General features: G+C 41.4%; 1 protein-coding gene across 2 annotated transcripts; it reads left to right on the top strand.

Moving 5' to 3' along the window:
- Positions 1-24,980: 24,980 nt before the first annotated feature.
- LOC138785661 (annexin A1-like) lies at positions 24,981-48,379 on the top strand. 2 transcript variants are annotated; one of them, XM_069961843.1, is made up of 13 exons: positions 24,981-25,052; positions 28,906-28,984; positions 29,743-29,848; positions 32,367-32,461; positions 33,343-33,456; positions 33,959-34,049; positions 34,964-35,043; positions 41,820-41,876; positions 42,342-42,435; positions 43,753-43,848; positions 44,668-44,726; positions 46,012-46,134; positions 48,140-48,379. In XM_069961843.1, exons 2-13 carry the CDS (start codon positions 28,910-28,912, stop codon positions 48,197-48,199), a joined length of 1,050 nt encoding a protein of 349 aa, XP_069817944.1. In that variant the 5' UTR covers positions 24,981-25,052; positions 28,906-28,909; the 3' UTR covers positions 48,200-48,379. The 2 variants fall into 2 exon arrangements, with proteins under 2 accessions (XP_069817944.1, XP_069817945.1); XM_069961844.1 differs by lacking the exon at positions 24,981-25,052 and adding an exon at positions 25,865-25,971.
- Positions 48,380-72,089: the final 23,710 nt, after the last annotated feature.

Here is a 72,089-nt window from a genome sequence, read left to right as displayed (position 1 = left end):
ACCTGTGCCAGCTCCCACTACAGACCATTAGGGGTTAACAGCAGTGGACATTCATATCTTATCTGCTTCTGTACTGGACCTCTAGAAGCTTTAGCTGTTAACCCTTTCTGCTGCTCTGTGAGGAGGTCAGCAGTGCAGGAGCCATAAGAGTTTAGCGGATTATTGCTCACTCCTTGTTACAGTAAATGTACATACTGGGCTAAGCATACAGGCCTATAGTAATCTGTTAATATGCATGGCTGTAGTTTTCAATTTCCCAATGTAAATGAAAAATTTCAATCACTGATGGCAGGCAGAGATTCTTCATAGGTCTAACCTGCACTGACACACTGTAACAAATCAAAAGATGTGCGAAAAGGACTTGATCAGGGCAGATTTACAGCCTTTCCATTCACTGACAGCATGCAGAAATGAGTGTCCTGGATGTAGCTACATAGCTGAGTCTTTGCCATTTGTCCGGCACAGGACAGATACTACAGGGGGAATAGCTACATGGGGAAATCTACTTACTGGACAGGCTGGAGGAGGGGGCTACCTACATGGATGCACAGAGAGGCCCAACTCCTATATGCAGGTACAGAGAAGATATAGCACAGAGCCACCTGGATACTGTTTGGAGACGCATATTGAGCATAATGGCTTATTTGGGGACCATGTTCCTGGCTTAAGCGTCTTCAAGGAGAGACATTTTCTCTTATAGGCAGAACTGTGCAACCAGCTACAGGAGGTGCAAGTAATAACAGAGGGGAGATGCTGCTGTGCTGCTATTAAGGGTGTAGGCTTGTCTAGCAACAAATGGAGGGCTGCAGAATGACTACCCTTCATATATCTGTGTATATAATATCGCATAATATCTCTCTAGCTAGATATCTATGTGCCACGAAGGGGCCTGCTAAGGCTCTGTTGCCCAAGGGCCCACATAAACCTGCAGCTGGTGTAGCAGGCCAGATTAACCCCCGTCCAGATTATACCCGGGTATAGTTTGGCCTAGACCAGAGTATACCCCGGGGTATAAAATAACCTAGGACAGAATATATCCCGGGGGATATAAAATAATCTAGGCCAAACTTTACCCCTCCAGGCCAGAATATACCCTGGGTATAAAATATCCTAGGCCAGAGTATACCCCTGGGGATATAAAATAGCCTAGGCCAAAATATAACCCGGGGTATAAAATAGCCTAGGCCAGAGTATACCCATCCAGGCCAGAATATACAGTATCAATCTAATGTCGAACCAGGCCACAGTATCCCCCGGGGGGTAAACTCTATCCCTGGGGGTGTATAACAGCCTAGTTTATGCTATATCCCTCCAGGCTATAATGTTATTACTTCACTGGTTTTCTCACCCCTGGCCCAAGCCACAGTATACCACAGGGCATAAATTTTCATACCCAGGGGTATAATATAGCCTAGGCCATACTATAAACCTGGATATAGTCTAGCCCAGGCCCCAGTATACCCCGAAGGATAAACTCTATATTTGTGGGTGTAAAATAGTCTAGGCCAGACTATATCCGTCCAAGTTATCAGGTCACTGGTTTTCTCACCCCTGGCCCAAGCCACAGTATACCACAGGGCATAAATTTTCATACCCGGGCCAGGGGTGTAATATAGCCTAGGCCATACTATAAACCTGGATATAGTCTAGCCCAGGCCCCAGTATACCCCAAGGGATAAACTCTATATTTGGGGGTGTAAAATAGTCTAGGCCAGACTATATCCGTCCAAGTTATCAGGTCACTGGTTTTCTCACTTCTGGCCTAGGCTACAGTATAACCCAGGGGATATATTCTATACCAGGGGATATAAAATAGCCTAGGCCAGAATATATCCCTCCAGGCCATGATGTTATCACTTCACTGGTTTTCTCACTTTATCTCTAATTTGTTGAAAAGTGTGCAGATCTTTTTTTTTTTTTCACACTCTGATACACAGCTGGTTCCTCTTGTTACAGTACAGTGCTTACATTGAACTGACAGTAGATAACAGTGTCCCATCACTGGATCATCTGAACAATTTTTTTGAGCAGGAGGAGGCTTTTATGGGCTGCGCAAAATTTTACTGTTGTTGCGCAAAAATCATTAGACAAGTGCCTTACAGCATTTGCACTTTTTGCAGTCCGTTTCTTTTATCCTTTTTTGCAAACAAAAAAATGGATTAAAAAATTTTTTTTAGCATACACAAAAACACGGTCAATGACGTTTTTTTGTGTACGCTAAAAAACTGATGCATTTTGAACCGTTTTTTGATCCATTTTTTTTTACTATGGAAGTTAACGGAAAAACTGACCAAACTTTTTTTCATCTATTCTACAAAAAACAAATGGAACCAACCCCCCCCGACTGCAAAAACACAGTGTGAATCCAGCCTAAAACAACTTGGCTACAAAGCTACGCTAGAGTAGGATTTTGCGCAAAAAAATTAAAATTTGCACATGATAAATCTATTGAAAACTAGTTAATAAAACAAAAAATAAAAAAAGGTGCAGGCATTGGAAACTGATGTAAAATAGCGCAAATAGTCGTGCACAGATATTTATGAATACGTTGCCCACCCATAGCTTATCATCTTTCCAATATCAATTTATTGTGGATTCTGCACAGTGTTTGATGTTATCTAGGTGCATTCACCCCCACCAAACGCATAGAATCATCAAATCTCAGTCCACTCCGACACCGCCCCCTGCTCCTGGCCCCCACCCTCCATGTCGAGATCACATTTCCTCCGTCTCTTCAATGGGCTGGATAATCGCTTCTCACCCAGCCCACTGAAGAGAGGGACAGCTGCTGCTGATCAGATCAGTGTATCCCTACCCCAGATCACCTATGTCCCCCTATGCCCTTGAGCTCACCCTTGAGCTCACCCCCATGCTCATCAGCGGCCCCCCATGCCCCCCCCTGTACAGTGCAGGCCCCAGCTCACCCACGGCCTTCCCCCAGCAGCTCAACTGCGGCTGCTCCCCCCGCAGCTCACCTGCAGATGCACCCCCCTGCTCACTCGTGGCTGGCCCCCAATCCCCCACAGCGCACCCGCAGTTGCCCAACCCCCCCCTGGCTCACCCGTGGCTTGCCCCCAACACCCTCCCCCCTGCAGCTCACCCGTGGCCGCCACCCCCCGCAGTTCACCCACGGCCGGCCAACTAACTCACTCAACTTTACTATTTCACTACCTCAACTCTGCTATTTTGCTGCCTCAACTCTGCTATGTCACTCCCTCAACTCTGCTTTGTCACGCCCTCAATTCTGCTATGTCACTCCCTCAACTCTGCTATGTCACTCCCTCAACTCTGCTATGTCCCTTCTTCAATTCTGCTATGCCACTGCCTCAGCTCTGCTATGTCTCTACCTCAGCTGTGCTATGTTACTACCTCAACTCTGCTATGTCACTACTTAAACTCTGCTATGCCACTCCCTCAACTATGCTGTGTCACTCCCTCAACCCTGCTATGTCACTACATCACCTCTGCTATGTCACTACCCCAACTGAACTCTGCTATGTCACTACCTTAACTTCGCTTTGTCACTAGGTTATGTCATCTAGGCTAGGCCAAAAGATACCCGGGGTATAAACTAGCCTAGGCCATTTTAACCCTGGGTATAGTCTGGGCTGGGGGTATACTCTGCCCTGTTACACCGGCCCTTTCCAGTGCTGTACCTCACTGACCAGTAGGTGACACCTCACCAGTAAGGTTTTATAGTATGGTAGGCACTGCTTTATACCAATAAAGGGGTATGACACCGATCCAGTTTTGATATGTATGCTTTTACCAGGACGCTTATTTCTTAGCAATACATGACACAATAGCACAACAGTCAGTAGCAACATGCATAAGGAAGAATACACACATATAGTAATATTTGTCAATAAAGAGGACAAGTAGGTTAAGATTTTACCTGATGTCAGAGTAAGGCTATGTTCATACAACGTCAAAAATACAGAAAAGGCGGCTGATTTTGACATTTAAAAAAATGTCCGTTATGCCGCAATTTAACTGACTGCAATGGCAATGCATTGAAATCAATGGAAAGACGGACGTCCAATGCACACAATGTATTGAATAACGGATGTTTTTACCACGGACGTCAAAATAATTAACATGATCGTTATTTTCGGACATCTTTTGCAAACAGCGGATGTTTTTATTAGCTGTTCACACACAGTTTTTCTTTTCCCACCGTTCTTTCTCCATTTTTACTATTAAATTCAATGGACTATTCAATTAAGCCATTCAATCTATTCAATCCAAAGTCCAATAAGTAACTTAAACTAGAATAATGTGCCAACAGTCGTCATTGCGAGGCCAAGGGGAGGCCAGACTTACTGTATTTTAGACTCAAAATGATGGACATCATTTTAAAGGGAGCAGAAAAAACGTAGCCTAACCCTATAAATGTGTGCTTCTGCTGTGGACTACTTACCACAGACATAAAAGGGTGGGCTGGATGAAAGTTTATCCCAATAAATGTTCTAGACCCTAAAGTGACTGTACCATTAGGCCCAGGCTGAAGCACTTGAGGCGGGCCGACCCAGCCCCAGTGGGAAGAAACCCCAGCCCCTCCATGACATGACTCCATTAGAATCAATGGAACCCTATCATAGAGGGGCGGGGGGTTCCTCCCACTAAGGGTGGGTCGGCACGCCTCCAGTGCTTCAGCCTGGGCCTGGTGGTACAGTCACTTTAAAGTACTGTCTTAGATAAGCATTTGACTTTAGATAGGCCAGGGTCTCAGTGCTGTATCTTAAAACATATGCAACATTTTCTCATCAAATTTTGGGAATTCACATTTGCTATTCATCTGCCACATGTTAAGGTACAGTAGTTGTCTTGTTGCTCAGTTGTAGAAGGTATAGGTAGGATTTACTGTTGCAGAGGTTTGATGACCTTGTTCAGTGTTACTACAGATTAGTCATTGTACAATGTCAGGATGGTTTAGGGAGTTGTCGTTTTCCTTCCAGCCTCCACTAAGTACATCACATGAATGAGTAGATATGTGCCAACACAACCCTAGGGACATTTTAAGATGTGTTTTGGTTGTGACACCCTATGAATTCTGTCTATAATTAAATCAGGTGAGGTGAATTCTTGTAGTAAGATGGTAAGTAGGAGTGTATAGATATTGCATAAGTTTAGGTGGTACTATGTTTTTAGGTATGCCTCTGAATTTTACATGGGTACATGAGTTCACATGCTGCATTATGGGCTTTATTTTGGTCTGTGGTTTCACCAAAACCAAGAGTGGAACTGACACAAAGAAAAACAATACTGAAAAGATTTGTTTTTTCAGTGGTTTGGATCCAGTCCTGGTTTTGGTAAAATTACTAATCAAAATAAGAATCAAAATAAGGCCTCAAATAGTGTGTGTGTGAGCCCAGCCTTCTAGTGTACCTGCCCTTAGTAACTGCAATTTTAGTCTTAGGAAAAGTAAAAGCTGCTTGACTCTTCCTTAGAAACAAATTAATTCACCTGGAAGGCTTAGTAGTAGAGATAAGCGCAACTCAATGCAGCCCTAAGGAGTCTTCGACAATATGGTATCCATGTTTTCCAGGCAGCCTTAGGGCTACATCCAACTTTTTCAGCCACTGGTTTTCAACTGCCAAATCATCAGACTTGAACATGCTCATGTTGCGTTTATCTCTATTGTGTACAAGTCTATGAATCCAAATGGACTTCCCAATCCAGTGTAAGATAAAAAGTGTTAACAAAAAGTAAGAAAAGTGTTAACAAAAACATAGGGGGAGATTTATGAAAGGATGTAAATATACACTTGGTGTAAATTGCCCACAACAACCAATCACAGCTCCTCTTTTATTCTACCAGAGCTGAAAGCTGAGCTGTGATTGGCTGCTGTGGGAAGTTTACATCAGGTGTATATTTACACCCTTTCATAAATCTCCCCTATTGTGTTGGCAGTCATATAAGAAAGGTTTTGGTGGAGTTGCTCTTATGTTCACCTAAAATTCTGGTACTTTTGCATTATTAAGGGTATGTCCACACTAAGGAAATCACACTAAATCTGGCCCAGTGTCTTTATTTTCTCTCAGGGTGGTGTTCTGGTCCTCTGGCTGGAAAGCCTGAACAAACTTAGCTGTACATAAATAATTAATAACCAACTCCCAATAAGAGCTTTAAGCTATTTAAGAGCATGATAATCACATCTCTCATCACTTTCATGGGAGGAGGACAAGGTATTAACTGATATAGTCTTTGTGATAAGAGTGGCAGCACTGAAGCTCCTACATTTACATGCCATGCAAAAAGGAAGGCCTCTTCCAGTAGAACGAAATAACAATCCATGCATGACAATTTAATTGCGGACATTATACTGAATGTGGGAAAATTATTTGTATCAGGACCTCACTGACAGGCGACCCATAAGCTTCAGTCTATAACGAGGCAAGTGTACTCATTGTGCTATCCAAGAACTCCTATAGCAAAGGATGTCTTCTAGACATCTGGGAAAATAGTGATATAAATAATTAATAAATAATAAATATTAGAAAATTACAGATGTAGTTAGAAAACTGTCCACAAGGTGGCAATAGCATAAGAAATTTAGTCTTAGGAAAATATAATCTTCAAAATATTATTTACAAATCATATTCCTGCTCGATACTTAAATGAGAGAGAAAGGATATGGAATTAGTGCTTAATCAGGGCAAAATTTGGAGCAGTAACTGGTTCAAAATGTGGAGCAGAAATACAAAGTCTTATTAACTTAAAGGGGTTATCCAGCGCTACAAAAACATGGCCACTTTTCCCCCTCCCTTGTCTCCAGTTCAGGTGTGGTTAACAATTAAGCTCCATTTACTTCAATGGAACTGAGGTTTAAACCCCACCCAATCTGGAGACAAGTGGCCATGTTTTTGTAAAGTGGAAAAGTGGCCATGTTTTTGTAGCGCTGGATAACCCCTTTAAGTGAAATGTTTCCTTGCAGATTATGCTTTAAGACTTAAAGGGGGTTGTCCAGGATTAGGAAAAGCATAACAGCTTTTATAGCATAATAGAAATAGCATAAATAAAAATAAATCACCACCTCTGTCCTCATGTTATGTAATATTACAATTAAGCTCAATATGTTTCAATGTAACTGAGCTGCAAAACCACAATCAAATTGAGGAGAGGTGTTTTTTTGGATGAAAACAGTCATGTCTTTCTAAGCAACACATCAGAAAATTACCTGTTGTTTAAATCAAGTTTTTATGTTAAACATATTTTTAAAGAATTTTTGGTGATTTTTTCCCCTAGTTTTCTATTTTGCTAACTAACATTAAGCGCCCTAATACACTTCTCCATATTATCAGGTCTGTTGTATTATATGCACAGACAATCAGCAGGGATCAGCAGGAGAGGCTGCCCGAACGATCCTTAAAGGGAATCTGTCAGCTGTAATTCATGTTCCAAATAGCTCACACGGAAGACACATGGTACCTCTCATATATCTATCTGTGCTTTCAGGACGTAGAGAAATACTTTTTTCTGTGATACAAGGAGTCAAAGAGGTGTTACCAAGCTCCTGAGTAGCTGTGAGCTGGAATGTCTTCCCTCCTACTTTATTGGCACCAGAAGTCCAACGAAGGGTCAGGTATGGAGGGAGGGAGTAAGGAGGTGTTACTGCTTGAGCTTAGGAAATCCTCTTTGACTCTTCTTACTATACATTAAAAGCATTTTTTAACATTCTGGAAACACATACAGATATATTAAAGGTACCAGGTGTCTCCCTGATCTAACAGCTACCTAACAGTGTCAGCAGTTTGCAATGTGTATTACAGATGACAGATTCCCTTTATATCTTCTGGGCTGCCCATTGAAATCAGGTCTAATATCAAACTACCCTCATATGATAATGCTATACTACTTGGCCCCTGTGATTATATATTAATAGGGAATCTTGAGAATGGTTTTAAAGGGGTGTCAAGCAAAAAATATATATTTTTCTTTCAAATCAACTGGTGTCAGAAAGTTATATAGATTTGTAATTTATTCTATTTAAAAATCTCAAGTCTTTCGATACTTATCAGCTGCTGTATGTCCTGCTAGAAGTGTTGTTTTATTTACATTCAGACACAGTTCTTTCTGCTGACATCTCTGGCTAAGACAGGAACTGTCCTGAACAGGAAAGGTTTTCCATGGGGTTAGCTCCTGTTCTGGACAGTTCCTGTCTCGGACAGAGGTGTCACCAGAGAGCACTGTTACTAAATGTAAATAAAACAACAATTCCTGCAGGACATATAGTAGCTTATAAGTATGGAAAGACTTAATATCTAATAGAAGTAGATTACAAATCCAGTTAACTTTCTGACAGCAGTTGATTTTAAAGAAAAATGCTTTCGCATGAAAACCCCTTTAAGTCACAGCTCTTCCATTACCTATTGGAGGTACCAGATATGGCCAAGCTCTCGGTTCACTGATCAAGCTTGTATCAAGCAATTGTCTGCCTGTATACAAGGAGCCTTAGGCAGTTGCCATGATTGCCTGATAAAATATATTTACATGTAGGTGTAATAAAGTATCCACTGGATGTATAAATATGTTTAAATGTATAATGCACTAAGCCTGGGAACAGCGCAGCAACAAGTCCAAAACCCTGTCTTATTGCATGTTTTGTAACCAGAATATTTGGTATTAGACCTGTGCTTATACAGCAAGTATAAGTTTGTTACCTGGAATTAAATTAAATCGTAAATTTAAAGCAGGATTTGAAAAATGAACAACTTAGAATGAATCAATGTTTTAGGGTGTGCCACACAATCTCTTGTGCCATATTGAGGATATTCAAAGCATTATATCATTGCAGGTGCATTAGTAAGTATTAGTAAGAAAAAAAATCAAGATTTACTGGTTACCACACCCTATTTTAGGATTTTTGAACCATCAGACTTAAAAAAAAAAATACATTAATCTTACTTCAGAGTGAAAAAATACCAGCATTGCAAGTTTCCTCACCTCATTGACCTGTTGAAGATAACTTGTCAGCAGATTCCCAGGTTAGGACTAGTAGGTATATTTCTGTGTGATTTCCATATGTACATTTGTCACACACTGCTCAAAAAAATAAAGGAAACACTCAAATAACACATCCTAGATCTGAATGAATGAATTATTCTCATTAAATACTTTGTTCTGTACAAAGTTGAATGTGCTGACAACAAAATCACACAAAAATCATCAATGGAAATCAAATCTATTAACTGATGGAGGCCTGGATTTGAGGTCACACACAATAATAACCCCTTCCCCCAAAATGACGTCCAGGGACGTCATGAATAGCAGTGCCAGACTGCATCATGATGTCCCTGGACGTCATGCTTTCCCTGCCTCCCACTCTGCCCCTAGCTGTAATCTGCAGAAGGAGAAGGCTGCCGCACATAGCGTCCTCCCGCCACCACTGCCCGGAGAGGAGCCATGCTCCCCCCCTCCCCGGACAGAACACCCGTGCCTATGTTTTGACCTTTGAATAGTTTTTACACCACCTTATGCCCACTAGACTTGGCTGAACTTTCCTTGAGGGTGACACAGGCCCCAGACCTTGTTACCTGGGATGAGGGAAATGTTGAGGCTTCCCTGCTGACACCCGTGCTCCGAGATAGAGTTCCTAGGCTTTGCGCAACCATGCTCTATACGGATCAGTTCCTGGCTCTTTGGCTCTGTAGTGGATACTGTGCTGTTCTCTGACTTGTCCTCTCTTATAAGGGGTTTAACAGTGCATAGTGTTGTGTAGCGTTACTACTTAGAAAACTATTAGCTGAGTCCTGTCTTGCTTCCTACCCATACGAGGTTCTAGCTAAGACTGACTTTGGAGGGTACGGGGACTTGGTAACCCTTTATATCCTTCAGCTGTGCAGCTTCCAAATACACATAGCTAACAGAGCGACATCTTATGGTGAAACTTTAGTACTACTTTCATTAACACACAAGTACAATAAGTAGAGACTTTTATGAGGGGTGTATATAACAGTAACACCCATGGTAGGAGACCACAGTAGCACAGGGAACAAGCGGGTAATAAGGGGGAAGAGAGAGCTGACAGGCAGCACTCGCTTCCCCCAGATTATTGTGCCGTATAATACAGCCTTAACATCTAGTACTTCCAGGAAAGATCAGAAGATTATAGTAAAACTAATATATGTGTGGCCAGACAGCAAACAGTTTTATTTTAGAGACCTGTCACGCCTGAGGGGAACAGTGAGTCCTGAACTGAACCCAGCCCACTATCATGCCCAGGGTCGTTTCTAGGGCCGGGCGAGTCAGGCCACCGCACGGGGCGCCCACAGCTAGGGGACGCACTGCCGGCAGTACCTGGCCTGCACTTCCACATCATCAGGGCTTGTCCAGGGATCTGGAATCTAAGTTCCAGATCCCCTGGTAAACCTTTAGCTGTGCGTGCGCCTTTAAGACGCACTGCTAAAGGTAACAGCGCAGGGGCACAGACATAGAGGCTTCCTGTGCAGGCGGCCTCTGTATTACAGGCTCGCTGCCTGCACCGGAAGCCAAAAGAGGACGGGACTCACCAAGAAAAGGAGCGGTGAAGAGCAGGGTGAGTTGCTGATGTGGGCTTATGAGGAGGGAGTGGGGGGAATCCTGCCCAGAGGGAGCCCGATATGTCCAGATAATCCCTCCCCCCCGCTGTCATAAGCCCCCCTGCGATGATAAGCCCCGCCCCTGGCGCCATAGGTCACCCAGCTTTCCCAGCATCCTGTATGTCAGTATAATGGCGCTCACCCAGAATCCTGTATGTCAGTATAATGGAGGTGACCCAGCTTTCTCAGCATCCTGTATGTTTCAAAATAATGGAGGTGACCCAGCTTTTCCAGCATCCTGTATGGCAGTATAATGGAGGTGACCCAGCTTTCCCAGCATCCTGTATGGCAGTGTAATGGAGGTCACCCAGCTTTCCCAGCATCCTGTATGGCAGTGTAATGGAGGTCACCCAGCTTTCCCAGCATCCTGTATGTCAGTGTAATGGAGGTCACACAGCTCTCCCAGCATCCTGTATGTCAGTGTATAATGGAGGTCACACAGCTTTCCCAGTATCCTATATGTTAGTGTAATGGAGGTCCCACAGCTTTCCCAGCATCCTGTATGTCAGTGTAATGGAGGTCACCCAGCTTTCCCAGCATCCTGTATGGCAGTATAATGGAGGTGACCCAGCTTTCCCAGCATCCTGTATGGCAATGTAATAGAGGTCACCCAGGGAGGTCACCCAGCTTTCCCAGAATCCTGTATGGCAGTGTAATGGAGGTCACCCAGCTTTCGCAGCATCCTATATGTCAGTGTAATGGAGGTCACACAGATCTCCCAGCATCCTGTATGTCAGTGTATAATGGAGGTCACACAGCTTTCCCAGTATCCTATATGTCAGTGTAATGGAGGTCTCACAGCTCTCCGAGCATCCTGTATGTCAGTGTAATGGAGGTCACCCAGCTTTTCCAGCATCCTGTATGTCAGTGTATAATGGAGGTCTCACAGCTTCCCCAGCATCCTGTATGTCAGTGTATAATGGAGGTCACACAACTTCCCCAGCATCCTGTATGTCAGTGTATAATGGAGGTCACACAGCTCTCCCAGCATCCTGTATGTCAGTGTAATGAAGGTCACACAGCTCTCCCAGCATCCTGTATGTCAGTGTAATGGAGGTCACACCATGCACAGACTTTACTGCACCAAGCAGCAGAATTCTTCAGTTTGGGACCTTATAGGTGGGAAAGGGGAAGGAAGTTGCTAGATAAGTGGGGAGCCTGAGATGTGTGTCTGGCAGGTTAAGAAGAGATGAATTGTAGCTGCAAGAAACCGTCATGGAAGCCTGGACCGGATGGAGAGGAAAAGGAAAGTGACGCCTCAGATCAAAGAAGACGTCACCTGTGAGTCACTGAATGATGTTTTTGTATTCAGTAGAACATTATTTGGTAGGAACGCTGCACTGCTCTATGCCGTAGTACTCACTCTGCTTCCTAGTAACCCCGAATCTTAATAAATAGGGGGGGGGGGGGGGGGCGCTTTTATCAAGATTCGCCCTGTTGCCAAAATGACCTAGAGGATGCCCTGATCATGCCTCCTCTGCCCAAAAACGTCAGCCCCGAACTGTTTGACAGTTCCTTCTCTCTCTGAGTGCAGGACAATCAGGGAAACCAAAGTTGTTAGTCCAGGTCAAAATCTGCCAGAACGCATTGACCCATATACAATCAGCTTTGACCCTGAGATCACTGCCCTGTAATATAGAAGAAAAACTTGCACAAACCTTGTTAACAGGTTTGTGTAAAATTGCTGCCTAGATTCTACATTTGTACATATGTAAGAAATTGAGATTGACTTATTTTCTCTAGGAAGGTTATAGGAATGTACAATGCTTATTGTGGCCTTTTACTAAAAAAAAAAAAAGTTTTCCACAATTATTTTGCATTCAATAACCCAAAATAAAAATGGGAAAAGAGAATTTTAGATGTTTTTGTAAATTTGTTGTAGTAAAAGTAAAAGCGAAAATTTCATATGAACATAAATATTGCTATGACACCTAAAATGTAAGGCTGGGTTCACACTGCTTTTTTGGCATACATTTAACGGATCCGTTTTTTTTTAACAGACAAAAAAAAATTAGTGTCAGCAACGTTTTTGTGTCCATAAAAAAAAAACGTATCTGTTTTGATCCGTTTTTTTATAATGGAAGTCAATGGAAAAAAGGATCAAAACGGATGCACACAAATGCATATGTTTTTGCAATCCGTTTTTCATCTGAAATGGATTGCAACAACGCAGTGTGAACCCAGCCTAACTCTGGGGTCTATTTCTCTCGATCATCTTTGGGATGTTTCTACCTCTTCAGTGGAATCACCAGAGGTAAATTCAGTCTATATAAGGTCTTACAACTGACACTATAGAGAAAATAGAGCACAATAGAGAAAAAACACAAGACCATGAGGTGGAATTAACTCCCTATAGAGCTTAGAGAAAGGATTGTGCGGAGGCAAAGATCTGGAGAAGAGTACAAATAATTTCTGTGGCACTGAAGATTGCCAAGAGAACAATGGCCTCCATAACTCATAAATGGAAGAAGTTTGGAACAGCAAAGACTTCCTAAGATTGGTCACCTGGGATGTCAAGCTTTCACTGGTGCCATTCAATGGGGACTCTTGATTGAGTACTTCATTCGAATTTTTTCACTGATCTCCCTGAGCTCAGAGATTGTTGTGATTTGTAGGTCTATTTTGCATTGCCCCAGCAGGCCACATCCTGCTCCACACTGACAAGGGGCAAATACCCTGAAACAGCTGTCTGTGGATGGATGCCTGCCTTGGTAAACCCTTGTCATGTCACTATACTCACAAAACTGTTTGACTTTGACAATAAGGGGGCCACCCTGGTGTTTCCCTATTTATGTTCGAATACTCACAACTGAGTAGGACTTAAGGGGCTACCTATCAGGGTAGTTTGGTGCTCTCTGCATCTCGAGGAACCCCTTGGCAACAGGCTAGGGATATCTGGCTATTCACTTGTTTTGAGATTTGCAACCGAGGCTCCACTGACTCTTTTTTGGCATATTTACATTTTTAGGGGCATCAATGGAGACTCTTGATTGAGTACCTAATTAGATTTTTTTCACTGATCTCCCTGAGCTCAGTGATTGCTGTTATTTGCTGGTGCCAGTAGATAAGAGACATGAATTATCTGCCCTGTTAGCTCACGTGGAGGGTTTTGGTGTTTGATCAGAATACGATGATGGGCCAGAGAGTGACCTTTTTTTGGGAGGACAAAGATCTAAATTCTGTAAGGGAGGATTCCAGTAGCACAGGACAGTCCCAATGGAAGCACTTGGAAGGATGTACGCTTGAGCCCACTGTCTCAGTAGTTGGGTGTGAGTACAGGAATTCAAAGAATCCAACAGCATCCACGGATGAAGAATCATCAAGTCTTTATTGAGCTCCCAAGCAAGAAATACGACATTTCAACTCGCTTGTACTTGACAAAGACTCATTGCAGTTTGAAACGTCATATTTCTTGCTTGTAAGCTCAATACAGACTTCATTCTTCATCCGTGGATGCTGTTGGTCTCTTTGGCTTTCCAAAGATCTAAATTCTAACCCCAAGTCACCCCAGGAGGTGTCAGTGATCTTTTTCAGAAATCGGTCCTCAAAGATGTAAAAGCGCTTCTACAGTATATTCCAAGGTCGTTTACAACCTAACATCTTCTTAGTCCTGTGCACTTAAATGGCTGAGGTTACGTTTAGATTTGGTCGTCCATGTCTTGTCATTTCTGTCATGTCCAAGATGGACTACCTGAATGAAGCTAAGCGCCAGTTAGAAGACACACAGACCTATAAAACACTCATTAAGGATCCTACGAGTAGAATCAGACAGCAGCTTAGGACATGCTACATACTCATGTGGCTTCTGGTGCTATTGAATCAAAGACAGCAGAGAAATAACTGCTCACTAATCCCTGATCCCTGAAATGATATCTGCTCCCCAAGCTTCATAAATCCCTGAGCAGGTCCCGGGGATGTCCCGGGGATGTCTGCTCAATGACAGAAGGTCTTTATTAATATCTAGAGTGGTTGCTAGATTTTTGCTAGATTTTTTAATCTTTAAAGCAGCACCAAACATCTCTAATGGCAGTGCAAGAATCCCCTTACAGAGACACCAACATTTCGAGTGTACCCGGCCATCACTAAAGATGTGTACCCACAAGAAAAACAGTAACATTTCTAAAATGAGTTTCTTGCACTCCCACAACAGATGTTTGCTGCAGCTTTTATGATATAATAAAGAGGAAATATTGTCATGATCATGTAATCAGTTGGACCTCTGCTGATCAACTACTTATCACTTACCCCGTGGAAACTTGGGATAACCCTTTAAATAAGTCTAAAGAGTATCCCAATATCATAATTCTCTTTTACAGTATGGTGGAGGCACAGTAAAAATAAAAGGTATCTACCCTGATATCCCACAGCTCCTCCTCCAGTGACCTCCCACTCCCTGCTAGTTACCACTCATTACTGTTTCCAATCTTAGCAGGACCCACCCACTAAGCCTATTACTGAGTAAAGCAGCACACCAATGCAACTTATTTTTTACTTTTACATTTTTAGTTCTCTCAACATAATATACATATATATATATATATATATATATATATATATATATATATATATATTAATTACAAGTAGTACACACCATGTACAAAATAACACTGTTCAGAACTCGAAACAAAGGACTATGCCTTTCTTTACACTATCCTTTAGATTCTAGTTCTGGCTGAACAAAGTACATGCAAAGCACTTTACTTATATATAATATATATATATATATATATATATATATATATATATATATAGTGACATCATTTATACCACAGACAAAATAACAACAAGCAATAATAAAATATAGTGTAAAATACAAAAACAGAGAAATACTCTTGTCTGTTGTCTTGTCATATACAGTAAATTGCTATTATTAAGATTGTTCCAAAACCAGAGTGACAGTGACATTTAAGTGGCATTAAAAAATGACTTCTTGTGGTTGGTGAAATAACAGTGGCATTATAATTGCTTTAACTGATGTTTTACCACATCAGTAACCCAGTCATATGATGCAGCCTATAGGAATTTGTAGCAATGAAACTCCCTGTTTCACCTTTCATGGGTTATGCAATTAGTTGGGGGTATTCCATATTGAACAAGGAGGAAGAACCTCCACCCATTTTTTTATGACTGTAATATAATTATAAAGTACATTATATACTAATATATAGCTCCCAGCTGTACACATTTAGGCCTCTACACCTTTTACCTGATTTATTTTATAGCACAATGAGTCAAAGAGGCTTTCCCAAGCTCCTGAATTGCAACAAGCTGTATAACACCTCCTAATGCTGCATTTACACGGAACGATTATCGTGCGAATTTGCACGATAACGATCGAATTTGAACGATAAACGTACGTGTAAACGCAGCGAATGATCAAGCGACGAGCGAGAAATCGTTCATTTTGATCTTACAACATGTTCTAAAATCGTCGTTCCTCATTTGCTAAAAATTTGCAGATCGTTCCGTGTAAACAGTCGTTCACCGATTTTTCCTATGAGCAAGATAGGCTTAAGCGATCGCAAAACGAATTTTCCATACAATATATCGCTCCGTCTAAACGCTGATCGTTATAACAAAAATCATTGCTTCGAAATCGTTAATCGTATGATCGGGCTAATTATCGTTCCGTGTAAACGCAGCATTATTCCTCCTTCCATATCTGACACTGCTTGGGGTTCAGCTTCCAGGTGTCAATCAAGCAGTGATAGGGTTAGGTAGATATTCCAGCTTGAAGCAGATCAGGAACTTGGAAAAGTCTCTTTAACTCCTTATTCTAAAGAATAACAACAGTTTTCTACATTCTGGAAGCACAGATAAATGTATGAAAGGTAACATGAATCTCCTTGTCCTAACAACTATCCTACAGTGTCAGCAGTTTGGAACATGAACTACAGCTTCCCTTTAAGATTCCCTTTAAGTAACTCACATCTTCATAGCTATTCATACCTACCTGGCATATTCATGGTAAAAGTTCTATCCAATCCATTTCCAACCATTCTCACATTCAAAGGATGGCAGATGTTGTATAAGCCTAAAGTGGTTGCTATCATTAAGCATTGGCAATTGGAAAGAGGTGCTGCAGTGCTTAGATCTGTGAGAATCTTATGGATGAGTCTGGTGTATTTTCTCAAAAGGCATTGTTTACTGTACTGGGAATTGGGAAGTTACCAGTGGCCACTTCACTTATCTTGAAATTGACTATTGACCCTTTTTATCTAAGTATTTGTAGCGCACTTCACTGCCCTTGACTCTCCAGTTGTACAATCAAGGAGAATACTTCCATATGATTAAACTAAATGTCATGCACTTACCTGGCCACTCTGCAGTGCTGCAGCTGCGAAGACTGAGAGGGAGCGGGCCTGCCGGCTGATGCTACAGATAAACAGTCTATCAGCGCTCGGGGGCAGGAGCGCAGCTGTGCAGGAGAGCCAGCAAAACCACAAGCTGCCTAGCACTCCATGCAGATTAGGGGTGGAAAAGTTAAAGTGATATTGTCACTCCCTTTCCATATAAAGATTTCTCAGCTCTATTTTTAAGCCCATATTCTGGACATTTCATATCTTACCCTATAAAGGATTTCTTGGTGGTCTTTCCCTTCAAAAATATATGTTATTGTTGGTGGACAGTGCCATATGGGCGGGGCTTCAAGGCTGTCATGCCCCATTTCCCTGCCTACAACTATGCCGTAGCCCCCCTGTGACATTATGGGCACTTAGGCCACGTCCCTCCGTAGTATTATTAGAATGGGCTGACCTAGAGGCATAGGCAAGACCAGAGGGGGTTGGGCCTAGGCTATAAGGCACTGTCCACCAATAACAACATGCATTTTTAAGTACATGACTGGGTTGGCAGCTGGTAAAGGTGCTGGGGTTTGTTATCTAGGGATTGGAAGGTCATAGTTAGGTGTTGGGAGAGTGTAAAGTGACCTGGTTTGAATGGATAATTGGTGGTTGAGGAAAGCAGAAGGCGATTGCAGTCTAACTAGAGGGGTTACCTCACTCCCAACATGACTTGATCATCTATAGCCTGCCTGTCCACCCCCTTTTTAATGACTTTCTGGTCTCCACGTGGCTGGCTTGTGGTGCCTGTGGGCTCTTTGTTGTGGCAGCCTGTGGAGGGGTAGTCATGGATGCCACTGATTGAGATAAGTTCAGAATAAAGGTGAACCCCTTTATTTGGCAAGTAAGTTGGGTCAGGGCTTTGTGGTTCGTGCTAATGCGAGTTTATGCAGAGAATTAATAGGAGGGGGTAGCAGTACCATGACAAATTTGCCACCTCTTAGCCACAGCAGTGCAACTGGGTATTAATCTGGCACTGCATAGGTTGGGCCATCCGTAACCTTCTCAGGGATAAAAATACATAAGTGGTTATGGTTAGTGTTCAGCGTACTTGCTGAACTGTGTTTTTTCCAGTGCTTTCTAGGGCAGCATCAAGTTCTCTAGCTGCCGGGAGTCCGATGCCAAGTAAGGAGAACTTTGCTGACTCATTGCAAGTCCGCTAATCACTAACCATAAAATCTTATTTTTTATATTAATATTGAATACAGGCTGTATTCTTTTAGCTAATAAAAAATCTGTATAATTTCTCTAGCTATAATCATTTTGAAAACTTAGTAGCCAATATAAGCTATATTTTAAACTTTCCCCAGGACTATCCAGCCTTTTAACACCAATAAAAGCATTTTCAGAAACCTAATAACAATGCAAAATTATTTAGAAAAAGAAATAGTCAATAAAATTAGGAGGTTGTTAAGGTGTTTGCTTTATTGTGTCCTAGTTCCACCCATACTTCCTCAATACTGAATACATGTCATTGTTTGAGATCTAGGAAAACATTTTCAAACTAGTTTTTTAACTCAGCAAGTAGAAAATTACAGGGTTTCTATGTATACATTATTATAAGGTTACAAATATTCATTGTTATTCATTTATACTTATAGAAGCCATTAGGAAGGGTCTGCATCACACTTATCTCTACAATGTGTCCAGTATTGTAGTTGGATCCCATTCTGCAAAGTACCATACACAGTTTTTCTTTGTCTCATGCTACATACTCTGTTTTAGATGTTAACAAAGATATAGCTGCTTTCTTCCACAGTGTCACATATTTTTTTATAATTTTGTGTGGCTCTGTAGGTCAGCCTCTTTGACTTTAATAGAGGGCTTGTTTTTGTGGGACCATTATAATTATATATATATTTTTATTTTATGATACAATGTACAGCAAAAGTGAAAATAAAAAAGCAATTGTTGATTGTTGAAATAAAAAAAGAAGAAGCTATTTTAAAAGTTTTGAGGGGGGATTTGTTTTTAAGAGAAAAAAAATATATACTTCTTTAATTTATGCTGTTCACAATGCAGGATAAATAACATATATATATTTTTTTTTTCAAAACTATTTTACCATTTTCCTTAAAACATGCTGTAGCATTGCATAGATCAGTTCAATTGGTGCTTTTCTAGTACAGCTAGTGGCAGCGGGTGAAGTGCAGATGGAGAGACATAGGCAGGCAGGCTAGGACACAGCACAACTCTTGGCTGAAACTGGGACAGCAGTCACAGGCTGTAACCACAGACATATGACAGGAAACACAGGCAGGAATCATGGGAGAGTGGAAACCACACACTATGGGAAGCATGCAGAGGTTCCAAGAGAGGAGATCAGGCAGGTGCACTCATTTATAGGGGAGTGTAAGGGATCAAAGACCAATTAGAAGCATACTGTAACTTTAAATTCAACTGAGCCGGCATGTGTGCGCCCCAGGGTTCAAGGGTGCGAGTGCAGATGGTAGAAGAGAGAGCAGGAGCGTGGATCAGGTGAGATGCTCCGTGGGGCAGAAGAGACGCAAACAGGGAGGAGAGCAGGTGCAGCATTGGCGGTCGCCCGGAACACGGCTGTGATAGTAAAGGGTGACCATTAAAGGTCAAACAAAAATATAAAAAAAATGTGAGCTGGGAAGCTCTTGTGAGCAGGGCGCTCAATCCTCGTGTTTAACTTGATGGTTTCATGTATATCATTGTAATGTCTCATTTTGTCTTTGTATGTACCCCCAATTCTGCAGTGTTGCAAGAAATGTTGGCACTATCTATATAATAAAAATCAAAGTCTGTCTGTCTGTCTGTCCCAAATAGACTTCCAAACACCTGAACCGTTTGACCCCAAATTTGGCACACAGATACATTGGGTGCCGGGGAAGGTTTAACCCCTTAACGACATCGGGCGTAAATTTACGCCCTGATGCCGGTAAGGGAGCTCAGAGCGGGGCCGCGCAGAGGCCCCGCTCTGAACCGCACCGGTCCCGGGTGCCGCGTGTAGCCCGGGACCGTAGGTATTAGCGGGCACGGTCCGATCGCCGTGCCCGCTAATACAGTAATCAGATGCAGCTGTCAAACATGACAGCTGCATCCGATTACCGGACGCAGCGTCATCCCTGGTGTCTAGTGGGGGACCGCTCCAAGATGGTGCCGTCCCCGGCTCGGCACTCGTTTACTTCTGGCTGCAGCAGCCGGAAGTAAATGAGTGCCTATCTCATGGATCTCTGCAGCATATCTATGCTGCAGAGATCTCAATGAGAGATCAAAGCACTTATACTAGAAGTCCCCCAGGGGGGCTTCTAGTATAAGTGTAAAAGTAAAAAAAAATGTCATTATTAGTAAAAAGCCCCCTCCCCTAATAAAAGTCTGAATCACCCCCCTTTTCCCAGGTTATAAATAAAAGTAAATAAATAAATAAATAAACATGTTTGCTATCGCCGCGTGCGCAATCGCCCGAACTATTAATTAATCACATTCCTGATCTCGCACGGTAAACGGCGTCAGCGCAAAAAAATCCCAAAGTGCAAAATTGCGCATTTTTGGTCGCATCAAATCCAGAAAAATTGTAATAAAAAGCGATCAAAAAGTTGTATATGCGCAATCAAGGTACCGATAGAAAGAACACGTCATGGCGCAAAAAATGACACCTGACACAGCCCCATAGACCAAAGGATAAAAGCGCTATAAGCCTGGGAATGGAGCGGTTTTAAGTGTCGTATATTTGTTGACAATGGTTTAAATTTTTTACAGGCCATCAGATACAATATAAGTTATACATGTTACATATCGTTTTAATCGTAACGACTTGAGGAACATGTATAACAAGTCAGTTTTACCCCAGGGCGAATGGCGTAAAAACACATTTCCCCCAAATAAACAAAATGCGTTTTTTTTTTTCAATTTCACCACACTTTGAATTTATTTCTGGTTTCGCAGTGTACTTTATGCAAAAATTCAGCCTGTCATTGCAAAGTACAATTAGTGACGCAAAAAATAAGGGGTCATGTGGGTCTCTAGGTGGAAAAATGCAAGTGCTATGGCCTTTTATGCACAAGGAGGAAAAACCGAAAACGCAAAAATCGAAATTTGCTCTGTCCTTAAAGGGTTAAGCGAAGGTCCCGTTCCCGCCAGATGTACAGGAGGGGAGGGGGAGGGGGAAGAGCGGCGCCCCATAGAGATGAATGAGAAAATCTCCTCCCTGCAAACACAGGTGATATAATTAGCTGCAGCAGACACGGCAGTTGGAGCCTTAGCAACCAATAGGATTACTGCTTTCATTTTCACAGGGAGCAATGGTTGCTAGGGCAGCTGCCTCACAACATCCACAGAAATAAGTGGTAGACCCCCTACTCCATCTATACAGTACTTGTATGCAGGACCCCCTGCTCCATCTGACTGGTTAACACTGTCATATCAGACCTGACCAATACCACCATACTGTGACTGGATAACACCGCTATACCAGACCTGACCAATACCACCATACCGTGACTGGATAACACCTCCATACCAGACCTGACCAATACCACCATACTATAACTGGAAAAAAATGCTATACCAGACCTGACCAATACTGCCATACTGTGACTGGATAACACTGCCATACCACACCTGACCAATACCGCCATACTGTGACTGGATAACACCACTATACCAGACCTGGCCAATACCGCCACACTGTGCCTGGAGAACACTGCCATACGGGTAAATACGACCCTGCAGGTATACAGGACACTACAGGTATACAGGACCCCAAAACTATACACTACAGGTACACAGGACCTCCACAAACTATATACTACAGGTATACAGGACCCCAAACTTTACACTACAGGTATACAGGACCCCAAAACTATACACTACAGGTATACAGGACCTCCACCAGCTATATACTTCAGGTATACAAGACCTCCCCCAACTATATACTACAGGTATACAGGACCCCAAACTATACACTACAGGTATACAGGACCCCAAAACTATACACTATAGGTATACAGGAACTCCACCAACTATATACTACAGGTATATAGGACCCCAAACTATACACTACAGGTATACAGGACCTCAAAACTATACACTACAGGTATACAGGACCTACACCAACTCTATACTACAGGTATACAGGACCCCAAAGCTATATACTACAGGTATACAGGAACTCCACCAACTATATGCTACAGGTATATAGGACCCCAAACTATATACTACAGGTATACAAGACCTCCACCTATTATACACTACAGGTATCCAGGACCCTCAAACTATAAACTACAGGTATACAAGACCTCCACCAACTATACATTACAGGTATACAGCACCAACTATATACTACAGGTATACAGGACCCCCGAACTATACAGTACAGGTATACAGGACCTTCACCAACTGTACACTGCAGGTATACAGGACCTCCCTCAACTATACACTACACGTATACAGCCCCCCCCCAACTACACACTACAGGTATACAGGACCCCCCCAACTATACACTATAGGTATACAGCCCCCCCAACTATGCACTACAAATATGCAAGACCCCTAAAAACTATACATTGTGGGTATACAGAACCCCTCCAACTATGCACTACAGGTATACACTAATTCCACTGATTAACTCAGATGAAACAATACCTTTAGCTTGGCCTCCTGGGCACCTTAGAACAAATCTAATTAACACACTGACACTTTATACCTGGGCAGCGCCGGGTACATTTTCTAGTATAAATTAAAATATTATTGAAGATGGAATGCATAAGTGCCTTTAACATTGCTGAACCCAGAGGCAGTATACAGGAAGTCAATTTGAAGTGAAGTGCAATTGTGCGAAACAGGCTGTTACCTTCACCTACCTGGCATCTGTCCCATGTTTGTCCACACGCTGTTTGTATATATTTTTTATAATAAATAAAGAAATAAATATCCATAAAGCATCTGATGGTAAGTGTGGCTTCTCTATTTTTCTATACATTATTTTCTTCAAGGGAAAACCAAATACTTATATGTCTGCTCCACTAAAATAATGTTTCATCATCTACAATTGCTGTTTTCTTTGCTGACTTTTAAGATTCATTGTGAAACATTACATAATGCTGCCTTACTTTGGGCCACACCTGTTATATAGTAAGTGGAAACTGATTCATCCACCATTTAAACAATGCATTGTATTATTTGTTTCTTGTTCCTGCATTTCTAAAGATGCGAGTGTAGCAAACAAAATATTTTTGTGACAAATTTAAATCCTGGCTCTAAAAAGGTTTACATGAAACTAGAATCTGCCAAAGATTTGAAGCCAAAACCAGAAACAGACTGTACACAGAGAACAGGTCATAAAGGAAAGGCTGAGATTTATCCTCTTCTCAAATCCATTCCTGGCTTTAGCTTCAAATCTTTGGCAGTTAATCTGTCAGATAACCTTGCTGTGTAAATCAACCCTTAGGTGGACAAATTGCCCTTTGGATGTCTCTTTAATTAAAAAGTATATTGAATTCAATAGTAAAAATGATGAAAGGACGGTGAAAAAAGAAAAACAGACATGCAGACGTCTGTTTTTTTATACATTTTGTGCATTGGGTGTCCGTCATCCCATTGACTTTAATGCATTGCATTCAAGTCAATTAAAGCGCGGCAATAACGGACGTATTTTTAAATAGAAAAAGCATATGTCTTTTCTTTTTTTTACGCTGTGTGATTATAGCCTTAGCCTGCAATCAGGACCGACGTCAGCACAAGGCTTACCTGGGCAAGTGCCGGAGCCAACAGCATCTCTAGGGGCCCAGAGAGGGAAAGGGGCCCAGTTTTCTGATGTTTAGCCTGCTCACTGTGGTGCAGGGTGAGGGGCTGAACATTAGAAGACACAGGAAACGGTGCAGGACCTGCACAAAAAGAGAAAAGGGATAAGGACCTGTTCACATGACCAAAAGGTACTAAACCTTACAGTGTGGAGAGCAGCCTGACAGAGAGGAAGAGGGAGAAGACTGAGCTGTAACTGCTGTGTGTCAGTGTCTGAGTGTGTCTGTGTAAGTCAGTAAGTGTCTTTGTCAATGATGTATGTTTGTACATGTTAGTGGTGTCTCATGTTATTGTGCATAGTGTGTAAATGAGGGGCCCACTGAGGCTCTGTCGCCCAAGGGCCCACAAAAACCTAGAGCCAGCTCTGCCTGCAGACGCTGATTTATTATTAAAAATAAGGCCAAATACATTTGTAAATAATCCCCAGAGTTGCTAGAAAGTCATCTGGAAATGGGGCCATCTTCTGCTGTACCATTGGGATGCATTTATGCTTCATAGCCTGAACACACCTCTGGTTATCCCAAAGACTAGTTCAACCCTCACTAGTGACTACTAATTCAAAAAAACTGATTGTATTTTCTATTGTTTCATTAAAGGAATTTTCCAGTTAGCCATGAAAAGCCACTTCTCCTTTGGAAGTGATTACAAAGTACGCTGTTTTCCGGATAAGGATCTCAACAAAATCCCATTGATATTCCACCTTTTTGAATCAACAGTATACTACTAGATATGTACATATATTAAAATTTGTAGATTAGGCTTGCAGTTCAGGTCATGTGAGGTTAAACATATTCTAACAGATTTGCATTGGCATTTCCATTATAAGGCCCAGGTAATGTAAACATCTATTGCTGAGTAAGAGGAGGTGTAGATATCTAATAATTGAAGAAAAACCTCTTTGGGAAAATCATAGGAAATCATGGTGCAAAACTGTTGTAGAGCCTTAGTGCTCTCAAAGGAAAGTTCTAAGAAAGGCATAGACTGTAACATAAAAATCTGAATATGAATTAAACATCTATCACAGAGGTATATATGGTCTAGAGTAGGTTAAGGAGATATATATATATATATATATATATATATATATATATATATATATATATATATATATCTGTTTATTTATCTTTTGCAAATATCTGTATACATAGAGATAATAATCATTTCAATTGATCTACTCTGCCAGTATTGCAACACAACAGGATTAGGCGCTTTTCTGCTTCAACATGTTCTCTATCTCACGCAATTACTAAGGTCTTTAGGTGTGGCTCATAAAAATTATAAAAACACAGATCTTCGCCTAATGCCAGCACATTTTTCCAGCTGACACTTGAAGCAGAAGCAATAAAATCTCTGTTATAGAAAGGTATGGTAGATTTATTTCTATTATGTTAGTGATAATATATATATATATATATATATATATATATATACATATATATATATATATATATATATATATTCTTAAAGGGTTTGGCAAATTGGATTATAAGTAGACACAAATTTCTAATTTCTAAGTACAGGTTTGTTTTAGCAATACTAATTTAAAATGTTTAAGTTCAATAAAGATAGATGCATTAATAATAACATTGTATAAAGGATAAATGACTTTCTAAGTCATTGATGTGTTTTCTTCACACCTTATTTAGGGTTTAGCCAAAATATGACAAGAAAGAATTGTCGCTTTCTCAGTATGGATGGGATTTTTATAGGGTAAAGAGGTTGAAAATGACTGCTATATAGCTCTTTGCCAACTTCAGATTGTTAAGAAGAAACTGGAGCCTTGTGAAGGGAATCAAGACTAAAGAGACTAATGTTTGGGACTGTTGGAGGACATTACATTTCTTAATTACCTATACAATAGATAATATAAGGGATCCAACAACACTTCAAAGAAAGGTTTTATTGTAAAGAAAACAAGTTAGAGAAATATCTTCAGCTGACAATATTATCCCATTAGGGTGGCATTACCAGCTGTAAAAGACGCCCCCGCAATCTAATGCATGTTGTTACAGTATATGAATGCAAGTTAAGAAGGATTTTAAAATCTAGCCAGTGGGAGTGCCTTGGTTTTGGTTTTAGAGCAAATTAATTAAGTGCTTCTTAATAACTGATGTTTGCTTCTTTACTTCTTTATGATATTATTCTAATGCATTTAAAGCTCGCTTACACAAGGCTGGGCCTCTATTGGGCAAGATTATCACTCCAGGCCCTGAGAATAGAAAGAGGGAGAGGATTTTGAAGAAGACCTGAAGTGGCAGTGTATAGAAGAAGAGGTTTTTCATGTATGTTAGTAAAAAAAATGTATAGTATGGTACTGTGTTAGCCAGAAAAATCCATATCGTGGTAAATACTTGAAATCAAAGTATTTTAGGAGTGATACCTTTATTGGCCAACAAAAAATGGTTAGAGCTGTGAGCTTTCAGGATTCACAAGATCCCTTCGTCAGACAAGTTCACAAATGAATGACTTACAGAAACAGCACAACATTTTAGGGATGTTACAAACAAGAAGGGAGAGACATCTGTGAATTGGGGAGGGGGGGTCTGAGGGGGTATATACATCGCATAGATAAGCCAGGGCAATAAAAAGGACTTGTTGTAAATTAAAGCTTATTTGGAAGTCCAAGATTGTTGGCCAGTTCAGTCTTATCTGTGGAGTGTGTCCATGTAGTGGGTCATAAATCCAGGTGCCAGGTTTAATCCATGTGTTAATGACTGGAATGTTTTTATCAATTTGAATTCCCACACTTTCCTCTCTCTGTCACTCTGGAAGTGACCTTTGAGGACCAAAATGCAGCACATTTTCCCACATATTGCAAACAAACACAATCCGCATCCCCAATACACAGCAGGACTACACAATCCCCAATGCTTTCTCATGTACATCCTCCAATGTCGTCTACATGATAAAGTGTACACGATGCCCCACAGGGATTTACATTGGGGAAACAAAACAGAAACTACAAACTAGAATGAACTTACATAGACATACAATCAAAAGAAGTCTCAACACCCCTGTAGGCCAACATTTCTCAGGACTGGACCATAGAATAACAGATTTAAAGGTTATGGTCCTCAAGGTCACTTCCAGAGTGACAGAGAGAGGAAAGTGTGGGAATTCAAATTGATAAAAACATTCCAGTCATTAACACATGGACTAAACCTGGCACCTGGATTTATGACCCACTACATGGATTCACTCCACAGATAAGACTGAACTGGCCAACAATCTTGGACTTCCAAATAAGCTTTAATTTACAACAAGTCCTTTTTATTGCCCTGGCTTATCTATGTGATGTATATACCCCCTCAGACCCCCCTCTCCAATTCACAGATGTCTCTCCCTTCTTGCTTGTAACATCTCTAAAATGTTGTGCTGTTTCTGTAAGTCATTTATTTGTGAACTTGTCTGACGAAGGGATCTTTTGAATGCCAAAAGCTCACAGCTCTAACAATTTTTTGTTGGCCAATAAAGGTATCACTCCTAAAATACTTTGATTTCAAGTATTTACCACGTCATGTATGTTAGAAAACATATTATGGCAGATAGAGACTGAAATGTTGTAGAGCAAGATATTTGAGATACCAGGTGAGGTTAGGGAAGTTAAGAAAGGAGCCAAAGGAGGACAGGTTGTGGGGGTAACTTAATTTACTTATTGCATATTTTAGAAATGTTGTTCTCAGTGGTTTCTCAAATCAGTTTAGGCACTGGAAAGTGCCAGAGGATACGGGGGTGCAGATAGGCTGAAAAGGAATCACAGGGTGATAATGTTAGGGAGTCCTGGGGGTCAGGGATAATGGCATTCCTGGGAGTCCTGAGGGTCAGGGATAATGGCAGTCCCTTCTCTTCACCCGCAACCCCTGTCAATGCCTACTTTCCCACTAGGCTTACCCTACGGCAGCAACTGGGCGACCGTCACTAGCCTAACCAGTGATATGGGGTGGTAGACAAAACACACAGACAGGTACACTAACAAACATGTTAGACAGTCCGAGTTGGCACCAGCAGGTAATGTCAAAATCCAAATCAGCAAACAAAGGGTTAACAGAGTCCAGTCCAAGGTCGCGCACAAGAGGTAAAGCAGTACAGAGGGATGAGGCAAAGTCAAAGTTCAAGTCAAAGAGTCTAGTAACAAGCAGTACAATAATATAACGCTAATATAGCTGGAGACCAAACATACACTGGCAACTCCTGGTAGTAAATGACCGGACTAAATGCGGCCAGAATTCCCGCCCCTGATAGGAACAAGGAATCTGACAGCATTGATGGAGACCAATAGCAGCCAGGGACCCCTCCCCTATACTCTGAATGGAGCAAGCCTCAGGAGCCAGATGGCAGCACCTGAAGGCTTAACTCCACGAGCACCAGAGAACAGGAGTCAGGAGAAGCATGAAGCCAGGTGTCAGCTCCCTGGCAGCAGAGTGTGAAGTGTGAATCAGGTCAGATAAAGATTGGGCGTTGGCTGGTTCTTCCAGCTGAATTCACACACAAGGAACAAACTCTAACAGATAACATCAAGTTAAAAGATCCTTGCCACAGCTTTATGGAGGAACCCACCTCTCAGAGTTGAGTTATGGGCACAACACCAACGCTGGCCAAATCCACCCCAGTCCACCAAGGTTTGGCAGCCAAACAGACCCAGGATGTGTAGACAGAGACAAAGTGAATCACAAGGTTACCAAGGTGAACGTTTTTAGGTAAAAATGGTGGTGGGTATAGTTAATAGCAAATTATTTCTCAAAATCAATGCGTTTTGGGGAGACATGGGAGAGCATACAAGGTGAATTGCCACATCTCCAGCAGAATCTATTGGGTATTAAGCCCCACTTGAAAAGTTGATAAGGCGGTTTATACCACTGTGCTAAGACTTTAAATGAATGAATGAATTAGTTATGCAGTTTGAGAATCCATGTGGATTTGAAAGTATCTTTTTAACTTCCAGAGGAGTGACGTAGTGACCCAGCTCATCCTCCCATGTGAGAATGGGACATGATTTTTAATTGTAATTATACATTTGTTTCAGTAAATGACTGGTTGAGGATAATGTCATTTGTCTCTCTGGCAGAATGCTTATTGTTTTCCTTTTTGTTGGCCTATATTGTACAGTATTTACATATGTCACAATTTCTGCAGCTGTAAAGCATAATTTTTATTGAATTGTTTTAATAGGTGACTTGAAAATTTTCTCACATATTCTCTATTTATTGCCATTTTAGAAAAATGGAGGAACAAAAGTATTCTATAGTTCAACAAATGCTACAAGCGGCCCAACAGAAAACTTGTGACAAATGTACTGTAAGTAAAACCTTCCTATATAGCACATTTTGGCTATAATAAATATTAAAATCATACCAAGGACAGCACTTATAGCTTAATAAATAATTCATGGTAAAGGTATTTTATATTGTAACGCAGCTTGTGTTCTCATGTTTTATAATTTGTATGCAATTTTTGAAGCCAAGGCCAGAAACTGATTTAAAAACAGTGCATAAGAAAGTCGATGAAATTTTTAATGCATCTTTGCTGTGCTTTTCCTTTTCAAATGGCAGTATTTTACAGCAATTGTTCAATTTGCAGCAAAATAATTCTATAAAAATACAGCAAAAACAAACACCATGGGAAAGATTTATAAAACATGGTGTAAAGTGAAACTGGCTCAGTTGCCCATAGAAACCAAATTCCACCTTTCATTTTCCAAGGAGTCTGTGAAGAATAAAAAATGGAGTCTGATTGGTTGCTAGGGGCAACCGAGCCCGTTTAACTTTATACCATGTTTGATAAATCTCCCCCTATGTGAGCACAGTCCTAAAATTTTTCAAGAGTTATTTGGAAAGGTCATTTAAAAAATTTAAAATGTCACAATTTGTAGTATCTGCAGTAGTTTTTGCAGCAGTATGAAAAGAAATAATAGGTCAACCTGATTATACTGAAAGGCATGCAAAATAAACTATCTGAATTCTAATATAATTTAATGTATCAATAAAATGTATGAAAAACTGTAAAAATTTGATAAGGTTTAAATATACACAGCCTTAATCTATGATTTTATCTAGGAAAAGGATGTCCATGAGGTTCAAGGAGGATCAGATGTAAAACCTGTGCCCAGCTTTAATTTAGCAGGAGATGTAGACGCTTTGGAAAAGGCCATCACTGGAAAGGGTATGAGGTTTTATTTTTTCCCAATATAGCTACTGACTGATTATAGTCCACAGAGGGCTGGTAGCCTTGAATTTATAAGGATATTACAGTAGATATGATGTAAACCAATCAACAGACACTTTTTTTTTTAAATAATTTTTATGCAATTTTAAAGCCGAGGCCAGGAACTGATTTAAAAACAATGCATAAGAAAATTGATGGAATTTTTGTTGCATCTTTGCTGTGCTTTTCCAGTTATTTTGCAGTTGCAGTAAAACGGCAGTATTTTACTGCAATTGTGCATTGGTGATGAGACAATGAGAATCAGCTGCCTGCTAGTATTAAGTAATCACATATGAGGGTTCAGCTGCACTGCAGACAGAAGCCCCTATTACACAGGGCAACGAGAGGGAGCAAAACCTACGTTGTATGGGAATGAATTGAATCCCGGATGAATCGTATGCACATAGTATACGCTCCAGCTGGGAATCCATCCGGCCGCACGAAAAACTGACGTGTCAGTTTTCTGTGTCCGCTATTCATTGAATAGCGGCTAGACAAGACATGTCAGAATTCACCGCTGCTCACAATGGAGCGTCCAGCCTGAGCCGCACGCTCCATTGTGTGCAGTGTTGAATTCAGATGCGGGTGCACACGGGTGCGCTCGCATCCAAATTTACCAGAAATGAAGATCATCTGTCACAGAACTGCTGGTGTTATACGTAGTTTGAACCCAGCCTTACTTGTATCATTCGGAAAGACCTTTTTATTGTATCTTGTACTACAGCTCTTGATCTACAGTATTTATACGCACAGTAACATATCATTAGGAAATAAAACAGTTGCAGTTGCAGCTTAGGTTTTGTGTCTGAGAAGTCCAATGGCTCTAGCACATGTGCCACAAAACACATGATAAATGGAGAACCTGTTATAGAATTTGCTTTAGGGCCTAGGACTTTATTATTGGTTATTATCACTGCACTAACAAAAAAAGCTGTTAAAGTGGATGAGCTGTAAAAGATATTACTTTCTAACATAGAACATATTTAATCTGTATACAGATGTGTCCTTTCTTAAAGAGTCACTGTGTTACTTTTTTTTTTTTTTTTTTGCAGAAATCAATAGTACAGGTGATTTTAAGAAACTTTGTAATTGGGTTTATTAGCCAAAAAATTTATTTTTATCATGAAAAATCAGTTTGAAGCTCTCCCCCCTGTCTTCATGGTTTCCCTATGGAGAGAGGGAAACAAGGCACCAAAACAGGACAACAAAGAGTTAATTTACATTCACATCTCTCCTCTGACAGTCACCACTGACCTCTCTGACCTTTGAATAGCACTCTGAATAGCTCCCCCACTGAGTAATCCTTTGCTCTCTGTTCTCTGCTGCAGGCATTTCTCCTCCCTCTCTCCTACCCCCTCCCCTCTCCATAGCTCAGACAGGATGCGACTAATGAAAAAACAGTCGAGATTTCCTGATTCTGAGCAGTGGATGACAAAAAGGAGAGGATGGGGGACCTGGGAAAAGGCTTTTTAAATGCAGATAATGGCATATTTGCCTAATAAACCCAATTGCAAAGTTCCTTAAAATCGCCTGGACTATTGATTTCTGCAAAAAAAAAATAAAAAAAAAGTAAAAACAGTGACTCTATAAGTTATTTATAAATTCATTATATTAAATGTATGGAAAGAGATTGTCAGCTCGTCGCAACAATACAATTTTGGTGACACTCTGTGTCTAAAAGCATATGCTGTTTTTGTGTATGTGTGAACACCCACCTGTTATGAAAATGAAATCCTTTGAGTCTCTAATAGTATGTTAGGATATTCTGTTAAAATAGCTTCATGAGACACTAGAATCCTTAAAGGGTTTATCTGGCACTAACACATTCTTAACATGCTGTTAATAAACATGTTATGCCTACCACTCCGTGCTTCCCTGGTGTCCTAATGTGGTTGCTCATGTCCCCTGCTGTCTGTAGCTGCCGTTACTTCTGAGACGAGCTTATCTTGGTAGTGACAGCCTGTTCAGCCAAAAATGTGACTGAGGCAAGACAAATGGCCAATGATTGGCTAATCAGGCTTTAACTCCCAAGTAACAGCAACTACAGACAGCAAGGAACACTGGTGACTGCATTGGGACTTCGGAGGAGCACGGAGAGGTAAGCATAACATGTTTGTTATGTTTTCTTATATGGCAGCAACATGTTAAGAATGTGCTAGTGCCAAATAACCCCTTTAAAGGGGCCCTTGTCTTCTTCCTGCTAAAACCAATGAGACGGCTCTTGTAAACCCCGCCTGGTTTACTGATGACTTTCCAAAACAACTGCAGTCAGTAACTGCCCGCAGCGCTAGTCTGCAGTGGATTCTGTGGATCCCATAGTTACCAAACAATATCAAAATATGATATAAACTAACTAAAATTAAAACCATACGGCTTGAAAAGTAAACATTTCTCTTATTTGTCTTATTTTTAACAAACTAACAGGATGAAATAAGTCTGTTCAGTTTAAAATAATTTTAAAATTCTTGTTTATTAGAAATCGATAAAGGAATTATTATTGATATCATACCTAAAAGAACCAATGAACAGCGTCAAGAGATTAAAGCAGCATACCAAAAGAAAACAGGAAAGGTAAGAACATGATAAGACACATTTTTTTTCTGTAGAATTATACTTTCTTCTACAAATTACAGAATTTATTAAAAGTTCATTGAGTTTAAAAAATTTACTTTAGGCGCATAGTTATAAGGCTAATGTTTTATTCTCCCAGATTTTCTCCTATATACTGTATTGCCTGAAATGCTCTTGTGTTGACTTGCTGCTCAAATCAAAACAAAGGAGTGAGGGCAACATTCTTGAGCTTACGATGGGACCCAGTGGTCAGACCCAAGTGATCTTACACTTATGCCCTATCCTGTGGATAGGGGATGAGTTAATTTGTTGGAATACCCCTTTAAGTGAGTACAAGAAATGGGATCCATGTACATCAATTTATGAGGTTTTTTAGTATGGGTACCACATAAGTACTATTTCTTATCCTTAAATGGGTATTTCTATCTCAATATTTGCTATTATATATTTACTATGCTGTTTATGCATCTCCCATAAACATCTATTGGATGTCGGATCATAAACATCTATGGGATATAAGCAGAGTAATAAAGCCTGATCAACAGTTTTTGGTGCCTTAGCCACATCCTACCACCACAAGTATGCTGGATGGGCTAGAAAGCCTTTCCAGAGGTGGGACCCGTATCTATCAGATATTCATGGCACATCCTGTTGGATACCAGTTTAGACTACAGGTGCACCAATGGGTATAGTATAACAGTTACAAACAGTCTTCATACTGTACTCATTTGTATCAAAACATTAAAAATATGGTGTACACAGAAAAAATTTATTACAAAGAACTTTAGTTGTGTTGCACCTCAAGTAACCATTTTTCCACTGTTACTTACTACTGGGGCTCCACAGTGGTCGTCTTTGTGAGACAGTCTTCTTTTTTTTAGACTCTGGAAGAAGCTCTAAAGAAAGCTCTCAGTGGTAAACTTGAAAATGTGATGCTGAATATGTTGAAACCCCCCGCTCAGTTTGATGCTGATGAACTGAAAGCTGCGACAAAGGTACTATACTGTTGTGTAGCACCTCATGTGAGGTGCTTAACTATTGTGGGGTTTTTTACTCTAAAATTTTGTTTTGGGATTCACGGGCTAGCACTTTCACATTTATTAAATATTTGCCAAATATCAAAAGTGTTAAAACGAATAGCGCAAAATTTCCAGCTGCTAGGATTTTGTACATAAAAATTAATTATAATTAAAGGGGATGTTTAGGCTTAGAAACAAAACATGGCAGCTTTCTTCTAGAAACAGCACCTCTCCTGTCCCCAGGTTGGGTGTGGTTTTGCAGCTCAGTTCCAGTGAAGTGAATGGAGCTAATCTGCAATACCAAACACAACCTAAGGACAGGAGCAGTGCAGTTTTTGCTAGAAAATCATAAGGTTGATAACCCCCTTATGCAGATATAATGCAACCCCACTATTTTTAAAATACAAATCAGGTACTAGTTATTATGTAATGAAAAAAGATGCATTAATTTTATTTTTATAATGGAAATATTTAACAGGGTCTTGGGACAGATGAAGAGGCACTCATTGAAATTTTGTCAACAAGATCTAATCAGCAAATCAAGCAGATAAAGGAAGCCTACAGTGCAGGTAGGCATTTTACCTTTCCCGTCATCCAATACTATATTTCCCCATGTGCATCACAAGATGACTAGCTTAGAACAAAATATTATCTTTCAATATTGCATTGGGAGAAGTATACTCTATATATGTCTATGGGTTGTCAGCCCATTAACTGTTTTTCTACATCATATTGGATTTTTATAATGAGGAATTGGAATCTTTACCTAGATTCAAAGAAAAGTAAGGTTGTATACATCTGTATTTTTTTTTATTTAACTGTATGTATACTAGTTATAATTTAAAGTGAATCTACATTCTGTATATTCGCTTTAACTTTTGCATATGAATAGTACGGTGCTAGTGCGGGGAAGCCAGTGCCACAGTCCTTTTTTTGAACTGCGGCTCAGTTCCCGTGTTCTGCACAGTTAAATTCCACGGCATCGGCCGGGGGTGAAGCACTGGAGGTGGGCTGGCCCGCTAAAAGTGGGATGAAACCCCTGCCCCTCTATGATGCGGCTTCATTGTAATCAACTAGACATACAGTAGAATCCTAAAGGATTCTATTTTGTATTTGTATCAAAAGGATCCTTTGTGAATCTTGACTCAACAATATCAATCTGTCTGATGTTAAGTTACAGTATGATGACTAGAGTCAGCTGGTTGCCGGACATTTAGAACAGTGGGCTTCCAGTGACCTTATGTTTTTTTTTAACACACAATTAATTCCTTTAAAGCCTAAAAAAACCCTTGTCAAATAGAATGTGATGTATAATGTAATCTAAAAGCATGTTATTTCTATTGGTGACATTCTGCTAAAGCTGCAAATTATTATTATTATTATCATTATTATCATTATTATTATTATTATTATTATTATTATTTTACATTCAAGCTTATGAAGTGACATTTAATAAATACGGTAATATATTTTTTCTTTCTAGCATATCACTCTGAGCTGGAAAAGGATATTACAGGTGATACATCTGGAGATTTTCAGAAGGCTTTGTTAACTCTCTCAAAGGTACAGTCCATAGCTAAATTACTAAAGAGTACTTATCAATGACAGACCATGCCACTACAATGAAGCCAATGTGAGAAGGGGGCCCAACACTAAATTTGTTTTTGCTATAGACCCCAAGCATTTTAATGCAGCACAATTAGAGCTAGGTTGGCTGTGAAAATATATTTTTTAGAACTTCATTTGAGTTTCATTTTAGTTGTATAAATTCTCTTCAGTGGTGACTGCAGGCAGCCAGCCATATCATAAGCCATGCAATAGATTAAGAGCTGATTGGAAGAGATTTATAGATGTATTTATATCAGTTGTCTTGTATAAAAAAGGGACAAAAAACCCTTATAAAGCAGATGCCAACTAATGGGGTAATCCAGCAAAAATCTTTTTCTTTCAATTCAACTGGTTTCAGAAAGTTGTATACATTTGTAATTTACTTCTATTTAAAAATATCAAGTCTTCCCATACTTATTAACTGCTGTATGTGCTACAGGAAATGTTTTCTTTTCAGTCTGACACAATGATCTCTGCTGCCACCTGTGTTCGAAACAGGAACTGTCTAGACAGTTCCTGTCTCAGACAGAGATGTCAGCTGAGAGCACTGTGTCAGACTAAAAAGAAAACAACATTTCCTGCAGCACATACAGCAGTTAATAAGTATGGGAAGACTTGATGTAAGTAAATTACAAATCTATATAACTTTTTGAAACCAGTTGATTTGAAAGAGAAAGATTTCTGCTGGACAATGCCTTTAAAGTGACTCTGTACCCACAATCTGACCCCTCCCCCCCAAACCACTTGTACCTTCAGATAGCTGCTTTTAATACAAGATCTGTCCTGGGATCCGTTCGACAGGGGATGCAGTTATTGTCCTAAAAACAACATTTAATCCTGCGGCGCTGTGTCTAACAGCCGGGGCTTACATTGTGTATACATTAGGCTGGCACAACTTCTCTGTCTCTCCTCCCTGCCCTCCTCATCATTAGGAATGATCCAGGCAGATTGCTTCCTATTCCCCACCTGTGTGCATAATGAACATGGGCTGGATCGTTAAGACACCTGTGCAAAGCTCAAACAGCAGTAAATGTTCCTGGACCATTCCTAATGATGAGGAGGGTGGGGAGGAAGGACGGAGAGGTGGTGCCAGCCTAATGCATATACAAATGTAAGCCCTGGCCATTAGACACAGCGCTGCACAGACCCCAGGACAGATCTTGGATTAAAAGCAGCTATCCGAAGGTACAAGTGGTTTGGGGGGGACAAATTGTGGGTAAAGAGTCGCTTTAATATCAATTTATATTTTTCAAGAAAAGCATCCAGATTAGGGATGGTCCAAACCCGCCGAGGTTCGGGTTCGGATGAACCCGAACGCTCGGCATCGGATTCCCGCTGTCTGCCCGCTCCGTGCAGCGGGCGGATCCAGCGGGAAGACCGCCTGGAAAAATGGGATACAGCCTATGGCTATGGCTGTATCCCATTTTTCCAGGCAGTCCTCCCGCTGGATCTGCCCGCTGCACAGAGCGGGCAGACAGCGGGAATCATAACCGAGGGTTCGGGTTCGTACGAACCCGATCCGAACTCGGTTCGGACCATCCCTAATCCAGATCCCTTATTGTGTGAACCATCGCAGCATCATGCAGAGAGTTTCTCAGGCCCACTGCTCTTTCAGTGAATAATCCTCATTTGTGCAAATAGTGAACCTCTCTCTGCTCATGGCCCCTTGTCATGTTTAGATGCCTAGGTATAAAAAGATCACGAGAATGATTCCTGTACAATGAAAGATATATGTAAGTGTGTCTTTTCTCTAAACTAAATAACCCCAAGCTTGACAACCTGTCTTTGTAATGTAATCGACTTATTCCTTTAATTACCTTGGTCATACCTCACTGCACTTACTCCAGCTATATCCTTCTTATATACAGCTGCCCATAACTGTGCACAATATTTAATGTGGTCTGACTTCCAGAACAACCTGCTCTTGAGCAGTGTTGAGCACAGAAATATAGATTTCTGCCATGATTTAATCCTGTTTGCAGGTGTAAACCATGATAAATCAGATGCAGGAGGCCAAGCCCCCTCCCCATCTTGTCCTGACCCCGACAGACAAGTGGCACGTATGCTACGGAAAAGACACAGATTCTGCACTCTTTCCATGGTGTACACAAGGGGCGCAATTGATAAATGTGCCCTTATGCTCTTATCTTTAGCACACATTTTGCTGTGGTTTATTATTTATCAGTGTTTAATTGTACATATAGGGGGAAAATTATCAAACATGGTGTAAAGTGAAACTGGCTCAGTTGCCCCTAGCAACCAGATTCCACCTTTCATTTTCCAAAAAGCCTGTGAGGAATAAAAGGCGGAATCTGATTGGTTGCTAGGGGCAACTGAGTCAGTTTCACTTTACACCATGTTTGATTAATCTCCCATCTAATTTCTGTGGCCCAAGTTCATCATTGTTCATTTATCTATATTAAACCTCATTTCTCTTTTTTATTATTATTATTATTATTATTATTATTATTATTATTATTATTATCCTCCCCTGTGGTGATTACTTTATCCAATTTACTTTTATCTGCAAATATGAAAATTCTGCCCTAAATCCCCTCTATAAGGTCATTAATAAGCATGCTGCAAAGAAGTGGGCTTAATATTTACCCCTGTGGTAACTCATTTGTAACTGTGGTCCACTGGGGTGTAACTAGGATTTATGGGGGCCCCATAGCAAAAACTATATGTCTCTCCACCTCAACATACTTACCTGCCCCAGTGGTGCATCATTCATGTGCCAGGAAGCTGGGAAAGCCAATGAACACTGTGCTCGGCAAGGTGAGTATGTGTATGAAAGGGGTGGGGGGGCTCTTATGGCTGGAGGTGCACAGCTGCCTGCACCCCCCTAGACCTCAGTGGCAATTCAGTCACTCAGATAAAAGTCACTCAAATGAAATATATAGCATGAAGGCTATAAAATACCATCAAGTATTATAATTTAGATATTTTAACACAATAAAAGCACAATTTAAACTGTACATATAGACATTATTTACAAAATAGGATTGCTCTGGCCTAGTTTGGGTTGCCAGTTTGGCATGCAACAAAGTCCTACCTAAGGTGTTGTTAGTGTGCTGTAGCTGGAAGTCCCTTTGTCAGAATTGTACCTTTTAGTAATTAGTGTGTGGAGTGGATCATGCACAATCTCGGGTCTCCTACTGTAATGAAGAGTCAAAGAGGAGTTGTGGATCAGTGTTTGTGCTGAACTCTGGCACATCTCACCCCTCCTTCCTCCTCCCTCTTCTTTATAAATATTCAATGCTGACTGGATTCTTGCTCACTCACACTGTCAGCTAGTATCCACCAACAGAGGAGTGATCTGCTATCATGTAAAGTAAAAACAACCAAACTGTGTTAATTGTTAATTGAAGAGGGAGGAGGAAGGAATTGTGAGTTGTGCCAGAGTTCAGTATAATCGCCAAGCCACAACTCCTCTTTGACTCTTCAGTAGGAAACCCAAGATTGCATGTATTTCACTCTACAGACAAATTACCAAAAGGTACCATGCTTGCAAGGGGACTGTCTGCTACATTACACTGTCAGCACCTCAGGTAGGGCATGGGTGCTGACAGATTACTTCTAAATGTTACTCTATATTAAATTGATAAACCAAATACTGATCATGGTCCTAAGACCAGGCACATTAGCTTTAACATTATGGATATTATGCTTAACTTTTAACAGAAAGGGCAATACTGCCCAGAGCAGGTTACTGTTTGTCCAGACGCTTGTGGGTCTCCATGGTGAAGGACCAACCCCGGGCTATGCCCGATTCTGGCCTCCCCCTTACCCCCATTGGTAAAGAGGGCATCTTTCTTCTTGGCGGAGTTCCTCTGGAAGTCCCTGTGCCAGACACTACTACTGCCTCTTGGGGATGATCATCCACTGACTAGCTGGCATCCTTGCTGAATTGGGTTACTGATGCAATCTGTAAGAAAAATTTTGTAGGCTGTCGGTGAGGAAAGGGCCTAAAATGGTCTTGTGGAGGATGTCACAGTACAGGTAACCACCACCTCAGTTGTAAACATGGCCACAGTGGAAGTGGTAGTAGATTTTGATTCCTAGACTGATGTTGCCACTGTGGAGAAGAATCTAAAAACAGGAGAATAGGTGGAGTATACTCATAGGAGTAAACTCCACCTATTCTCCTGCTTTTAGATTTTGGAGAAACTCAGGGAGGTAATCCCACTTTACTGCTTCCCGACTCACAAACAGGGTTCTTTGATGTTCTTTATCTTCTAGAAACCCTTAACCCTTAGGGGACACAGCCAGTTTTCATTTTTGCGCTTTAGTTTTTTCCTCCTCGTGTATATAAGACCATAGCGCCTGCATTTTTTCCACTTAGAGACCCAAATAAGCCCTTATTTTTTGCGCAACTAATTTTACTTTGCTATGGCAGATGTAATTTTTGCCTAAAATGTGCCGGGAAGCCAGAAAAAAATTATATGTGTGGTGAAATTGAAAAAAAAAACACTTTTTTTTTTTATTTGGGGAGGGTTTGTTTTTACTCTGTTCGCCCTAGGGTAAAACTGACTTGTTATATATGTTCCTTAAGTTGTTACGATTACAACGATATGTAACATGTATAACTTTTATTTGATTTGATGGCTTGTAAAAAATTAAAACCTTTTAAAGAAAATATATGTTCCTTAAAATGGCTCCATTCCCAGGCTTATAGCGCTTTTATCATTTGGTCTATGGGGCTGTGTCAGGTGTCTTTTTTTGCGCCATGATGTGTTCTTTCTATCGGTACCTTGATTGCGCATATACAACTTTTTGATCACTTTTTATTACAATTATTCTGGATTTGATGCGACCAAAAATGCGCAATTTTGCACTTTGGGATTTTTTTGCGCTTACGCCATTTACCCTGTGAGATCAGGAATGTGATTAATTAATAGTTCGGGCGATTACGCACGTGGCGATAGCAAACATGTTTGTTTATTTATTTATTTATTTTTATTTATAAAATGGGGAAAGGGGGGTGATTCAGACTTTTAATAGGGGAGGGGATTTTGTGTTATTAAAAATACATTTTTCTTTTACTTTACACATATACTAGAAGCCCCCCTGGGGGACTTCTAGTATATGCACTCTGATCTCTCATAGATCTCATGGATTCATGCAGTATAACTATACTGCATGAATCCATGAGATCGGTGTTCTATTGCTTTTGGCTGCTGCAGCCGAAAGCAATAGAATGCCGAGCCGGGATCAGCGCCATTACGGCGCAGACCCCGGCCCGATATGGATGCGGGGATCGCCCCCCCCCGCAATTGTGCCGCTTGACCACCAGGGTTGGCGATGAGCAAGTATTTAGAAGCAGCTGTCAAAGGATTGCTCAGTTGGGGAGCTATTCAGAGACCTAATTAGTGGTCAGATAGCTCCATGGTGCCTGTCAGAAGAGAGAGCCCAAGATGTGAATGTAAATTAACTCTTTGTTGTCCTGTTTTTGCTGCCTTTACTTTCTCTCTCCATAGGAAAACCATGAAGACAGGGTGGAGAGCTTCAAACTGCTTTTTCATGATGAAAATTCATTTTTAGGCTAATAAACCCAATTACAAAGTTTCTAAAAATCGCCTGTACTATTGATTTCTGCAATAAAAATGTTAACGACAGTGACACTTTAAACCCTCAGCAGGTCGAAGCCCACCACCACTGCTTCTCTTCTTTCTGGAGGAGTTTTGCTCGGCTCTGGTATTAACAGCCATCTTCTCCCCTTCCAATTCTGTTTCTTTGTCTTGAACCAGATCCGAAGGTTCATATACGTCCCTGCAGGATTGGGCTTAGGGAGTTGTACAGATTTAAGACAGTCCTCGTCCCCAAAAAGCCTTTGCAGAATGGCTGATGCTTTCAGACTCAGGGAACTCCGTATGACAGTGGTCAGCCTCAAAGCGGGTACCTCCGATGTTTCAGACAATGACTCCACTGGCTTCATCAGGTTACCCAAACTGGTTGATACGGCCTCGCTGTGGGTAGAGGAGCTAGATCAGAAGTTACATGCCTACTTGAGATGGCTGTAGTACTCTGAGGTGTGTTAGGTGTGGCTTATGAGGGAGGGCCCTCGCGATGCTGCTCTCTACTCAACATGTTGACTGCTTCTGAGCTTTCTCCTCCTAAGGCAAGTCCTCGGTCTCTCATTCAGGCATCAGGTTCCCTTAAAATGGCGGTGCTGTGTGGACTCCCGATGTTCTGGCAGTAGACCCCTAGTGGCAGTTACTAGAGAAGTTTGGTTCTGGTCTTTGAAAACCTTTCTTACCTTGAGGGGATGCAGGTCTTAGTTCTTCCTGTGCTTTGGAGAAACCTGCTGCACTGTATTGAAAGGCAGTGGCTGTCAATAGAGTGAGACTTTAAGCTGTAGTAACAGTAAAAAAAAACAATTAGGGATAATTCCACGCTGATGCCACTGTCCTAAAACATCTTAAAAACATTTCTAAACACCATTTTTTTTTTAAATGGCCGATTGAACTCGGCCGAAAATTCGGTTCACTATCGAACCAAAGTTTTTGAAAAATTAGAAATAATCAAGGGTTTGTCAGGTTCGTTTTGCTCATCACTACTTGTTAAAATAACATGTTGTGTTTTTGTTTTAAATGGGTTTCGTGAGAAATTTCAGTCTTTACCCAAATTATAGATAGGGTAAGGTGTGGACACATTTTTTTGCATTGTCTAAGAAAACAACACCAAACCCTATAAGCAATTAAAACAGGTCGATGCTTTACTTTTTTCAGGGGCTACGAAATGAAGACTGCTATGTTAATGAAGCGCTAGCTGACAAAGATGCCAAGGTAAATTAGATAGTCAATACAATGTGTCAAATATACATGGTATAACATCCATACTTTACAATTAACAGCTATATATATATATATATATATATATATATATATATATTAGTCATGAGCGAATACTGTTCGATCGAATATATATTTGATTGAATAGTAAGGTATTCGATCTATCGAATATTATAGAATAGTTTGCTGAATATTCGATAAATATTCGATAAGTGTTCAAATCCCCCTACTTCCGTTTTTTTCCTCCAAATGGTCGAATAGATGGTTTTCAATAAACGAATACTTGTTCCCATAGACTTTAATGGGATCAAATATTCGATCGAATATTCGAATATCGGGGAGATATTCGAATGAATATCGAATACTTCACTATTGGCTCATGACTAATATATACATATATATATATATATTTATATTTAATAATTTTTTTTATCCCCCCCCCCCTATACACATTACTAGGCCCTCTATGAAGCTGGAGAAAATAGGAAAAAAGCTGATGCATCGGTATTTATAGAAATTTTTTGTGAAAGAAGCTACACACATTTAAATCGAGGTAATGATATTAATGGTAATAACAATAATATAAAGAATGCAGTTATACATTATATGGCTATGTCCACACAACGTTTCTTCAGCTCAGTTTAGAATGACGTCCGTGATTTTGAGTCTAAAGTAACGGACATCATTTAGCAACTTGGCCTCCCCTTAGTGCAATTAGTGCAATGATTGGTGTTGGTACATTATTCTAGTTTGGGTTACTTATTGCCCTTTGGGTGTGGCTTAATTGAAAAGTCCATTGAATTTAATAGTAAAAACGGAGATAGAACTGTGACAAAGCAAAAACTGTGTGTGAACAACTAATAAAAGATGTCCGCTGTTTATAAAAGACGTCCGAAAATAATGATCATATTCATTATTTTGACATCTGCAGTAAAAATGTCCGTTATTCAATACATTGTGTGCATTGGACATCCGTCTTTCTATTAATTTTAATGCATTGCCATTGCAGTCAGTTAAATCGCGGCAATAACGGGCGTTTCTTTAAATATCAAAATCAGCCGCCTTTTCTCTATTTTTAGAGTTGTGTGAACATAGTCTATAAGTGATCACATTATAATACAAGAAGAAGCTCTTTGAACCTCTAGCCAATAGAAAGGTGCTTCAGTGGATAGCTAAAATTGACTAAGCTTCTTGTCCTCAAAGTTTGGCATTAAAGGGGTTGTCCAGCGAAAATCTTTTTCTTTCAAATCAACTGATGTCTGAAAATTATATAGATTTGTTATTCACTTCTATAAAAAAAACCTCCAGTCTTCCGATATTAATTAGCTGCTATATGTCATGCAGGAAATGTTGTTTTATTTTCAGTCTGACACAGTGCTCTCTGCTGAAATCTCTGGTCAAGACAGGAACTGTCCAGAGCAGGAGAGGGTTTCTATGGGGATACATAGAAAACCGAGACAGAGTTCCTGTCTTGGCCAGAGATGTCAGCAGAGAGCACTGTGTCAGACAGAAAATAAAACAACATTTCCTGCATCATATATTGTAGCTAATAAGTATGGGAAGACTTCAGATTTTTTAATAGAAGTAAATGACAAATTTTTATAGTTATATTGTTTGAAATTGGTGCCGTTATCACAAATTCTTAAGAAATAAAACGTTAAAGGGGTACTCTTACATCAGTTAAAAAAAAAAAAAAATAAGCATGCTGTAGAAGCAAATAACATAGCTTACCTGTTTGTCCCAGTTCTGAAAATACCACTTGCCCTGGATTTTTAATTTTTACTTGAATTTTAAATACAATTTTCTGATACTGGATAATCCCTTTAAATGCTCTATTTGATCTTATTTTTTAACATTTAAATTTTTGCAGTATTTCAAAACTATGCCAAATACAGCAAACATGACATTAATAAGGCCCTGGATTTGGAGATGAAGGGGGATATTGAAAAATGTTTGGTGGCTATGGGTATGTAATGTTACATTGATTTTTATTTGTTCTTTGATTTGTAATTTCTATTGACGGCCATGTTCACATGGCATAAGAGACCGGCCGTTCCGTGACCCGGCAGGGTCACAGAGCGTCTGGTCTCTGAAAAGATCATCCCGGCCGGTACTGCAGTACCGGCCAAATGATCTTTCGGCCTGCAGAGTTCTGATGCGAGCGCATCCGTGCGCGCCCACATCAGAATTCACCACAGCACATAATGAAGCAAGCGTCCGGAGCCGCTCGCTTCATTGAGTGAACTGACAGGGTTTTCTACAGCCGATGCAGGTGAGCGTTAGCTGATACAGTTGTTACCCGCCGCATATGGAGAAGGACACAAAAAAAAAAAAAACTAATTGCACACAAAATTGCTATGTGCATGGAGCCTCCGCCTAAAGGAAAATTACAAGCCAGCTGGTAGGAAATGAAAAAAACTGAAGTAGGAAGTGCAGCAAGTATATTTGTTAGTAAAATATGAAGTAAGAATAAATGTTTTTGCATTCAAATGCATTACAGATTCTTACAAAGTTGTGTGCAATCATAATGCTGCATGTATTTCTATCGAGCTCTTCTGATGTCAGAGGCATGCAGAGATTTGGTTTTCTGTTATACTTTATAAAAAAAAAAAACTGTCACCAATACTTGATTTCCCCATAATGAAGTAATTCCCACACACTTTAAGATAGTTGACTGTTTTGTAAAAACAAAAAACAATTGTGTGATGTATTTCAAGTTATTTTAACATAAAATTGCTTTGAAAAAGTCAAAAATAAGGCAATAATTCCTATTTCTCACATATAGCAAAAATTGCGGTGAGCAAGCCAGGATACTTCGCTGAAAGGCTACATCATGCAATGAAGGTAAGGCTCATTATTTCTATACAGTATATAAACATGATACTGCTATCAATACCCTATCAATAACAGGAATATACACAAAAAAGTGCACACATAAATTTGAGGATACACATTATGACACTTGTGCAAAACACTGACCCACCACTAAACCCTCATGCACTTGTCTGGTAAATTTATTCAGATTTCTTATCGGGAATCTGCATACCTTTCTGAACCCACAGGCTTCTAAGGTATGGACACCCTTCAGTATTTTCCTGAAGGGTGTCCTTTTTGAAAATAGATCAGAAAATTATAGATTCTGACATATTTTTGTCCAAAAATCCAGCATGGATGACCCCATAGAAGGCTATTTCCATATAAGCTGTAAGCCAACCCCAGCCAGCCTCAGCACCTGGGCAAGTACCGCCAAATGCTGCGTCGTGCCCTTTAACTGTATGCGCTCCTAATCAGGAGTGCATATAGTTAAATGCGCTGTAATTGACAGGGCGAGGAGCATCCATTGCAGGCTTATTTTTTGTTTTTTACTTATCTTAGTTTTTTTTTAGTTTTTTTTTTATATAGTTTTTACGGTTACGAAATACTGATGATTTCCTGAAGCCTTCTTAAAGGCTTCATGAACAGTATTTCCTGACCATAGAAACTAACACGGACATGTGTATGCAGCCGAAAAAATCTAAGTATGGAAATTCCAAAAATTCAGTGAAGAAACATTACACTGTAAAAATTAGGAAGTATCTCACAGAGACTAAAGAGTTCTCTAGAGAGACGCTCCTTAAAATGGATAATTCTCAGAGTTCTTGAACACGTGGCACTTCTGATTTTGTAAATCTGAGAACCCATTTAATCGTAAAACTTTAGGTGGCAGTGGCACTGAAATTTGAATTTGATCTATGCTTGTTTTTTCAGGGTATTTTAGATTAAATCACAATATTATGTAACGATATAATGCTGAAATGGTTTGTTACAATAAGTTTAAGTGTCACTGTCATTTGAAACTTTTACCATGTCATCAGAGTGGAGAGAACTCAGCAGTGCGCTACACTCCCTGTCCAATGGAAGATCCAACTCTCTCGCTTCACTATAATGAAGGAAAAGAGTCAGATTTGATAGAGAGCTAGAAATATGCATGCTCTTTTCCCAGCTGTATCTCCGGATTGCAGCAGATCTAAGCAAGGAGAACGGCTGCGGTCAATAGCTTTTGACATGTCAAAAGTTTTTTTCAAATGACAGTAACAAAATTTAATTGGAGTCATGTTTTCTTTACAAAATCTATCTCTTCCTCTCATAGGGCTGGGGAACTCGTGATAAAACAGTCAACAGGATAATGATTTCACAGCAAGAAGGTGACATGAAAGCCATTAAGGCTCAGTTTAAGCAGCTCGCTGGCAAATCTCTACGTGAAGCTATTATGGTATGTACTCCTATTTTTTTGTTCTTTATATAGTATATTCACTGAATGTAAACTTGCCCATAAACTTGCTTATGAAGAGCAAAGATGCCCATAACAATGAAGGGGATATGTTACGACTGGCATAGAAGGCAATATTTGCCCTGATTTATGCCTGCTTGCATGTGGAGAGAGGTCACGCCTCCGCCCTGCCGTGCCAAACCCCTTTCTGGGGACTTTGTGCCTTTCTCATGAACGTCTGGGTGCACAATGATAAATTCATCCAAATATGTTTTTGTCAGCAGATCTCACCAATTTTTGTAAGATCTGGCCAGCAGTCTAATGTTTATAGGAACTTCATCAATGTTAAATATATCAGACAGAATTAAAGGGGTTATCCAGCGCTACAAAAACATGGCCACTTTTCCCCCTACTGTTGTCTCCAGTTCAGGTGCAGTTTGCAATTAAGCTCCATTTACTTCAATGGAACTGAGTTTCAAAACCCCACCCATCTGGAGACAACAGTAGGGGGAAAGTGGCCATGTTTTTGTAGCGCTGGATAACCCCTTTAATAATATTCTTTTTATGACACAGAGATAAACAGCTGCTTTATTGTTATAATATATAACTCCAGTCGTATACTTTTAGGCTATGTTCACACTGCGTATGAATCCGTCCGTAGTGCGAACCGCGAATATACGCACATAGTTTTGAGGTTGATGCGTTCACTTGAAAGTATACGATATACGCCCGCACAATGCACACTACGTATGAGCTTACGGCCGGATCGTATACGGTGCCGTGAAAAATGAACAAGACCATTGTTTGAGGACGGAAATGTTGAAAATTACGGCCGTGGATTTCCATGCGGTCCCGTACGAAGTACTTATTTCAGCCAAATTTAACTTGATTTTTCGATCCAAAAGGTTCTGTGTGGTTTATGGGGCTGGGCAAAGATTTCCAAGTAAATGACCTGCTTCAGATCGCTTCGAAACAAGCTAGGGAAGCATAACTGTACTATGGGCGTATGTTCGCGGTGCGTACGCATCTGGCCACATGTCTATTTTTCCCACGGCCGTAGTTTCAGCCGCACATGTACGGCGGCGTAAGAACTGCGGACGGATTCATACGCAGTGTGAACATAGCCTAAGGGTGCGCTTACACGGACAGGATCCGCAGCAGATCTGCAGCAGATTTGATGGTGCAGATTTGAAGTTGCAGATTCAAATCTGAGCCATCAAATCTGATGCAGATCTGCTGTGGATCCTGTACGTGTGAACACACCCTGGGCCTAACAGAGCCACTATCATCCATAGACTAAATGTCATTCAAAGGATACTTTGTGTGCTTTTTCATTGCACTGTATATGTACTTTTTTAATAAATGTCATTAGAATCTATGTGTGATGGATCCAATTGTTAGGCATTTGTTCAATGGATCTATGACAATAGATTATAGGGTATAACAGATACATCATGAAAAACTGTTGGGAAGCTTGTGACATATTCTTTATATGACACCTGTAACAGATGTCATACACTGTCATCCATCACCCATTCATTACTCATTGGTTAATATGGTATCCATATAACATATAGGGTGAGATTTATCAAACATGGTATAAAGTGAAACTGGCTCAAGTGCCCGTAGCAACCAATCAGATTACACTTTTCATTTTCCAAAGACTCTGTGAAGAATGAAAGGTGGAATCTGATTGGTTGCTAGGGGCAACTTAGCCAGTTTCACTTTACACCATGTTTGATAAATCTCCCCCATAGAGTTCTTAAAGAGCCTATTGAATGGAGTAGTGTAGTCTACCGACCATATGGAGGTTAAAAGGACATTCCTATGGCAAGCAATTAAGGCTAGGGACATATTTAGTGTGTACATCGTCATCATACTTAAGATTTGAATATATCTTAACAGGGGAATACATGAAAGAATTGTCTGAGGATTTACATTACATCATTTCTGTGTTTTTAGTGTTGTCTTTAATATTTAAATATATTACTTTTCCCTATCATTTTAGGATGAAACCAAAGGGGACTATGAGACTGTTCTTGTTGCCCTCTCCGGCTATGATGACTAATAAAGTAATAGAAGTGTATGGCAGAGAACATATAAACAGTCTTTTTTATCCTCAATACAATCGAGTAATGTGAAAAAAGTAAATGATTAACCTTGACTAGCTCTTGTATCTTAACAGATTATTACACAAATGAACATTTTATGGATACTTTCCTATATAATAAAGTTTATACTTCAAAAACATGATTTATTATTGTTACGGCCCTATATTTATAAATTTAGTAAGGTACTTGTCAGGAATCTGCAGGTGAGGAACGGTCAGGAAGGGATGGGGAGGACACAGACCGTGATCCCTAAACTAGTCCCTGCCCACTGTCTATTTGCCTAGGTGACTTCGAGCAACTAGGCGCCAGTCCCTGACTTGAGATATTCAAAGCACAGAACAAAGACTGGACAAACATACAACAAGGGCTGTATTACACAGCCCAATCTGTAAAGTAAACAAGTGCCAATCTGCTAGACTGGCGCTCACTTACTGAGCCTATTACACAGCTCAATAATCATGCAGCAAGAGCTGCACAGACATTTTGCGATGTCTGTGCAGCCCTTGCTTTGAAAGTATGAAATAATAAAGTTCATACATACCTGTCCATGCTCCAGGTGTTCTCCCCACTTGTGTCTGCCAATCACTGGCCGTGGTGGTCCCATCTTGGCCAGTGATTGGCTAAGTGGTTTGTCATTTCAGAGACTGGCTCTGAAGTTCCACCAGTGGCTGCGGACAGCAGGCAGAAGCAGGAGCATAGAGAGGTTTGTATAAACTGTATTATCTTTTTTTTTACATAGTCATTAGCTGTCGGTTGTGCATCACTATTACACGTAGCAATGTATGCCTGGCGGTCAGTGATTTTTAGTTTGGAATAAACAACAACAGTTAGCCAATGATAGTTTCATCAGCTGATTGTTGTCTTTATTACACAGAGCAATAATCTGCCAAATCAGCCTGATTTGGCAGATTATTACTCCATACAATAAGGCCTTAGGGGATGGTCAGAAAGCCGAGGTCAAACCGAACAGGCATCAGAGGTACCAACACAGAGTCCAGAGAACAGTCAGGTCATGGAAATCAAAGGCCAGGGAAGCCAAATACCAGGGGTAGTCAGGGAGCAGAAGCCGGAGTCTGGAAAGCCAAAAGACACAGGGAATAGAGAAAGTACAGGGAATACTAAACTCGCTAGAAAAAAAGCTAGACTAATAGCCAGTGGAGGGTCAACTGGCTAGGAGTGTTTTATAGGAGGTCAGGGGTCTGGTCCAGAATGTGATTGGACAAGAAACCCAGAACCCAGCCTGACAAGGTGAAGGATAAGAGTGTCAATCAAAAGAAAAACAAAGGTTACACAGAAAGATTATCTGACAGATTATCTGCCAAAGATTTGAAGCCAAAGCCAGAAACAGACTATAAACAGAGATCAGGTCATAAAGGTAAGCCTTAGATTTCTCTTCTTTTCAAACCCATTCCTGGCTTTGGCTTCAAATCTTTGGCAGATAATCTCTCAGATAATTTTTCTGTGTAAATGGACCCTAACTGTTAAGTGGCCAGAGGTAATCAATTATGGAGAAAGGGTGGGTTCATACTGAGGAATTCTCTCGGATAATGTCCGTGGAATTCCGCTGTCTGTCCGCACGCACGGCCGCGTGCCTTTCCGCCGGCTCCATAGATATCATTCTATGGGCCGGTGTATTCCGCTATCCGCTGAAAGAAGTGACATGTCCGCGAGACATTATTCCTCCGTATGAACCCACCCATAGAAGGAGTGGGGCAGTGTTCAGTATACTGGCACAGTCTTGGTTATTTGGTTTTTTTTTAAATCTTTTATCTAAATTTGGATCTCTAAATTTTTGAATCCACAAGAAGGCTACTACAGAACTGGTAACTGTAGGCCATTTAGCTTGACATATGTGTTAAAAAAAATGATGGAAATGCTCCTAAAAGAGAAGAAGATAATTGATTACCTGAAAACCAGCAAGTTCGGTGGAACCAAACCAGCATGGGTTTATGGAGGGCAGATGATGTCAATTGATCTCATTGATTTTTTTTTCTCTAAGTTAGGAAGTTAGTGAAAATGGATCTATTTTCTGGATACTTTAGTGGATTTGTGGTTAGCTTAGGGTCCATTTACACAGAAAGATTATCTGACAGATTATCTGCCAAAGATTTGAAGCCAAAGCCAGGAATGGATTTGAAAAGAGGATAAATCTCAGGCTTTCCTTTATGACCTGATCTCTGTTTATAGTCCATTTCTGGCTTTGGCTTCAGATCTTTGGCAGATAATCTGTCAGATAATCTTTCTGTGTAAATGGACCCTAAAGGATAGATATTAGAGGGTTATTGTAAGCAGAGCATATTCTTAACAGAGACTGGTTACAAGTGGTGGCTACAAGGGTCTGCTTTGGCTCCTGTTCTTTTTACTAGTTTGCAAGTGACATAAGAGAAGACTTGGAAGTTAAGTGCTCCTGGCCACCACTGCACCTGCTGTCCCATGATCTTCTGCAGATGCTGGAGGCCAAGTTCATGGGCCCAACACCACTGGTGCTTCATCCCCTGGGGACGCCTTACCACTGCACGGTCCTGCACTCTGTCTTCCCAGCCAGTACACGCGTGCCAACTGTCACACCTCCCTATAAGTCCCAGCCTGCCCTGATCCTAGTGTTGGTGCCTCTGCATGATTCCTGTAGTGTGTGATACCAGCTGCCCATCATTCCTGCCCGTGATTCTTACCGCCTCTGGTTCCAGCCAGTGATTCCTTCTGCCTGTGTTTCCAGCCATGAGTCCTGCTGTGTTCTCACTGCCTGTAATTCCAGCCTTGTGTTATGCTGTTTCCCAGCTTGCCTGCTTACCTGTCTCCAACTGCACCTGCCTGCTGCCACTAGCAAGCCAAGCCAGGGGTAGCGACTTTGAGGTCACATGCCGCAGCAAGTCCACCTTGCCTTGCGGTGGGCACTGCTGAAGACTCCCTGGTGTAGTTTATGTCATCGCTAATGGTTGTACAGTGGCTCCACGACTCCAATTGTGACACTAAGGTTGCAGATGACTCAAAAGTTTGCAATAGGGTTGTTCCAAGAGGCGTCTGTAATATGGAAAATTATTTAGCTTTACTATATAAGTTGTTAAAACAATGGAAACTGCAGTTAAATGTTTCCAAATGTAAAATACACTTCGTAAAAAATGAATTTTCCTTTCGTATATCATACTCAAATGGAGTACAGTGCAAGCAAACTTCAGAAGAGAAGCATTTAGTGGTAGTGAAATCTTACAGCTTGTGGCTATGTTCGCACAACCTAAGTTCTGTATTAATCACGGCCGTTGCAACAATGGCCGTGATTAGTTTGGAACTTACGTTGTGCTGAAGGCTGAGGGAATCTCGGCCGGAGTGTATACACATATTATACACTCCGGCCTGGATCCCTAGCGGCGCTGCAAGAAGTTTTCTGCGGACCCTTTTCATTGAATAGCAGCCGCATAAAACCCTATCAGTTCTTACAATGGAGCTCCATTGTGAGCAGCAGGGAATTCAGATGCAGGCACACACAGATGCACTCATATCCGAATTCAGTGATGCTAAAGATCATCTAGCCGATACTGCAGGGATGATATTTTCTGAGACCAGGTCACAGAACGGCTGGTCTCATAGAGATTGTCAATATAGCCTTAAAAAGAGTCAAAGGTGCAGTCAGGCTGTAGGAGAAAACAGTAGAGTAAAGGAGAAGTAGAAGGGGGGATTTGTAATCTTGCTGTCTAGTAATCTAGTAAGGAATGATAACACGGAATGATAATCGGCCCTATCCGACCGATGATCGATCCCTGTAATAAACGCAACGATCAGCCGATGACAACGATCATCAGCTGATTTGGACCTATAATTTTTGGTATAGGTTTGGACCTATAGATTTTGGGCACTGACCGTGCATCGCTACGTGTAATAGCGGTGTGTGGCCAGCGGCTGACGATTTCCAAACTCTATACATTACCTATTCATGCTGCAGGGCTCCTCTTACGGTCTTCCGGGTTCTGCGCGCTGCAGCCCAAGAGCGGCCTGTCTGAGCTGACAGGCTGCTCAGCCAATCACTGGCCGGGACCGCCGCGTCCAGTGATTGGCCAAGCTGCCTGTCAGCTCAGACAGGCCGCTCTCGAGCTGCAGCTAGCAGGACCCGTTGAGAAGAAGACTGCAGAGGAGCTCTGCAGCATGGATAGGTAATGTATTGAGTTTAAGCAAGGGCTTCAAGGACATCAGTAACAATGTCCATGCAGCCCTTGTTTAACGATTATTGGGCCGTGTAATAGGCCTAGTAAACAAGCGCCGATCTAGCAGATCGGTGCTCATTTACAGTTATTATCGGGCCCCCATCGGTCTGTGTAATAGTACCCTAAGACAACATTTTGAATACTGTGTCTTGTTTCAAGGGCCTTGAGGTTTTAATTTTTTTGTTTTTTTTTATGTGTCATTTTTTCTTATTTTAATACATTCTAATAAAACCTATATTTTATACTCATCTTGTTTAGCCTGTGAATCACTTGTTGCTTTTCCATTAGATCATTTGCATACATTGGATAGTTCAGTGGTTGTACCCCTTTTTCTGTGAGCAGTAACAGTTTCCTCCTCCTACAATTCTCCAGTAGTACCAGCTGAGTCCCTGTTTACCTCAAAAAAGAGGTACAGAGAAATTCCTTTTTCTTTAACCTCTTAGTGATCCATCACATACCGTCATGGTGACGATAGGGGGGTGTAGAGAGGGGTCAATCCGTTCAATTCCGCACAATTCAGTACCCTCTATGAGAGATCAGTGTAGTTAGCATAGAAGTCTCCTATCTGAAGTCTAAATCACCCACCTTTTCCCATTTTAGAAATAAAAATAAATACATTAAATAAATAAAGTACAATTGGTGTTGCAAAAAATAAGTGATTATGTGTGTCTATAGGGTAAAAAAAAATCAAGCTCTATGGCCTTTTAAACAGGAAAAAGCAAAAGTGCAAAAATGAAAATTGGCTTTGTCCTTAAAGCGCAACTATAAAATATTTTAACCTTTCAGTTTTAGTTAGCTTAGGTCATGATAAGAATTTTTCCAATATACATTAATAACCTAAAATGAACAGTTTTTTAAATACATAAGGCTGATTATGCCCTTATAGCCCTCTCTGGCTGTGACTTATTTCTGCATTCCTGCTGGACACGCCCCCTCCCTGGAGATCCGTCCTGAGTGTACGGACTCTGACAGGAGGATCAGATAACAGCCGTGACACACAGAGAGAAACATAAACAAAACCTCCTCCCCCTCCTAGCAGCACGCTCTCCCCCTCCCCTCACAGAGGTGACTAAGCAGAGCTGAGGGTGTTGTGTGTGAGGAGCAGCGCAGGGGAAGAGCTGGAGCTGACATTGTCCTACAGTGTAATGAGAGCAGATGACTGTATCTAATCCCACTGTGTGTTATACTATCTGCTGGGGCTCTGTATCTAATCTTACATTGTGAGGCTGGGTTCACACTACGTATATTTCAGTCAGTATTGTGGTCCTCATATTGCAACCAAAACCAGGAGTGGATTAAAAACACAGAAAGGCTCTGTCCACACAATGTTGAAATTGAGTGGATGGCCGCCATACAACAGTAAATAACGGCAATTATTTCAATACAACAGCCGTTGTTTTAAAATAACAGCAAATATTTGCCATTAAATGGCAGCCATCCACTCAATTTCAACATTGTGTGAACAGAGCCTTTCTGTGTTTTCAATCCACTCCTGGTTTTGGTTGCAATATGAGGACCACAATACTGACTGAAATATACGTAGTGTGAACCCAGCCTCATGATACTGTATGCTGGGGCTGTATCTGATCCTCCTATGTGTGATACATCTGCTAAGGTGCTGCTCAGTGAATGGAGGGGCGCAGCCAGGGAGATGAGGGATAGGCCACGCCCACTTTCTCTCAGCAAGGAGAAAAATTCATTTATTCTTTTGAGCCAAACACCTGGGGATATCTCAGCGAGCGTACAAGCTATCAGCACAGTTTAGGGCTCTTTTTAAAGGGTAACACGTGGGCTTTTTATTTGAGGAATTTCATTTTTTGGCTACTGAAATTATAGTTACGCTTTAAGGGGTAATACAAGTTCATCCCACAGTCAACAATAGTAATAGCCTAAAAATACCTCCCTTTTAGAGATGATCAAAAGATGTGTCGCCCAACCTGAATGTAGTCTTTAGAACTGTGTCTTTTTATTTATTTATTTATTTTTAATATGTCATGGAGATTTGGTGAGTTTTTTTAAGTCTTGACATAATGTTATCTTGTTGAAGTTTCTCATGTATTGTATTTGTACCAGGACCAATACGCGTTAAGCTACTGCTTCAACTGGGTGTTAATATAATGAATTATGTAGATGAATTATTATTCTAAAATACTCTCTTTGAGTCTCTTGATTTTCTGTGGAACAACCCAATGTCCTAGTATACTGTAAATCAGGATGCAATACAATTAACTTTAATCATAATTCACAGAACCTGAAGGTTAAAATGTAGAATGCTATCACAATATGAGGGTTGTCTTTACAGGACAACCCTTTAAAAAAAAAAAAAAAAAAACAAGCCGTGTGGAAGATCAGCAGATGCTAAAGGGAACATGAAGTATCACTTGGCATCCATTCAAATCCTCTAGTCAAATCCTCCAGAGGAGTAGTTGCCCTATGCAGCTTATGGATATACATTTCCCATGCAATATACCACTTATAAAGAGGAACTATTACCATTCATTTTAAAAGGAACATAAAGACTGTATAAATTCTATAACTAACAGAGTTATCCATTTTATTGTTAAAAAAAAAAAAAATTGTAGTCAAGAATGTTTCCTGCAGCCAAAAGCATAACGTGCTTCTGTTGGGGTTTTAGCAACTTACATAAAAAGAAGAAAATAGAGATGTAAAAATGTGTGAAAATTTGCATCACTGGCATTTTCACATTGCCTGAACTTCTTTTTCTCAATAAGTATTTGCTTCCTGTAAGACAATACACTCTATTTTAACAAATTTACAGCACTTCCTATAATTTGCCACTGGGTGGAGCTCTTGATATATATAATACAAAACAGGATTAGCAAATTACGTGCATGAACAGTGAACAACACATCATTGTGTCCTGGAGTAAACCCCCTGTTTCTTTTAGTGAAAGTAAAAGAGTGATAAACAGAACAAAAAAATAAAAACATGAATACTAAAACTTGGTGTCTATCATACTAGAATTTTTTTTTTTAATCCAGACTTAAGCTATTTGATTTACAATGATTTCAGGTCTACCTTTTTTTTTCTCTAAAAACATAGTTGTATTTTGCATGGCTGATATAACAGTAATCCGATCATCTGCAATTGCCACAGTACCAGACGGGCTCCTAAAAATAGAAGCTGCATGGTAATCTGTCTGGATTAGTGAATTCAATGAGTTCTCGGCAACAAATCAAAGAAACATTTTCAGAACATTTTTAAATAACATTAGTCATACATTATAAAAAGGCAATAATTGTGTGTTTGTATGGAGAATTATTTTCAACATAATCTCCTATATTCATTTATCTGGCCTGAAAAGATTTAAATTAACTTGCAAATTCAATTTTTTTACAGCAATTCTGTTGTTTGTTTGACTCTTTGTATTATTTACAGCCATCATAACTATTTAATAAGACAAGTGATACAAATAAAACCCTCTTTAAAGAGAACTGGTCAGGTCCTCGAGGCTTCGCTAACCAGATTCAAGACCTGACAGGTAAGGAGAGCCCCTTTCCAATCCTGTTCTCCTTAGCTCTATGCGATGCTGCATAAAGCTGAAATAGAACTTAAACAGGGCATGCAAAGATGGGGAAGGGGATTCTCCTGCCCAAACCGGATTGGTTAGTCGTGAGGTCACTGGTTAGAAATTGTACATTATAATATCACCATTGTCTTTGCAATAAAAACTTATTTCAGTACACCATATCTCTTTTATAAATATATTTATTTTATTAAATTGTATAGTTAGAGGGATAATCCCATCTCAAGAAATTATCTCCTATCCAAAGGATTGGGAATAACAAGTTGATCGGTGGGTGTCCTACCATTGGGCCTCTTACCAACCAAAAATACTAAGGTGAAATGTCCCCTGGAATGAATAGAGTTTACTGCATGTGTGGCCAATGCTACTCATCCTCAATTGGGCTTCTGAATAATTTTGAGCTCAGCGATGCTTGGAAGTCCAATAGAGAAGGGATGGAGTACTGGCCATGTACTTGCTGTGCTCTCTATTCATTATAGGAACCAGTTTCTCTTGATTGGTGCCAGAGGTCATACTTTCACCTAATCAGCCTAATATCCAGTGTTATAGGTGCTATATTGTTTAAGGGCAACATATAGTGTATATTGTATAAGTGGCTGGTTATCTATGGTTAATAAGAACAGTGTGTATATACTAAGCAGGGCATATCTACGTAGTTACATATACAGCTTTCCATACATTGTCAGGTGTGATTTTACTCCCAAAAACAACAAAGTCTGGTTTAATTGAGTACAACCTCATGTGTTCAGTGCTCTACCCACCCCCCCTTCATGATGGACAACCATCTCCCACAAAGCATCTCTAGGGAGTAGTCACAGATAAAACCAGTGGAAAACTCCCAGATGACATGCCTCAGTCAACCAAATGTGATGATTAGGGGTACTGGCGTCTTAGCCAATCATAATGTATCTAATACGGGTAATTATATGAAATTATATGAAACGGCCCTATTGTCCTTTCAATCATAGAATGACCGTGACTAGAAAAATTCCTTCTTCCAACATTTTATTGGTGGCTCAAAAAAACTTTATATTTTAGTTACTCAACACACATAGAACAAAAAATGCAAAATAAACATATACATTTAAATTTTGAGGTCATGTTGTCCAGGGATGTGTTGATGGTAATCTTCATCTCTTGTAGCAGATAAATCAAATCCATCTGCAATGTAAAAAGGGTGTCAATATGACATCTGGGGATTTACCCCAAATTCCTGTATATTAGAATATGTAGACACAAATGTTTCTCGGGAAATATTTTCCTCATCCTTCTGTACATATATTCTAGGGGGAATCAATGCTTTGAATCTTTGGTGTGCCCCCAGGGCTACTGGATACCTTCTATCCGTAAACTTTCGTCTAGTCTACTATGGAGCTTCTCCGGGTCCTGGATCACTCTTGGGACTCTTAACAGCTGGCTGTATGGCAAGGATTTAAACTAGTACTCCAGCACTGATAAAAATAAATAAATAAATCATAAATATAGTTTTTACAGTTACCATCCCTCCTGAGTTTGTCTCCGTTTGAATTTCCCGCTGTTTGTAGCTCCCTGAAGCTCCGGTTGGTGGCTTCCTTTTTTCTTTACTTCCTGGTTTGGGCTTTCCCATGATGCACTTTGTCTCCTGTGATGTCTAACTGGCTCTGTAAAACTGTTAGATGCCTTACATCTTGTTCAGCCAATCAGAGCTGAGAAACCTGTGTCATCTGACAAAGGGAGGCTGGCTTAACAAAGTCTTAGACCCGCCTCCCTCTTGATGATGTCATTGTCACAAAATGGCTTCCACAGAGCAGCCTGGGGTCAACATTCATTAGGTAAGAATGAGTTTACTTCACTTTCTGGTGGGGGGTTGAGGGGGGAAAAAATAGGGAAGGGGGGACAGATAGGTGATTGAAGCATATTACAAAGTTATATAACTTTCTAATGTGTTTCATTTACTGGGAAAAAGCTTTTCGCTGGAGAACCCCTTTAAATCATTGTTCTTGGATGGTGATTATCATACAATAAGAAGTGGCTTTACATACAAATATGTAGGCAACCTATTCCAAATCCTTATAGACCCATGTGTCTAGAAAGTGAATTCCATCTATGGAAGCTACCATAGTAAATTTGATGTTATCATCAACAGTATTAATCCCTTTGTGCTGCAGCTAGTTTGGGCCTTAATGACCAGGCTAATTTTTCAAAATCTGACCTGTCTCACTTTATGCTCTTATAGCTCAGTGATGCTTTAACGTATGCTAGCGATTCTGAGACAGTTTTTTCGTCACATATGGCACTTTATGGTAGTGGCAAAATTTGGTCACTACTTTGTGTGTTTTTTGTGAAAAACATCAAAATATCATGAAAAATGTAAAAAGTTTGCATTTTATGAACTTTGAAATTCTCTGCTTCTAAAAAAAGAACGTCGTAGCACATAAATTAGTTACTAAGTCACATTACCAATATGTCTTCTTTATTCTGGCATAATTTGGTAAACATATTTTACTTTTTTAGGGTTATGGGGCTTAGAAATTTATCAGCAAATTATCACATTTTCGTGAAAGTTTCCAAAACTGATTTTTTTAAGGACCAGTTCTTTTTTTAAATGGATTTAGAAGTCTGGTATCCTGAAAACCCCACATAAGTGACCCCATTTTGGAAACTACACACCTTAAAGAATTAATCTAGAGGTATAATGAGCATTTTAACCCTACATGGGCTGGAGGAAAGTATTCACAATTAGGCAGTAAAAAAATGGAAAATTAAAATTTTCCAATAATATATAAGTTTAGATTAAAGTTTCTCATTTTCAAAAGGAACATGAGAGAAAAAGCACCCCAAAATTTGTAATGCAGGTTCTGTTGAGTACAACGGTACCCCATATGTGGGCGTAAACCACTATATGGGCACACAGCCAGGCTCAGAAGGAAGGGAGCGCCGATTAGCTTTTCCAATGCAAATTTTGCTGAAGAAGTTTCTGAGCCCCAGGTGCGTTTGCAGAGCCCCTGTAGTGTCAGCAGAGAGAAAACCCTCCATAAGTCACCCCAATTTTGGAAAGTGCACCCCTCAAAGAATTCATCTTGGTGTGTGGTGACCATTTTGACCCCACAGGTATTACAAGAAAGTATTCAAAAGAAGACAGTAAAAATGAAAAACTCGAATTCTTCCAATAATATGTTCGTTTAGTTTGAAATTTCTCAATTTTACGAGGAACAAGAGAAAAAAAGTACCCCAAAATTTGTAACGCAGGTGCTCCTCAGTACAATGGTACCCCAGATATGGGTATAAACCACTGTATGGGCACACAGGAGGGCTCAGAAGGGAAGGAGCGTCAATTAGCTTTTTTAATGCAGATTTTGCTGCAGAAGTTTCCGAGCGCCAGGTGCGTTTGCAATGCCCCTGTAGTGCCATCAGAGTAAAATCTCACCATAAGTCACCCAATTTTGGAAAGGGAACCCCTCAAAGAATTCATCTTGGTGTGTGGTGACCCCACAGGTATTAGAGGAAAGTATTCAAAATTAGACAGTAAAAATGAAAAACTCAAATTTTTCCAATATTATGTTCTTTTAGTTTGAAATTTCTCAATTTTATGAAGAACAAGAGAAAAAAAAGTACCCCAAAATTTGTAAAGCAGGTTCTCCTGAGTGAAAAGGTACCTCATATGTGGGCATAAACCACTGCATGGGCACACAGGAGGGCTCAGAAGGAAAGGAGCGCCAATTAGCATTTTCAGTGCAGATTTTTCTGAAGAAGTTTCCGAGCGCCAGGTGCGTTTGCAGCGCCCCTGTAGTGTCCGCAGAGTAAAATCTCCCAATAAGTCACTCCATTTTGGAAAGTACACCCCTCAAAGAATTCATTTTGGGGTGTGATGAGCATTTTGACCCCACAGGTATTAGAGGAAAGTATTCAAAAGTAGACAGTAAAAATGAAAAACTCGAATTTTTCCAATAATATGTTCCTTTAGTTTGAAATTTCTCAATTTCACGAGGAACAGGAGAAAAATGTCACCCCAATATATGTAACGCAGGTTCTCCTGAGTAGAATGGTACCCCATATGTGGGCATAAACCACCGCATGGGCACACAGCCGGGCTCAGAAGGGAAGGAGCGCCAATTAGCATTTTCAGTGCAGATTTTTCTGAAGAAGTTTCTGAGCGCCAGGTGCGTTTGCAGTAGCCCTGTAGTGTCAGCAGAATCGATTCCCCCCAAAAGTCACCCCATTTTGGAAAGTGCACCCCTCAAAGAATTCATATTGGGGTGTGGTGACCATTTTTACCCCACAGGTATTAGAGAAAAGTATTCAAAATTGGCCAGTAAAAATGAAAAACTCGAATTTTTCCAATAATATGTTGGTTTAGTTTGAAATTTCTCAATTTGACTAGGAACAGGAGAGAAAACGTACCCAAAAATCTGTAACGCAGGTTCTTCTGAGTAAAACGGTACCTCATATGTGGGCATAAACCACTGTATGGGCACACAGCAGGGCTCAGAAGGGAAGGAGCGACAATTTACTGGAGCAAAACCGCAGCTAGTAATGGTTATAAGAATAGTGCAGTTACTAAAATAAAATTTAAAAAATGAGATTACAGGTAATGTGGGGTGGTTACGGACAGCCTGGGGTGGTTATGGCCAACCTGAGGTAGTTACAGGTAATCTGGGGTGGTTACGGACAACATGGGGTGGTCACGGGCAACCTGCTGTGGTTACGGCAACTTGGGGTGGTTACAGGCAACGTGGGGTGGTTACGGGCAACGTGTGGTGGTTATGGGCAACGTGTGGTGGTCACGGGCAACCTGCTGTGGTCACTGGCAACCTGCTGTGGTTACGGCAACGTGGGGTAGTTACAGGCAACGTGGGGTGGGGTGGTTACAGGCAATGTGGGGTGGTTACAGGCAACGTGGGCTTGTTACGGGCAACCTGCTGTGCTTACAGACAATCTGGGGTGGTTACGGGCAACGTGGGGTGATTACGGGCAATGTGGGGTGGTTACGGATAAACTGAAGTTCTTATAGGCAATCTGAGGTGGGTACCTGTAATCTGGCATGGGCACCGCAATCTGGAGGGGGTCATTGGCAATTTGGGGTGGTCAGAGGCGCCGTGGCGTGGTCAGAGGCGACGTGTGGTGGTCAGAGGCGACGTGGCATGGTCAGATGTGACGTGGCGTGGTCAGAGGCGTCGTGGCGTGGTCAGAGGCGACGTGTGGTGGTCAGAGGCAATGTGCGGTGGTCAGAGGCATCGTGGCTTTGTCAGAGGCGAAGTGTGGTGGTCAAAGGCAACGTGCGGTGGTTACGTGCAATCTCGGGGGTTACATGTAATCTGGCGTGATTACGGGGAACCTGGGGGGGTTATGTGCAACCTGGAAGGGTTACAGACAATCTGGGATTGTTACAGATAAACTGAAGTGCTTATAGGTAATCTGGGGTGGGTACATGTAATTTGGGGTGGTTACGGGCAATCTGGAGGGGGTCACTGGCAATTTGGGGTGGTTACGGGCAATGTGCGGTGGTTACGGGTAACGTGCGGTGGTTACGGGCAACGTTCGGTGGTTACGGGCAACGTGCGGTGGTTACGGGCAACGTGCGGTGGTTACGGCCAACGTGCGGTGGTTACGGCCAACGTGCGGTGGTTACGGCCAACGTGTGGTGGTTACGGCCAACGTGCGGTTGTTATGGGCAATGTGCAGTGGTTACGGGCAATCTGGGGGGGGTTAGGGGTAATTTGGGAGTAAACTGCAATTATTACTATAATAAAAAGTGTGTGTTTTATTTTTTTGTATGTTTGTCACTTTTTGTACTTTATACATTCATTTTCACTGTATTACTATGATTACTGTGATATTTTCTTTCACAGTAATCATAGTTCAGTGACAGAGACCAAATTGGTCTCTGTCACTTTAAATTTTCAGAGTTGGCTGGTTGTGGAGCGCATGCGCACTTCATAACCAGCCAGGACGCCGAAGAGGAAAGATCTCCAGGATCAGGTAACGTATAAGGGGTAGGGGGGGGTGACTTGGGGACGGGGGTGACAGGGGGGGTGGGGGGCGACTTGGGGGGTGGGGGGACATCACTTTTTATCCCCTGTCACCAATCATTCATGGTGACAGGGGATAAAAAGTGTCGGGATGCACATGGCACAAGCGATCAGCGGTATATAGTATATACCGCTGATCGCTTGTACCGGGACCCCACAGGGGGGTCCCCGATCACTGCCCCATGCTCTCCGCTACCTCCGGTGGCGGAGAGCATGGGGGCTTTCATTCATTTTAACTTTTCCATCGCTGTGAACAGACATTAGTCGGGGGAGGGGGGTTAGTAATCGCCCTACTAGGGGGGGCTGATCTGAGGTCTGGGGAACACTTATTTCATCTCCCCCCGCCGTAGATTAACGGCGGGGGGAGATGAAAGGCGGCGGCACCGGTAATCCCCTTTACCGACGGCCGCCGCTATAACGTTAATAGCGGCGATCGCCGGTAAGGGGGGGGGCCGGACGGACCCCACACACTGCCCCAACCCCTCAGCAACCTCCGGTAGCTGGGGGGATGGGGTGGGGGCCGTCCCGACCCCGCAGCCTTATTCTCTGCCATCGCCGTAAAAAGCTGATGGCAGCAGAATAAGGACCCTTAGTGACCGCCGTAAAAAGCCGTAGCGGCGGTCACTAAGGGGTTAAGGTACTCATAAAAGTTGTTAAACTCTTCCCTTCTACCTACTGAAATCATAAAAACATAATCAATATAATGCCACCACCTCAAACATCTCCTCAAGTGGTGGGAAACATTGATGGTCTTGCTCTCAAGTGCTGACATACATATATTTGCATATGTGGGTGTGACATTACTGCCATTGGCAGTCCCTCTCTTTTGGAGAGGTATTTTAGGAAGTCCATTAGGAAAATGATTGCATGTAGGTAAATGACTGAAAATGGCAAAGCCTCTTTTACTACCAGCATTCTCCCTACTATGATTTATTGAGGTATATAATGAAGTCGGTATCAAAGGATACCAGGACGTCAGATGTCATAACCTCTATACCTCTAGTTTATCCAAAAAGTCTTGTGTGTCCCTAATATAGGACCTTGCAAATGTTGCAAAGCCTCTCAGGACCCTATCCAGGTAGATTGCCAAGGGGCCAAAAATTTAACCCTGCCCTGAAACAATTGAGTTTCCTGGGGGTCTATTGTTGGTGAGAGCTGATGTTGAACCTTTTAGTATAACTACACAAACTTACACTGTAAGCCCACAAACAGAATATTACCCTTGTTTGGTGTGCAGCAATTGTATTCTTCGTACATTCCCAGACACAGCAGGAATTTAGGATACAAGAACATCTCATATATTTCTCTGACTTTCTAATTTACATTGTGACTTGCCCATGTGCCGTGACTCGGGGTAGCTGTGAGATGTTGGTACAGCAAGGTGGGCTAGGGTACACTTGGGCACTTGTTACGCTGGCTAGGAGTGGTGTTGGAACCCACCCCCAGACACCAGGGCCGGTTTTAGACTAAATGTGGCCCTGGGCAAAGTTGAAGGTGGGGCCCCATATGCTGAAATATTGTAGCAACAATTTAAGGTCCCCATACATTTTACACTTTTGTTGGTGGTAACTGCTGCTCGTGGTGGGTTCGGCCATCAGTGTAAGGTGTATGGGGCTCTCTGGACAGTCTGACAGATGACATCAGTGGACATAGGGGGTCGGACTTGATGGAAAATCAACACCCAACCTCTTTGTTGTCAGAGAGATAAGCCACCATCAGATCTGTATGGCTATAGCTTATCCCTCTTATAGAGGACACAGGAACACTCATCTGTGCCGAACATTCCTGTGTATGGGGAGGACGGGGCCGGATGGGAGAGAGAATTGTCAGCTGAAGGATTGTTCAGCCAGCAGCTACTGAAAGTGTACGGACAGTATAAGGGCCGTACTACACGGCCTGATATTCCGGAGAAGTGAGCGCCAATCTAGTAGAATGGAGCTCGCTTACAGAGCCAACCACATGGCTCAATTATTGTGCAGCAAAGGCTGTATATATACAATCTATCATTAGTGATGTCTGTGCAGCCCTTGCTGTATATAGTAAATAATTAAGATATATATATACTACCTGATCACGTTCCCTGGTGTCCTCAGGCCTTGTCTGTGGGATCCTCCAGTCACCGCAGCTGTAGCTCTCACTTCTAGTCCCCTCTCTGAGGTGACAGGCCGCTCAGGCAATCACTGGCCATAACAAACAGACAAAGCCTGAGGACACCAGGAACATGATCAGGTAAGCAACAGCTTTATTATTTTATATGCACATCAGCCAATGATTTTTAAACTTGCCAAAAGAAAACGATCAGTTGATGATTGTTGTCTTTATTACACAGAGCGATATCGTCCGGATTCGAACAATTTTCGCTCCGTGTATTAGGGCCCTTATTCACATTGAGTCAGTTCAGAAGGTTACATGCCAGGACTGCCGCTAATGTACATGCCGGGACTGCCGCTACTGTACATGCCGGGACTGCCGCTACTGTACATGCCAGGACTGCCGCTAGATGCCGGGACTGCCGCTACTGTACATGCCAGGACTGCCGCTACTGTACATGCCAGGACTGCCGCTAGTGTTGTAAACACAAGAACTATTTATATGAATTGTTTTTAAAAATAAATTTTAAAAAATCACTATATCAGGACCAAATATTACCTCCAAACTGTTATTGAAGAAAACACACTATATACAGGCCAATATTACTACCATAGAGTGACCACAGCGTAATGACTCTATATACAGACCAATATTAGAACCATACCATGACGCCACATAAAGACTCTATATACAGACCAATATTACCACCATAGACTGACCACCACATAATGACTCTATATACACTATATACAGACCAATATTACTGCCATAGAGTGACCACCACATAATGACTCTATATACACTATATACAGACCAATATTACCGCCATAGACTGACCACCACATAATAACTCTATATACACTATATACAATCCAATATTACCGCCATAGACTGACCACCACATAATGACTCTATATACAGACCAATATTAGCACCACACCATAACCGCCACATAATGACACTATACATTCTATATACAGACCAATATTACTGCAATAGACTGACCACCACATAATATAGTTCTGTATATAATGCATACATAGAGTCATTATGTGGCGGTCACTCTATGGCAGTAATATTGGTCTTTATTTAGAATGTATAGTGTCATTATGTGGCGGTTATGGTGTGGTGCTAATATTGGTCTGTATATACTGTAGAGTCATTATGTGGTGGTCAGTCTATGGTGGTAATATTGGTCTGTATATAGAGTCATTATGTGGCAGTCACTCTATGGCAGTAATGACTGTATATAAACACTATATACAGACCAATATTACCCCCATAGACTGACCACTGCATAATGACTCTATATACAGACCAATATTACCACCATAGACTGACCACTGCATAACGACTCTATATACAGACCAATATTACCACCATAGACTGACCACCACATAATGACACTATACATTCTATATACAGACCAATATTACTGCCATAGATTGACCGCCACATAATGACTCTATGTATGCATTATATACAGAACTATATTATGTGGTGGTCAGTCTATGGCAGTAATGACTCTATATACACTATATACAGACTAATATTACCCCCATACAGTGACCACCACCAGTGACTGAATACCACCTTATTTTTTTCTCAATAAAAAACACCGTATTGCCTTAGTGACATCATCATACACTATACATAGGAGCTGCAGCCAATCACCGGCCTCAGTTACACTATACATAGGAGCTGCAGCCAATCACCGGCCTCAGTGGTCACCGGCAGCAATTACATAGGACGGATGAGGCCGGACAATGGCTGCAGCTCCTATATACAGTCTATTCACTTCTACACCTCTGCTGGACAGTGGAGTCAGCAATGCTAATACACACACACACTATACAATATATATATATATATATATATATATATATATATATACACACTCACTAACACATCCATGAAAACACATACAAATCAAAACCATACAGTCCATACAGTACACAGACATGTAACACACACTACATTCATCCCTCATACACCTACATTTATACACACTACACACTACATATACAGTATACTTACTACCACTAGCAGCATGCTGGGAGTAGTGGTGCATCCTCTAATGTCCATGCAGCAGCAGCAGGTTGGGATCCTCACACTGCAGCCTGCAGCCCTCTCCTCCATGTCCCAACTGCTGTAATATTACACTATGTGACACAAAGGAAGTCACAAGGTGCAGTGAAGCTGGAGGGAGGGGGAGGGGAGGAAGCACACCGGAGCAGAGCGGGTCCTGCAGCCTCTATGTGACCCCTGATATCAGCCATCAGCTGTAGCCAGGGATCACTGCCAGAGCCTGCAGGACGCTGTCTGTGCACTCCTGCCCCTGACACATACTGTAACTGCCGTAGGGGGCCCCCAGGGCATGGGGGCCCTGGGCATTTGCCCTGTCTGCCCCCCCCCTAACGCCGGCCCTGCCAGACACAAGGGCACTGCACTAGAAAAGAGCTTAGCCCAAGCATAAGGTGTAGGAGCAGGTGCGACAACACAAAAACAGGACAGAGTCCAGAACTTAACTAAGATAACCTTTTAACTTAACGAAACTTTAGTGCAATACAATACAGACTCAGTAGTGACAGTTTTAAGTGCAGGTGGGATAGATGGAGAGTAGGTGAAGAAGTAGTAGTAGAGGTAGCTCATTGTTATAGTACCTCCTGCAGACCTTGTACAGTGTTTCTTGAAGAGGGAAGTGGTCCCCCAGCACAGACAGGGTAATCCCTTTGTCCCCTCTACCATAGCCTTAATGACTATGACACTAGCCCGACATGGCTAGGAAGCTGAGGATTGTACGAAATCCCAGGTTCTCAGGCCAGGCCTGGGTGGAAACTGCTGCAGCAAAATTCTCTCTGTGTGCTTCTAACTGCAGACTGACTAGAAATGAATACCCCCTCCTCCCACTGGGAACTAACCTCCCTTCTATAGGGGGAAACTAAGTTTTACCGTGATTGGTGTGGAAAACGGGATAGGAGAGAGAAAAAGTGTAATAGGCTGGAAAATGAGGGAAAACAACTGGGATAGGACACTACAGTAACACATGACATCAAACTGTTAACCCATTTCTCTCCTTCAGCTTTGCTCAATAAGAAAAGGCACACATACACAAGACAGAGAGTGACGCTTTGTGGGGAAATACATGAATAACATCTTTATCCCTTTTTATGTGTAATACCTGACTGAGGCACTTAACACAGGTGGCAAAACGCTTAGTGGACCACCCGTACCAGGACACTACACATGTAAGTTGTAGGGGAGACAACCATGAAGTGCAGAGAGAAGATTAATTAGCTCAAGGGGGGGGGGCAGGGGGACACAGTTGAAAGAATGGGAACTCAAATGCATCTATTTTCTGGGTAGCCTGGCACCAGGGAAAATAAATTTGAAGTTTAAAATGGTAACCCAGACCCAATATGCTGCCAGCATTTGAGGGACACATCACCCAGGTTCCTGAAAACATCTCGGCAGTGTGGGAGAATTTACTTGGTGTAAAATCACTGATATTGAATTAGGAAGTAAAGTATTGCAATTTTTTGTTTCTCTAAAACCTTTTCTTTTTTTATTTTTACATTGCAGATGGATTCTGCCTCTGGCCACAAGAGATTTTTTTATTTTTTGTTGCCACATCACCAAATATTATATATATATATATATATATATATATATATATATATATATATATATTATATTAATTATAGTGTGTAGGGGGGCCCCATACAGTTTTTTGCTCTGGGGCACCATAAATCCTAGCTACGCCCCTGCTTTGCTGGATTCACTTTGCTCACCCCTAATCTTTATGTGCATTGCTTTTGTGAAGATTGCATTCAACTAAGTGTATTTAGTAGTTACACTATCTATGTAACACAATAGCACAATGTCTTTTATGAACTTAATATAAAGATAATATAAATAACAGAGAATATACTGATTCAAACACACCACCTTAATTTAAATAAAAATAAATAAATAAGTAAATTAAACATTAAGTCATTGAGGACCAAGGAGGGGTTAAAGAACAGGAGGGGGGGCCTTAGCGTCATGAGGTAGGACGCACCGGATCTTGCTTTCCCTCCTCCTTCTCCCCTCCCCCTGCAATCTCTGTGCTTCGACGCCAGGGATACTTGGAGCCATGGATCTGACCCTTGGAGAGGCAGCCATGTGTTTTGCCTGTTTGAGGGACCATCCGGAATGTTTGCCGCGGCGACGAGTGATGGAGCCAGGAGGAGTGACTGCTCTTGCTGGATGGCTGTGGGTCGCGGAGGTTTGGAGGTGACTGCGGGTGGCAACCTGTGTATGCCCCGGCGCGCAGGCAGATGCTTGGACGCCGGGACCTCGATCATGTGACGCAACATAAAAGGCCCCCCGCTCCGCTCCTTCTCTGTGATCACGCCACTCGCGACAGGAGACGGGATCGCCTCTCATCAAACCTATCCGTGAGTAACTGGCATTTGCAGCCCTGCCGGGCACTGTCTGTAGACCTCATGAACTTTAGGAATGCCCAGGCTGGCTTGGATCCTTTCGCTCTAAGGGGCGGTTGTACTGTGGTGGGGTGGACGGGTCCAGGAGGGGGAGGAACTGATTTCTGGAAGATCACGTCAGAATCTACAGCAACCCTTGCCAACATTCTTGAGGAAATCAGGTCCTGTAACAAATCAATCTCGGACCTGACTCTGACGGTGGGAGCTCTGTTATCTGACATTGGTTTTATAAAGGGTGACCTTAACAAAATAAGAGGCAAAGTAGATACCCTGGAACAAACGATTCCAACATTAGAGAAAGAAGTGAGTGACCTGCAAAGGACAGTTAAAGAACATACTCAACAACTATTAGTAGCCCAAGTAACATTGACTGACATGGAGGATCGTTCCAGGAGGTCGAACATTAGGATCCTCGGTCTCCCGGAAGATGTGGAGGCCTAATTAAGTTTTGTTAGACCTGGCTTTTGGAACTTTTTGGTCAGGAGGCCTTTTCTAATATGTTTGGTTTGGAGAGGGCTCACAGAGTCCCAGGCAAGCAGCTGCCCTGGACAGTCAACCCAGTTGGGTGTTTTAAAGAGAGAAGGTTGGGGGGGGGGGGTGTTTCTTTTTCTCTTTTTTTTTTTCTTTTTCTTTTAAATGGGGATGAGGAATTAAAGGTGTTTTTTTGGAATGTGAGGGGAATGGGGGAGAGGAGTAAGAGGTGCACCATATTTGATCTTATCAATAGACATTTGCCGGGTGTGATTTGCTAAGCAGAGACCCATTGTACAAATGAGACACTAGGCAGAATGACTAGACGCTGGGCTAAGCACACCTACCATTCAGTTTGTTCAGCCTATTCCGCGGGTGTTACCGTCTATGGTCACAATAGGGTTCCCTTTAACCGGATCTCTAAAAAAATAGATTGCAGGGGTAGGTATATTTTTCTTCATTGTAGGCTCTTTGAGACTGAAATGGTGTTGGCGTACCTGTATGTCCCTCCCTCGTTCTCAACACAAGTTTTATATGATTTATATTTATTTTCTGTTGAAAGGGGAGATCCCCTCATTTTATGTGGCGATTTAAATTCTGTTCTGGATAATACATTGAATACATGGCGGAGCTATAGGGAATGCAATGGTCGCTATGGCGACCGGGCCCCTAGCTAGAGGGGGTCCACTGGGCTCCCTCGCCACTTCCTGCCTCTCTGCAGTCCTCCCGAATCAGCTGTGATAATGGCAGCCGATTCCGGAGAAGAGCACTGACCCAGGCTGCCTAATGCTGCAGTGTGGGGTCCTGAGTCCTTCCCACAGGGCCTGCGTCAGCACCTCGCTAACTAGGGCAAGTGATGGGCCCCACAGCTCCTCTAGGGGCCCAATCCCGCCTGTTACTACATTTTTTTCTGTTAGTAAAAGAAAAAAGTGAAGTAACAGAGGGAACTGGGCCCCTAGAGGCCGCATGTGTCAGTTAGGGACCCGCCAATACATACTGAGGTCCCAGGACACACGTTATCTTCATAAATCTTCCCTACAGCCAGAGGAAGGAGGTGTAAAGGACCTTTGAGTAGGAAGGAGAAGGACCTTTGATGATGTCACGGGTCATGTGATCGGACACCTGACCTGATAAGGGGCTGAACAGTAGGCTCTGTAAACTTCTGTATGTGCTGGTGCTTCTAGTTGTTTTGTGTATAGGGGTCTTGCTGTAATAGATACACATATATATATATATATATATATATATATATATATATATATATATTTACACACACAGAAGAGCAGGAGCTGTACACAGAACTAGCAGCACCAGCATGATATATATATATATATATATATATATATATATATATATATATATATATAAAGCACATGCTGGTGCTTCTAGTTCTGTATACAGCTCCTGCTCTGTGTGTGTGTATATATATATATATATATATATATATTCCTGTCACTGGGTCTGACTCCTCCAGAGTCCTGACTACCGCAGAGATCAGGAGATACAGGAGGAGAAAGATATGCAGCAGCCGCATGTTTCTTCTGCTGCAAATCTTTCCTTGCCTGTCTCTCCATGATGTGCTCCATGAGGGGCCCGCCGAGGCTCTTTCGCCCAAGGGCCCGCGAAAACCTGGAGCCAGCCCTGCCTCCCCATTACTGGTTTTCTGCTGCCCTCTGCAGTCCGTGCAAGGGGGAGGGGCGGGAGAGCATGGTCCGGAACCAGCAGGAAGAGGAAGCAGGAGGAGGGGGGCATGGAGCTGCTGATAAAGTTTCCTAATTTAAGTGTCTGTGTGCTCTGCGTGTGCCGCGTGTGCTCTGTGTGCGCCGAGTGTGCTCTGTGTGACTGGCTGGAGGGATATTTGGCCTTCATTGCATGGGGATGCCCAGATTTTTTCGTGTTTTAGTACATCGTATATGACTGCTTAACGGATTGACCTGGCCCTTTGTAGTGAACAAATGCTTAAGTGGATCTATAGTATGTCATATGAAACCAGATCTATCTCTGATCATTCAAGAATGATCATCAAGAATTAGAGGTCCTTGGTTTGAAGGTGTAGGCATTCGTCCCTTTAGATTCAATCCGTACTGGCTCTCTATTATTAATGACAAAAATAAAATTAGGGATAAGTTGAAGATGTTCTGGGAGATAAATAGGGGTTCGGATGACCCCTTATTGGTGTGGGAAACGATAAAAGCCTTCCTTCGGGGGGTCCTTTTTAGAGAGGTGAATATTAAAAGAAAGGCTTAAACGGAAGAAAGGGCGGAAGAAACATTCATTGCAATGCCCTCCAGAGAAAATGGTGAAGCGCTTAGGGCCGCTTAGTCCCAGTATTCTGCTTTCTTGGTCCAAAAGGCCCAACATGGTATTTTTTTTTTTAGGGGGGCGGAGGTATATTACTGAATCAGGCAAACAGGGTAAATTTTTGGCAAAGATTATTCAAACACAGGAGCCAAGAACTCCCATAGTTGCGATGTATGATAAAGAGGGGGGGCTGGTTAGTTCAAGGGAGGGGATCGGTCGAGTCATCCACGACTTTTATTCTGAGCTATATCGGTCAGAGTCTTATGGAAGGGATTTGGAGATGGACGAATGGTTGGGTCATCTTTAAATTCCCAGATTGGGAATTTGGGAAGAGGAGTCTTTGGCTCTAAATGCTCCTGTTTCATTGGAGGATTTTAAGGCAGCCGTAGGGAGCTTTAGAGGTCAGTTGGCTCCGGGTACCAATGGTTTGCCCTTTGCTGTTTATAGGGAGTTCTCAGATATTCTTTTGCCTTGGTTACTAGAGACATTTAATGAATCCTGTTCGAGGGGCGTTCTCCCTCCCTCTATGAGAGAGGATAGTATTACCCTGATAGAGAAAAAACAGAAAGACAGAAAGATCTACAACATATAGAGTCGTATAGACCCATTTCTCTGATTAACTGCGATTGTAAAATCATTTCCGAGGTCTTGGCACTTGGATTGGGTAGGGTGGATTGGGTAGGGTGGCTCTAGGTCTAATAGAGAGTGACCAAACTGGATTTGTACCCGGTAGGGTTATCTTCGATAAT

This window comes from Dendropsophus ebraccatus, chromosome 3 (assembly GCF_027789765.1).
Source record: "Dendropsophus ebraccatus isolate aDenEbr1 chromosome 3, aDenEbr1.pat, whole genome shotgun sequence".
Classification (NCBI taxonomy): domain Eukaryota; kingdom Metazoa; phylum Chordata; class Amphibia; order Anura; family Hylidae; genus Dendropsophus; species Dendropsophus ebraccatus.
The sequence above is the reverse complement of the archived record's forward strand: the minus strand, read 5'-3'. Positions and strand labels throughout refer to the sequence as shown.

Excerpts from the sequence above, each read along its gene's own strand:
- LOC138785661 (XM_069961843.1), top strand. The coding sequence starts at position 28,910 with ATGGAGGAACAAAAGTATTCTATAGTTCAACAAATGCTACAAGCGGCC. Across the intron at positions 28,985-29,742 it reads AAACTTGTGACAAATGTACT|GAAAAGGATGTCCATGAGGT; the intron begins GTAAGTAAAACC and ends GATTTTATCTAG. Across the intron at positions 41,877-42,341 it reads TAGCTGACAAAGATGCCAAG|GCCCTCTATGAAGCTGGAGA; the intron begins GTAAATTAGATA and ends ACACATTACTAG.